Source organism: Marmota marmota, unplaced genomic scaffold (assembly GCF_001458135.2).
Source record: "Marmota marmota marmota unplaced genomic scaffold, marMar, whole genome shotgun sequence".
NCBI classification, from domain to species: Eukaryota; Metazoa; Chordata; class Mammalia; order Rodentia; family Sciuridae; genus Marmota; species Marmota marmota.
Window position 1 is genome coordinate 23,304,204 of NW_025999949.1, and position 67,559 is coordinate 23,371,762.

Below are 67,559 nucleotides of genomic sequence, written 5' to 3' on the forward strand. Positions count from 1 at the left end.
GGGAAGGATCACATGCTGAGTGGTGACTTGGTTCTGTCCATCTGTGTCCATCTCCAAATGCATAATAATTTTTGAAAAAGGGGCCCCGAGGTTTGCTGTTTTCGGACGCTGCAATCGTGTGACCCATGCGGCTCCACACATAAGATGGGAGGCCTCTACTCCGTGGAGGGCCTTGGGCGGATGCTTCCCTGTGACGTCCTCATCCGCACAACCAGGAGTGTGGGTGGCCAGCACGGGCCTTGGGGCTGTCCCTTCCCAGGACCCTGCCCACAAGGGCTTGAAGAGGGACCGACAGAGACTGAGTGTGGGTTTCCCAGGAAGACCTGCTACCTCACGGAGCTTCAGGGTGGCTGGGAGGTTCCAGAGACCAAGGAAAGTGACCTGGCAGCCCTCGACGGCTGCAGCTGGGGCAGGGCCCCTCAGTGCGGCTCTCAGTCACAGGAAGCTGCGGGACATTGTTGACAAACGTGATCACAACGCTTTGATGGTCCCAACCGGGTGGGGTGGGAGTTGTTTTTCCTTCTAAGCAAACACACTTGGAGGAGTTTCGAAGTTGTCACCAGGCAGGTGTGATCTCACGGCAGCCACTGGGAGCTGCTTCTGGTGCTCGGAGGCACATCCCCAGCCTGCCCTGGGCCGAGCTGCTCTGTGGAGCCGGACAGGGCCCCGAGTGCTCCGATGGCTCAGGCCGGGCAGCTGAGCCCCCCAGGCCCGGGCCAGTGTGGCCTGGAGACCCGACGTCCTGAAGAACCCAGCTCCCATGACCATAAGCTGACTTCCACAGCACAAGCTTGTGGTGGTCTCCACTGCCCCCCACCCCCTCAAAAAAAGAAAAAATAAAAAGACACTCTCCGCCCCTTGCTTCTTGGGTCAGCTCCTGGGTGACCTACTGGAACTAGGTCCTGTCGTAGCTCTGCTTTGGGGACAGCAAAAGTGGGAGTGGGTGGGGCTGCACGGCGCCCCTCTTTCAGACTGAATTCACAAACTAAGTCCAGGTCTCTGTCCTTCAAATGTCGCAAACTTCCCATCGTCTAGGAGGGGAGATGGCTGATGACAGCCAGATGTGACCCCGAGCAAGGCTTGTCACAGAGGTGGGTGACAATCCTTTCTGGTGGGGAGTGGGGCAGGTGTGGGGCACAGCAGAGATTAGACTTTGCCAAGATGGGGCTTCAAGTCCGATGTTGGTCACATCCTTAGCTGTGTGATTGGGGGCCAGTAAACTCCCTCCTCTGGGCCCCCCGTGACTATCTGTCAAATGAGGGTCACCAGCCCCCAGTCTCACAGTTGGCTGGGAGGGTCCAGGATGTTTGTAAAGTCATTTTGGGATTGATGAACAGCTCCGCGCATGCGTTATGACGGGTTGGTGGCTGCCGGTTAAAGAGGTGGGAGCCGCAGATTGTGAGGCCATGTCCAGGCAGGAGCAGGGATGGGTCTTGATGGGTGGCATTCCTAGCAAGGCCCCCACAAGCGGGTTCTAGGCAGGGACAACAGTCTTCTGGCTTGTTGGAAGTGGTTCTTGGACCTCCCTGGTGTGCCTTGGAGTTGCTGTGGTACAGGGGGTTGACTGGGGCTATGCTCCTGTCCTGGGGTCATCTAGCAGCTGGTCCCCAAAGAAAACACGCAACCCCGGGGGACCCGTCCACAGCTGGTGAGCTGGGCTGGCGGAGTGGGACCTGGGGCACAGGCATAGCAGTTGCTGTGCTGGTGCTGGGGTGACAGCAGGTGACAAGGTCCAGCCCTCCTGGGACTCCTATTCTCATGGGGGAAAAGGCAGCAAAGATGTAATAGGAGGTCAGTCTGTGCCATGAAGAAAAAATAAAGCCAGGTGAGAGAATGAAAAATGACAGGAGGGCCACTGACATGCAAGAGGGGCCAGGGAAGGTGGCCTCAGAAGTTGACATTAGAGCAGAGAGTGAGTCACGAAGCTATGTGCCAAGAAAGACAGAGATGGAAGTCAGTGCAAAGGCCCCGTGGTGGGAGAATGTTTGAGCAAGGTGGTTAGAGTGGAGAAGAAAAGGTAAAGTCAGAGTGTGCAAGAGGTAAGGAGGAGGCCAGATCATGCCGGGCTTTGAAGGCCAAGGTAAAGTTCAAGTCCAACTTTTGCCACTAGTCGCTGTGTGACCTTGGTTATGCTCCTTTTCCGCTCTGGGTCTGGTTTCATGGTATGCAGGTAGTGGTCGGAGTAGGTAAGGAGTTCTCAACTGCACAATGTCTGTTTAAAAAATAACAAAACAGCCAGTTGGTCAGAATCTTCTCTGGTGCTGAGGCCTCCGTATTTATTCTGTGTGCTTGGGAGCAACCAGGAGAGGATGCACTGGATAGGAGTCGATGGACCTGCACGGTCGTAAGGGCCAGCAGGGCCCATCTGATGGGACCATCTCCAGCCCCTCTGCCATCTCTCCCTCCCGACTGGTTTAGACCAGACAGCCTGGGCCTGCGACCTGCAGCCAGCCACGCCAGGCACCCACATGTTCATGCAGCACCCTGTCCCCTTCCTCCTTCCCATGGAGCCCTGGGGCCTGGGCACGGGGTGGGGGGTACCCTGGGCCCTGGGAGATTTGTTTACGGTGCAGATTTCACTTCTACAGGCTCCGCACAGCTGCGATCTTGCCTCATCGCTGTTGCTAACACCGAGAGGCGGCCTTCGCCCTGTTTGCTTAATTCCTAAGTTCCTCTTTTGGGCATGTGCCTGTCCCTCCGCGTTCCCGTGGCTGCGTGGAAGTGGACCGAGGCCCAGAGGATGACTAAGAGGGGAAGCCCCTGCGCTGTGAGCTCCCAGCGGCTCCTGGATTGCGTAAGGGCTATTTTTGAGGAGATTGCAGACGATCTGATGAATCATAGCGAACACAGGGCTCGGGCAGGGGACGGTCCTTCCTCATGCGGCTGTGGAGAGCGGAGCTTCTCAAAATGAATCAGCTGTGCCTGAACCCCAGGTCCGTGGGAGGAGGATGAGGGTGCACATTACACATTTCCGATGTATCGGGGTGTGCCCTCGGGGCTCCGGACGTGGGGCTGCAGAGACCCAAATCTCTGGTTTTCTCCGTGACTAAAAGATCAGGCCTCACTCACCTGAGCCTCCCACCTGGAACCTGCCAACCCTCAATCATCATGGAACATGGCCACTCGCACTTACTGAGACCCGAGGGGGTTGTCTAGGAAGGTGCAGTGGAGAGGAGTTACTTTCAACTGGAGGCAGACAAGGTCTGAATGAATGCAGAAGTCCCTGGGGCCTCCCCTGGGTTGGGTAGCCCAAGTGAGAAATCCCTGACCTTCTGCAGAAGATTCAAACCACACCTGTTAGGGGAGAGAGGAGACCCTCCTGCTCCTTCAAGCTCAGGAGCAGAGCTGAGTAGTGGTTGGGATCCATCAGGCTTTGCAATTAGACAATACTGGATTTGAGGCCTAAATCCAATATGGCGACCTGGAGCAAGACTGAAGAGATAGCTGAGCCTCAGTTTTTTGATTTGTAAAGTCAGGAAATAATATCAGCCTGCTGAGACTGTCGTTAGGAATGCCTGAGGATTGCACAAGGCTGTAGGGTGTGGATGATAAGAACTCCGACTCTCAGCCGGAGGTTTAGGCCTTTGGTCTCTTACTAACTGTGTGTGCTTCGGCAGATCACTTAACCGTTCTGTGCTCAAGTTTCCTCACCTGTAAACGGGCAGGACACAATCTGGCCTTCCTTGCAGAGCTGATGAATGGGCTGATAGATACAAAAGTGAAAGACAGATGACTGGGACTTCATGCGTTCTCAGCGAGTGCTAGCTATTGCTAGGTAAAGCCAGGCTCACAGCAAGTTAACACAGATTTCTTACAGTCAGCGTTCATGAAATTGTCATCGTTGTCATCATTATTTTTCTACAGAGCTGAAATGCCTTCAGATAGAACCTGAAGTCATGGTAGAAGTCAGACTTTGGCCTCCTTTATAATTCTGCTTGGTTTTGTTCAAAAGACTGCCAGAGAGAGGTTTTGTAGTTAGTTGTAGAGGAGGAGAAAGACAAGCGGGGGAGCTTTCTTGGAGAGGATTAGAGTTCTGAAGTGTCCTATTCATCTCTCTGCAAAATGGAGCGTCTTCAAAGATTGCCCAATCCATAGGGCGCAGGAGAGCTAAAGATAGCCCAGCCGTCGGCCCAGCCCCACGCGGCCTCTGGCTACTGAGGCGGAGAGATGAGAGTTTCCATTCACATTTGCTGGAGCAACGAGCTCTGTTGGGCAATAGCTAACACTGTGGGTGCTTTCCTGTGGCCGCTGCCCATGGAGAACATGTTCTTAAACAGACAAGCTTCTTGGGGCTCTAGGTCTGGCTGGCATCTCTCCAGATGGAGAGATGGGCCTGAGGTTAACCTGACGGCCATAACCAGAATGTCTAATTCAGCGTTTTCACTCATGTCTGCAAATTTGAATCACATAGAAAGCTTTGAAAAAACGTTGCTTGGACCCCACCCAGACCCATCGAATGGAGATGTCTGTGGACAGAGCTGGCCGTTGGATTGTTGAAAAGCTCCTTGGATGGTTCAGGTCTGCAAAGAAGGTGGCCACTGCTCCCAACCGTTTCACTGCTTGAACCTGAGCTCTTTGTCTCTTTCATCTTGAACTCCCTGCCCCTCCCTGCCCCACTCTGTCCCGGCTCATTTCATTCCATTTTCCCCTTTGCTTTTCTGCTCCCCTGTTCTTTTATTTTATTGTGAGCTGCTTTATTTGGCTACATTCCCCTGGAACCAATTGGTTGAAGGATGTGATCATTCAGAAAGTATTTATTGCAAGTTTACTGTATACTAGACCCTGGCGTAGGAAGGGCAGGTACAGAAAGAAGCAGGAAAAGACCAAGTCCCTACTTTCATGGAACTGATATTCTTATCCAGAGAAGAAGTAAATAAGCAAAAAAAAAATAGAGAATATGCATCAGTGGAGACTGGAAGAATATATCAGGGGAGGACATGTGAGTGACAGGTGTCAGGGAAAGTGACATTGAACAGAGACCTGAAGAAAGTGAAGAAACCACCACATGGATATGTGGGGGCAGAATATTCCAGAGAAAAGAAACGATGAAGTCACAGAGGAGTGAACACCCTGAGCCCATTCCTTGCTAGTTCTCTCCATTCCACTCCGCGTCCCCCGTGACGTCTCATCTCATAAACACCGTCCACCCCATTCCGGTCCTAATCAGACTTGGCTTAGCTCAGTAGGTTACCAGTCTTACATCAGGTACCAGGTAGGGACACAGTACCTGCTAATACAGAGTCAGCTGATGTACACAGCACCACCTAACTGGGCTCAGTTCAGCTCTGGACAGGTGTCCTGCCTGACATCCATGTGCGGGTCTGGAGAGGAATTAGAAACCAGCGACTGCAGACACATTTCCCCACGGGAAGAGCCCTATTGATCCATAGATTTTTGTTTGATTACATTCTCCAAATACTGGCTCTCAATGGGCACCAGCAACCCATTGGGATTCAGATGATATGCCCTTATCTCATTTTGTTCCCCTTATCATGGTGTCTAAAACTGTCATATTTGGGTCATTCATCGAGAGGTCTTGGAATCTTGCATAAACTGGGAGCTCGAAAGAATGGGACAGGGGACAGGGGACAGGCAGGATATGATTGGAGAGGAGAAGAGGGAACTATCAGGATTCCTGTCTTCCAGAACTGGCCAAGGTGGGGGGGATCCAGATACAATGTGCACATCCCAGGGCTGCATGGGGGCACGGAGGCTGTGGGGGTGGGTGAGCAGGCCGTTGGATTGTTCAGAAGCTCCTTGGATGGTTCAGGTCTGCAAAGATCAAGATCAGGTCTGCAAGAGAGCAAGGCCATGTGGCTACATCAGTATCATACTGAGGCCTAGCGTGGCTGTCTGAAGACAAGTCTGCAAGTTTGTTGGCCCACTTTTTCACTGACAGGTAAAATCTATGTTCCCTCTTCTTGAATCTGAATTGGCTTTAGTGACTCTCTGATGAGCAATAGAATAAGCAGAGATCTGCTTCCGTGAGAGCATAGTGGGGTAGCGTGAGGTCAGAAAAGCCCACAGAGCTTCAGCTTGATTCACTTGGATCACGCCCACTGGAGGAAGCCAGCTGCCACATGAAGGCCAACCAGCCCAAGGCAGCCAAGCCAGAGAGGCACGTCTGACCACCTAGCCAGCAGCCAGCCAGAGGCCATCTTGGCTGCGATCGGAAGCCACAGAGCAATCTTGACCGCTCAGCCCACCGAGCCTTCAGATGCATGCGATCGCAGCTGGCATGGACGCAGCCCCATGAGACCCACCAAGTAAGGATGGCCCAGAGAGGCGCTTTCTCAATTCTTGACTCACAAAACCACAAGCAAGATAAAATGGTGATTGTTTTACACCACTAAGTGTTAGAATAATTTATTTCCCAGAATCGTAACCAGACCTCTTTGTGCCCAGCCAGCCTTTTGTGGCCTATGTTTATGGGGACCAAACATGCAGAAAAATGATGACGACAGCTCAGAATGGGCTTTGAAGAGTGGGAGAGGAAGAAAGAGGGGCTTCAGACCAAAGGGCTTATGGACACGGAAGTAGTTTTAGAAATTACCATGTCCAATCCCTTTGAGACCGAATGGAAGTGACTGGCTCAGGTCACCAGCTCAGGGATCCAGATTCCCATGTCCTTTCTTCCTTCTTCGGGAGTTCTGGGCAGGTACGGAGCTAAGGGGCCGATAGGGCCGTTGGTTCTGTTTTCCTTGGAGTGGGTTTGGATTTCACTAAGTCAAACACCTGGATTTCTCTGCAAGTGACTCCTTACAGAATTCTTCAACTGGAATGTTCCCCTGCCATCCCTGCTTGTCTGGGCCCTCCCAGGCCGTGATTTCTTGGATGCATTCAATGACTTAGTCCACTCACACTCATAAGGCAGGTCCTGCCTGGGGCGCCCCTGTTGAGCAAGGTAGCTATGACTCTGGCCTCGGGGCCCACCCTGCCCTCCCCAGGTGGCAGAGACAGCTCTCATCTTTGAACTCCAGTCCTGTTGACCTTGCTGTGAGGAGTTCATCCCTCCTTCATGCGGTAACCAGATGCATGGCTCTCCTCTGGAGTCTAAGCTTCCCAGTGAATAGGGCTCGGTGCCTGATTCACAATGTCCCTACTAAAGCCTGCGCTTGCCACCCGATTCGGATTTCTGTTGCTCTGGGAATAGGTGAGCCCCCTGCTGCTGTCATCCTTCACATGTGACAGGAGTCTCAAACATGAATCATGAAAAGTGTGTTCTGGGTCACAGTGTAAAATAGACTTCATGATTGAAAAATGTTTGAAACTATTTAGTCTAAGCTGAACTGCTCCAAACACACTGATAACACAAAACATTTTATTTAGCAGCTTCTATGTGCCAGAGATACTCCTGAAACTGAACACTTGACAAATGGAGGAGCCCCGCCCTTCCTTCCAGCACCCCTCAGCCTCTGGTGAGGCTGTGGCCTCCTCGACCTCCCCGTGAGTCTCCAGCAGGGAGACTATCAGGCTGGGCTCCAGGGGCTGTCTCCCGACAGCTCTGCTGAACATGTGGAAAGGTGAGGTGGGAGGGGACGTATCATTAGGCCTCACCCCCACCTGCCCTGGGTGGGAGGGTGCTCATCCACCAGGCCTGGTGACTCACATTATTTCAGGATGTCTTTATTCATTTATTTCTACTCATGAAGCACAAACACACTGACAGACTTCCCAAACTAGGTGCAGGGCAGGTGGTTGTAACAGGGGCCATAAGAGGAGGGAGGGGAGGAGAGGAAGAGGGGAAAGGCAGAGGAGGGGGGGAAGAGGAGTGGAGAGGCCCTCAGTTATTTTCCTCATTTTCAAGTTGAGGGTCTCAGAACATCAGAGTAGGCGGTCTCCCTAAATATCTCTAATCTGGCATCCTACTCAGATGCCGAACAAGCCATTCGGCACAGGTCGTGGCCAATTAGAATGGACACTGGCAAAATCTTAGAGTATCCCTACTGGGCTGCACACGGATGCTTCCAATGGTGGATGTGGGTCATCTGGGGGGTCCTAGGCAGGCATAAGTGCTGGGGTACACTTGTCAGTCTTGGGACAGTGGCCATCAACCACTTGTGTGGGACTATTTCATTATTTTAACTCACGAGAGGGGCCTTCTGGCCGACTCAGCCCAAATCCCACCCTTAAACCCACATCCCTGAACTCACATGCGGCCTCGGCATTGGTCATGACCCCCCTGATGCCACCTGCTCCTGTGGATTTCCAGTGATCCCCTCATCAGATTCCATGTTGCCAGCTTTGCATGGATCAGGGAAGAAAGAGGACGTCCGCACGTCACATGATGTCCTAGTGGTGGGCCGTGTGTGTGTGTGTGTGTGTGTGTGTGTGCTGGTTCCATGTGTGTCCGTGCCCCCCACCCCCCCCCCACACACTCTGCCGTCACCAAGTCCCACAACCTGGGCACCTGGAATTATAAAAACGCCCCCCCCCACAGTCCTGGAGGTGGGGAGCTGGAGAAGGCCTTTCTCCTAGTTGCTGGTGGTCGGCTGCTAACCCCTGGCGTGCTTGGCTCATGGATGCGTCAGCCGAGTCCCTGCCTCACCTTGGCGTGGCCTTCTTCCCGAGTCTTACCTTCACTCTGCTCCCTTCCTAAAGACTAGTCCTGCTGGATCAGGGCCTTCCCTACTGACCTCATTTAACTTGTTCCTCTGCAAAGACCCTATTTTCAGAGGGGTCACGTTCAGCTGTCGTGGGGGTCAGGACTTTGCATTTTTGTGAGGCCATGATTTAACCGACATGAGGAGGATGTACTGAAGCATCCTCTGGTGAACTCTGAGTGGGGGAACCTTATTCTTTCAGTCTGAATTCCTTTAAGTCTTACCTCTGTACAGGTCTTTCCCTCCCACCCTTCCCTTTTCTTCCAGAACTTGTTTTATTCACATAACTTATTTTATTCCATGGCAGCCTGCTGGGTTAAAGACGGGAAAGCTGCTCTGCTCTGGGTGGAGAGCAATAGGAGCCCCAGAAGGTGCCCTGGCACACATTTTGGGAACTCCTGTGTAAGCTGTCGTCAAGTGTCCCCCAACCAGATATCCCACAGCTCCTTCACACCCTGGGTTCGGCTCCAGCACAGGTTCATATAGTCTTGTTATTTTGGGGCCAATGCAGTTTGTGACCTATGCATGTTCCTGGCCAAGGGCTGCCCAGGAAATGGATCCCTACTGCTTTCACCTCTCAAGTCCTGCTCTGGGTGGGCGGTCTGAGGGTGCCAGCCAGGACTGTTGCCAAGTGTTCTAGTCAGGATAGGAAGCGTGGATTTTTTCCATGATTCTGCTCCTTGTGTTGGCTGCAGAAATGAACCTGCCTGGTTTGAAAGCCCAGGATTGCCCCCTCTTGTTGTAGCTTCTTTGCCCTGAAACTTGCTGGGGCTGGGCCTGCGGGGGGAGAGCTCAGTCTTGGTCTGGGGGCTGTGCAGGACAACCTTGTGTGATAGGCAGCACTCTTCTCACAGAGCTGTGTGCCCACACGACCCGGCTGAGCGGAACCACCGGCCTCCGCCTCCCCTGGCTTCCCATCTCCCTTTCCAGGTACGCGACATCCCAGCTGCCCTTGCAGGGATGTCACTACTGGGTGGGTCACAAATGACTGTGCCTTGCCAGCACTCATTCTTTCCCTCGCTTGCTCTGATGAAGCAGGAGCATTCTGCATGGCCTTGGACCAACAGCCAGGGAGGAACTGAGGCCCTCACTCTAAGCAGCTAGGAGGCACCCAGTCCTGCCAACCACCATGGAGTAAGCTTGGAAGTGGCTTCTGCCCCAGTACAACCTCAAGATGGCTAAAGTCCAAGCCAAGATCTTGATTGTGGCTTGACCCAGAGGACTCCGCTAAACCATCCCAAGAAAGCCGGGAGATGAGAAATGTTGTAGTCCACCAAGTTTGGGGTAATTTGTTTCGTAACACTCTTTGCTTTCTTGATACAGAGGAAAGAGAAATCAGAAATCAGCTTCCCCCAGCTCCAGGCTGTTTTGTGACGATGAGGTAACAGGTGTGAAGACCATCCATATTAAGCATGGTGGGGTGACCTGGCCTCCTGACCTTATCTTTAAACAGTTGAGCCACTGCAGCAACCACTTGCCTCTGGGCTTCTTTCTTTCCTTCTTTTTATGATATTGGGGATTGAACCCAGGTCCCCACACATGCTAGGTGGTGCTCTACCACTGAGCTCCAAGCCCAGCCCTCCTTATTTTGTAGTTTGAGACAGGATCTTGCTAAGTTGCCCAGTCTGGCCTCAAACTTGTGACCCTTCTGCCTCAGCCCCCAGAGTAGCTGGGATTAGAGGTGTGTGCCACTGTGCCTAGCCTCTCTGGATTTCTTATATGAGAAAGACACACATATTCCTATGCAAGTCTCTATTGATTAGACTCTGTTAATTGTAGCCAACAGCTTTCCTAAAAGTACGTCCCTTTCCCTCCCTGGACTGGATGACCCCTGAGGGCTCAGCTCATTCTGGGCAGTTCTTCTCCCTAGGTACTGATGATCTTCTGTCAAGTGCTGTTTCCATCAGGGTTAATGGCACACTAGGAGCTGCAGACCCCACGAGTGTGCACCGTGGTTCTCTTACTGAGGCTGGTTGTAAGTGTCACACAGCATCTTTCCACTTGAAGCATTACCTTGAACACCAGGGTCTGCTGGCGCTCTGGGCTCAAGGGTTAGGACAGACTATGCCACAACCAGGAGCTGTTGTGTAGCCTTTTCTGCTCTGGGCTTTGCTCAATCTAGAAGCTAAAGAAATTTACCAGGTATTGTTTCCCCCCCCCCCCCACCCCCAGTTATGGGAAGTACAATATATAACAATTTGCTCTTTGGAGAGGATATTCTAGCCTTTCCCAGAACCCTTTTTCAGCCCAATGGACCTTGAATTTTCACAAGGTTTATCTCCCATGCTGTGTCTTATCAAGCCTCCAGGGTGTTTGCCGCTTCTTATTCATTGCTTATTGATTGACAGGAAGTCATGTTAATACGGTTGACCAATGTGACACTCTGTGCAATGTCCAGGTGGTCGGATCCTTAAGGGTGGCACCAATCTCCCTGATTCCCTAATGATGCAATGTTGATTTTGCTTCCTTTGGTTAGTGGTTGTGGGTGGAGGCAGTGTCAGAAGTTTCAACTTGACCTTCCCCAAGATGATAGCTTATCTCACAGGCCAAGGAAATAATATGGGGTTCTGCCAACTATCATGACCACTGCAGTTGTTTACTTGAGGACTGAGAGAATGACCACTGGGTGAGCCCATGGACCCAACTGTGAGCTGGACCAGAGCCTGGACTCCATTTCTTACTCACTGTACCAGGGGCCAAGATGTTTTAGATCTCTGTGTATCAGCTTGGACCGTGGGTCCAACACTTCTCAACGTAGCTGGGCATTTTGCTTTCTCTAGTGCAAATTCCCTGAGTGAAAGCATGGTAATCGTTCTGACACGGTGGTGCAGGGCCTTTCTTCCTGGAGGTCTGGTGTTCTCTTCAGTCAGTGGGTTCCATGTCTGAAAACGGGCTCGGGTCTGGGAACTTGGCAAGGGAACGTGATCCTTGATTTATTTTGATTGCATAGATTGAGCAATTCCTGTGTGGCTGCCATCTAGCTCGACGGAGGAATGTCATGTACAATTAACCATCTCCATAGCAGTGGGCCGGCCCCCGGCTGCCTTGGTGACTCTGGCGCTCCTCAGGATCTTGCACTCTGATGGTTAAGTGCCATCTGGCACCTATTATTTTGTGATCCTAACATTCCCATCGCTATCGGAGAAGTCTACCAGACCCAGAATTTTTTTTGGCTAAATAACATATAACTTGGCTCTAGTTACAGGTCTGGCAATCAGGAGTGAAGTAAGGGTCTAAATGTGGGGGGAAAGGGGAGTGTGTTTTCTTGTAACATAGAAACTTCTACATTCCCTTCTTTAATCTATAAGGGAACATGGCTCATCTGCTAGTGTTTTCTAGGTGTCCCGGGTCACTTCTGCAGGCTCAGAGAGTTCTGAGGATCTGGGGCTTTCACGATTCTTGAGTGCATCTACCCTAATGTCCCGATTTCTTTCCAATCACAGCCTCACTGTGGCATAGCCGAGCAGCCACACTTGAGAATTTCCTGTTGCTCTATAACCCTTATAATTAAGATTTGGCTTGGCTCTGACAGCCCTGGCTGTCCTCTGCATGCGGGAGACCCGAGTCCTTATATACTGCCACAGGGGTCTTCTCACTTTGTGTCTTTGTCTTGCACGGGTGATTTTCTCCATCTTTCTCTAGTACTGTTATGGCACTTGGCCAGCCAACTGGTTTTATTGTCATTACAATGAGGACTTCATCTAAATGTGTCCAAATCCTGAGTTATTTTACCCACCAGTTTATTCTCTGACCCAACAGCCCATCCCAGTTTCCCGCTGAGAGAAGGCTTCCTAGAACACCTCGACATCACCCTGGCTGTGCGGGAGCTGCCTCCTCCTCCCTCCCCAGCCACAGTGATGTCAGCTGGCCAGTGAGTGGGTGATCCCGTTCCAAAATGCCATCTGCTTCCTAGACCACCCCACTTCTGGAATCAGTTCTCTTAACTCAGATATCTTAAGACTAAGAGTCATAAATCTGAATTCAGGGTGTTTATTGTTGGGTGCTTTGTGAATAATATGTGTAAGGAAATGAAGAATCTAAGACTGGGCAGAAGGACTAATTGAACTTGCATGCAGTAGGACCAGAGGCCTCAGCCAATCGCATGGGGATCCACGAAAATGACAGCACTCGGCAGAGTTAGCCCTGATTGAGGCCCTGGACTTCTACATTGGCAGAGGTGCTGCTTACAGGGAGAGGAAGTAGCTTTGGGTGAGGCAGAGTCCCTCAGTTAAAAGGCAATTTCTGGGCAGGAACATGGCTCATCTGCAGCCAGCACTCCTGGCATCCAGGCCAGTGATGGCCCTTGTTCCTTAGAGTGAGCTGGGCAGAGCACACAGCATCCAGGGCTTCCCAAAGTGTGGTACCCATACCAGCAGCATCTACGTCATCTAGGAACTTGTTAGAAGGGCATTAGAGGGGCAAAGTCTTGGGTCCCATTTTAGATCTACTGAATCAGGAACTCTGGCTGTAAGTTCCAGTCACCTTTGTTTTAATAAATCCTCCCAGTCAGTTTAGGAGGAGCTCAAGAGATCCACAGTATCACAGGAGCAAGATAGAGTAGATCATTTACAAAGAATTCTTTTGCCTTAGGCCAAATTTCCTATATATTCAGAGACATGTTTGATTATGGGAATTATATACACTGGTATTTGTTTCCTTGATCTATTCTTAAAATGTTTTTGTTTGTTTCTTTTCTTTTCTCTTTCTTTCTTTCCTTTTTTTCCTTCCTTCCTTCCTTCCTTCCTTCCTTCCTTCCTTCCTTCCTTCCTTCTTTCATTGATTGAACCCAGGGGCACTCAACCCACTGAGCCACGTCCCCAGCCCTTTTTAATTTTTTTTTTTTTTTGAGACAGGGTCTCACTAAATTGCTTAGGGCCTCACTAAGTTGCAGAGACTGGCTTTGAACTCACAATCCTCCTGTTTCAGCCTCCTTAGTCATACGCCATCATGCCTGGCATTCATTTATTTCTTAACTGACTGATGCATGAGGGTAACTGACTCATTTGTTTCTCTGCTTAGGATCTGCAGTATTTTCCAAAAACAGTCCAGCAGCTTTTGAGAAATGTATGTGTCTTGAGCGGCTTCAATCTCTAGCAATAAGCAGTCCACTTTATCTGTGCAGGGTTTGGTTTGTTCAAGGATTCAGGCGCCCACTGAGGTCTTGGAACATATCTTCTAGCAATAAGAGGGCACTACTGTATGTACAGAAACCCCAAACAGCCCACTGGAAAGGGTTTGGGTACTGGTATTAGGAGAACCTCAATCTAGTGCTCAATTCAGCTGGCTACCCAGTTCCTCTGACTGTGAGACCCTAAGAACCCTTTCTCATTAAACAACAACAATAACAACAACAAACAAGGCATTGATATGAAGAAGAATAGTAAATCACACAAGGTTACTGCTTCTGACCCTCCCTTCCAGTGTCCTGGTCCTGCGTCTGTAGTCATTTGGTGGGCTCCTGGGCACATCCCTTCCCATCTCTGTGATGTCACCCCATCTACAAAGTGGAAAGGCATTGATCTCGCCAGACGCCGAGGTCCTTCCTGTGCCTGTGAGCAGGAGTTGTGTTGGTCACTCGTGTCTTCCAGGTATTTAGGGACCCAGCCTCAGGAATGGAAGTGTCCTCCAGGGTGTTTCATATCTCTCTTGAGTAGCGTCCCAACTCCTGTCGTGGCCCACCGAGCCTGCATGGTCCAGGACCTGGAGACTTCTCGGACTTCACCCTTCCTCTTCACCCACATGCTCCAGCCCCTCTGTCCCCTCCCTGATCTTTGAGCAAGCCACCCTTTTACAACATTCACACCCCCCTTTTAGAACACTCCACCCTAGTTGGGGACCCTGCTGGCTCCTTCTCATTGGCTGCATCTCAGCTCTGTACTCCCCTGGTACCTCACTAAGTGAGCCCCCGGTTCCCTGCTTCCCTCCCTGTCTCGTCAGCCCTTCAGTGTCCTGCAGAGCACTTTGCACACTCGGAGGCTCTCCTGTTCAGTTGGCTTGGCTATCGTCTGTGCCTTCACTAGAACGCACAGCTCTGGGAGGCTGCACTTCTGAGCTGGCCTTTCCCCGACGGCATCCCCGGTCAATAGCTCGGGCATTCAGTGCTCAAAACCATTCTGAAAGGATGAGTGAGTGGAGACCTGTTCCAGAAACCCAGGCCGACTCTGTTGCTCATCCCTGTTTGGCTCTTATCGCAGAGGAATGGGTTTCAACAGGCAGCCCATTTCCTCACTGCCTCGTGGCCGAACCCGTGGCTCGTTCCATCCCGCCCAGAAACCTCCAGGACGTGCCGGACGGGCTGGGCCTGGCTCTGCCACCCTGGCCATCCACTCCCAATCCTGGCTCCCAGCAGCTCCCCAACCCTCTGAGGCAGAGATAGGGAGGGAGTGTGGGGCGAGGAAGGAGAGAGGGAGCAGGAGAGAGACAAGGGGCTGGGTTTGGCTTTGCTCTCCAACCAACCAACCAACCAACCAACACACGCAGGGCATCTGGGTTTGAGTTTCAGCAGGGATGTGTCAGCAGAGCGTGGTTGTGTTGGGCTGGGGTAAATATGGAGGGGGTTAAGTCGCTTGTGAGGCGTGGTGGTGTAATGCAGATGACAACACCACACAGGTCCAGATGTGGTGTCAACAAACACAGAGCAGGAGCTGGACTGCTGGCTGGGGACATGGGGACATGTGGGGTGACTCCTCAGGGAAGGGAGGGTGTGGCCATCTCCCATGCCTGCCGGGAACTTTCAAAGGAGAATCCCATGAGGATCCTCACACCTGCCAGGTGGAGACCTATTATCAAGGTTACTTGGGCATGTGAGGAAACAGGACGCAAGACTTGGAGGAACAGGCCCAGGTGTGGAGTGGAGATCCAAACATGGTTCCATCAGAACCCCGAGTCCATCTCATTCTCTTCTGCCTGGGGACCTGGATTGGAGTTGTAGCTCAGTAGCTTGCAGGCTTTGTGAGCTGGTCAAGTTCTTCAACCCTTCTTTAAGAAGATGGCCCAGCCTGTGTGGCCCAGACCTATCTTCTGTCTTCCTGGGCACAGATATCCCTGCCCAATGGGGAAGGGAGGAGAATGGGTGGTGGGTGGGATGAAGGGTGGGAAGTGAAATACGCTCTGATGGACCCCAAGGAAATGGAAGTGGATTTGGACCCTAGGTACTGCCAGAATCTTTCTTCTCTGAGCTTGCCAAGTAGATGACTCTGTCCCCACAGTGTGGTGATATCCGGGTCAGGCTGCCTGCCACTTCCTACTCTGTTGGCAATGACAGCAGGATCAGGTTGTGGGAGGAGTGATATCTGAAAGTCCAGAGGTTCCAGGGGACTTGGGTGGTGAGAGAATACCTACCATGGCACCAGGCCCTTGATGGACACTGGAGATATCCAACCTCACCGACCCCTCCCCAGACTGTGAAGAGTGGAGTTGCATCCTCTACTTTCTCCTTTCAGACTGACCAAGCTGAGGTTGAGAGAGTGGAGGCAGGTCAGCACACCAGTGGTGGGCTGGATTCAATTCTATGTCCACCCACCAGATTCTTTTCTAGCTTTTGGCTTCCATGTGGACTGACAGGTGGGGAGGGCCAGCGCTTCCCCTCTTTGGAACTCAACTCCACCATCTGTAAAATGAGGATCTGGTGACCTTCATGAAGCCTCCCCGCTCTGCCATGCCCTGAGCTGCTATCCTGGATATTCTGGTCCCATGAGTGCTCGGAGGAGCTGTGGGCTTGCTTATCTTTCCTGTGCTGTGGAGCTGGGAAGGCCCAAATGGCAGCAGCTTGGGTCACTCTTGCTGGGATAAAGGTGTAGCTTCCTCGGTGGTCTCTGGATCTGAGAATGTCCCTCGGAATCTTCACTCTACCCAAGGACATAGAATCACAGCCCTCACCCTCGAGAGAGAGCTTGTGGCAGAGTTTGGTTTATTTTTGGTTCTCTCTCTCTCTCTCGCTCTCTCTCTCGATTGTACCATTTTAAACAAATTTTAAACATATAATAATTTAGTGGCCTAAAGTACGTTCACATCGTTGTGCACCCATCACCACCATCCATCTCTAGAACTTTAAAAAGATCATTCCAAACTCTTTCCCCATTAAAAAATGACAACCTGTTCCCCTCTCCCCAGAGCTCCAGGCTGTGGTGCTATTACACCAAGACTGCGTGACACTGAAGATTCAATGCCACCCTTTCTTCTCTCCCAGTTTCATGCGAAGGAAAGGGTGACTTGACAATGACACTGATTTCCAGAGTCAGGGACATTCCTAAGCCCAGGGTGAGGATGGCGAGCACTGGGTTCTTTGGTTCCAGGAGCACAAACAACCTCGTGGCCTCATGATACCTCTGCCCCAAAGTGTCTCAGTGACTACAATTGCACCGTTGGTCTTCATTTATTACCCTTTCTCTGGAGTGCTCTCTTTTAAAGTCTCTCCCTTCCGTTAGCTCTTGGGAGCAGATACGGAGCTGGTGTTATGGAACACTGGGTCACCCTGGGGCAGGAAATCCGCTTTCCAATTCTGGCACTGCCTCTGACTGCGTGATCTTAAGTAAGCACCACGACCTCTGTGATCCTCAGAAAGCCAAATGAGGCTCAGAACACACTCATCCGTCCAGCGCAGTGAGGACACCCGCTCTCAGGGTACCGAGCATCAAGTGAGCTGCTTCCGGAGACGGTGCCCGGTGGAGATGCTGGAGAAGGGAGAACACAGCCTCCTGTCGTGGCTGGTCCCTCCTCCTTCCTCATGTCAGGACGGTGCTCTGAGGGTTTGGATGTGGCCTGTGACCCCTGTGGCTATGGAAGGCTCCACAGCCACAGGTTCTGGAGATGACTCATGGGGTTTCCTAAAGGTCAGCCTCTTTCACTCACCTTTCCCAGGGGTTTATGAGTGTGCTAAAAAACGGTTTTCTTATCTCCTCTTGGGCCCTGATGCTTGGTGAGGGGCGCTGAGCTCCTATTACTCACAACATTCTGGACACAAAATGTGTGGGTTTTCTTTTCACACTAACCAATTCTCCAACTCTCTGAACACCAACAGGGTGTCTTACAAGGGAATTCAATTCAGAGGTCAGGGGCTTGTGGGCTCAGCCCACAAAACTGTACTTACCTCAGATGCCACTCACACCTTCCTGGCTTAGCTCCCAAATCTGGAGGATTCCCATAGCCTTTTCAGGTTTCACAATTTGTTAGAACAGCTCAAAAACTCCAGAAAATGCTTTATTTTTCCTTGCTGACTTATTACAAAGGATATGAATGAACAAGAAGACCAAGAGGCACAGAGGCCAAAGTCAGGAAGGCTTCTGACTCCATGGAGCTGAGGTGGGCTGCCCTCAAGGCATGCGGGTGTGTCTGCCAACCTGGAGGATCTCCAAACCCAGCTGTTTAGGGTCCTAGTGGGAGTTCCATTATGTAGCCTTGATGAATGAAATCATGGGTCTGCACTCTCTCTCTTCCTTGGAGACTTGAGAGTTAGGCTGAACCTAAGCTTCTACTCTAGTGACTGCTCCCATCCTGAAACCATTTAGATGCCTAACAAGAGCCAAGTTGGCTTCATAAGAACAAAAGAGCTTCCTATCACCATTATCACTCAGGAAATCCCAAGGGATTTAGGAGCTCTGTGTCAGGAACTGGGGACAAAGATCAAATACCTCTACGGGACTACCTGGAGTGAGAAGAGCCCTCCTCTGCCCAACAAAAGGCTCAGCAGACTGGTTTGGGGTACTGTCTTCTGTAGTGCTTCTTAGTGAAACCACCATTTATCAAGGGTGCACACTGCAGGGAGGCAGTTATCATTCACCTTCCTCACATGTAAAGAAGGGGTGTATTAGTTATCTGCTGCTGCAGAACAAATATCCTCAAACTTAGAGTTGGACACACAAGGCACATTTACCATCTCACAGGTTCTGTGGGCCAGGGATCTAGCTGCAGTCAGCTGAGTCGGACTCTAGATCTCTCACGGCTGCAGTCAAGATGTCAGCTGCAGTCTTTATTTTGGGAAGGGATTTGCTTGTAAGCTCACTCTGCGGCTGTTGGAAGGATTCAGCTTCTTTCAGGTGGTGGATGGAGACCCTCTGTTCTGCACTGGTTCTTGGTCAGAGGCCTCCCTCAGTCCCTGCAGTATGGGCCCCTCCACAGGGTCGCTCACAATATGGCGGCTGGTTTTACTGGAGTGCGCAAGTTCAAGGGCAGGCAAAGAAGTGTGAGAAAGAAGAAAGTCATAATCATTTATAACCTAATTTCACAAGTGGCAGCCTACAATTTTGGCCATGTTCAACATGTTAGGGGTAAGTTACTAGAGCTGCCTTTAAGGGGAAGGAATTATACAAGGCCATGGACACTATGATGGGGGATCACTGGAGAACATCTAAGAGACAACAACAAGGAATGATAGTAATATCTACCCTGAGGATGGTTGTGGGGACAAAAAATGTGACAATATTTACAAAAATGATTGCTTTGGATATGCCAAAGCATTATGCAAATGTTAGTTATTTTTGTATTATGAATCATCTATTATGCCCAATAATAATGATACAAGTCAGTATTTCGCTAATAACCATAGCTGTAGAGAAGAAAAATTATACACCATTAGAACTACGAAGAGCATCAGAAACCAACAATTACAACCCATTGTAATAGATTTAATATAGTATTACAATACCATTTTGCAAATGGTGAAAGAGTGCATTCAAAGCTATTCATAAAGAGCCTCCTTCAGCCCCTGGAGCTGAAGGAAGGAGTTCTTAAGATTCTCTCGATGCTGTACCTGTGTGGTGGGGTAGGTAGGTAGAGGCTGCCTGTTAAATCAGTGAATAGTGCCTGGGGCTGGGATGGTCCAAATTGGCGAGGGCAGGATAGTCTAGTGCTGTCCACCCTCACTGCGCGTCAGAACACCCTGGGAAGCCTCAGCGATGCCATTTGATTGGTGCAGGTTGCAGCCCAGGCACTGGGAGTTCTCGAAGTTCCTCAGGGAGCTCCAGTGTGCAGCTCATTGGAGGAGCCGAGGTAGCATCTCTACTCAGGTAAGGGGGCCCACTGAATGTGCAGTCAAGTCTGGATGCAGAGCAGAGCAGGTGAACCTGGTCCACGGCTTGTTTCTGTGAACCAAAGTTTGCTGTAACACCGATATGCACATTTGGAACTAATGTTCACGCTGCTTTTGTGCTACATGGCAGAGTAGAGCAGCTGTGACCGAGACCACACAGCCCACAAATCCTACAAATGTACCATTTGGTTCTTCACAGGAAAAAATGTTGCCCCGCTCTGAGGGCAACGAAGGGAGAGTGGGCCGTGTACGGGGTGCAGGGGAATGTCTGGGGAATCGTTTCCATGGAAGTGAGAGCAGGGGCCAAGCCAAGCCTTGAAAGGCGACTTGAAAGGAGTCACGGAGAGTGGGAGGGGGCACAGGCACATGCCAGCCTTTTGGGGCCGGATGGGAGGAAGGTCAGAGGAGAGGAACAGCGACGGTTAAGGTGAGTGTGGAGAAGGCAAGGTAGTGGAGGGACAGAGGTCAGAGAGGGGCAGACAAACCTAGAGAGGGTGGTGCCCTGCAGCCCAGGGAAGGGAGGACTGGGGAGGTTGTGGTGGGAGAGGGTGCTCCACAGGACCCGGGGTGGCAGAGGCCAAGGAGGCAGGAGCCTGGGCAGAGGCTGCTGGCTTGGCTATTGGCTGGTGCTCGTTGTACCTTAGGTATATGGTAAAAAATTAAGAAGAGAGAGTGAGAGAGCAGGAGGAAAACAGTGATTAAAATATGAAGAAAAATAGAGGCGATCCTCTAACATTCCTACTGTATGTGTTTAGTAGGGATGGATATTTCTTTGTTGCTGTTGTCTGTTTTGAACTTTAGTTTTACTGGTGCGTTATAATCATACATGATGGTAGCTTCACTGTGCTGTATTCATACGTGTGCCTGGCAGTGTCGTCAACCTCACTCCCCAGCCCCTTCCCCCCCTCTTCCTCCCTCAGATCAGCTTACTCTGCTGATCTGCCTTCCCTCCCCCTCCCCCTCCTCCTCCTCCTCCTCCCCTCCTCCCCCTCCTCCTCCTCCTCCTCCTCCTCCTATTACATATTTAAGTGGGATTCATATGCACATGGACATAGTATTTTTGGTAGATTTTGTCCCCCCCTCCCCCCATCTCCTTTCTCTATTGTATTGGTTTATCCTTCTATTTTGGTGAAACAATTGACAGCTTCAAAAAGGAGAAAAATGTATCTATTTGACTACATAAAAGTGCCATGAGAGACCACTTAATTTTAAAATACTGCTCTGCCATTTTCATGGCATCATTTTGTGGGGAGGGGTATTGTATTCTATTTTCGGATGCCATCAACCACATCAAAATTCTGTTCTTTTCTTGTTCTTCCTTTCTTTTCTTTTTTTTTTGGGGGGAGGGTAGGGGGTACCAGGGATTGAACTCAGGGGCACTCGACCACTGAGCCACATCCCCAGCCCTATTTTATATTTTATTTAGAGACAGGGTCTCACCAAGATGCTTAGCACCTCCCTTTGGCTGAGGCTGGCTTTGAACTCGTGATCCTCCTGCCTCTCGAGCCGCTGGGATTACAGGTGTGCACCACCGTGTCCGGCTCTTGCTCTTCCTTCCTGTCTCCTCTCTACGTCTTCCTCTGGGGCCACAGATACACATATGCACCTAATTGTACCTATCAATCTGTAACTTTTAAAGAGTGATCTCACATCATCAGTTGTCTCTCCTGGAGACAGGTCTTGGTGTGACTAATCTATTTCTTCCGAAACACTTGTTATGGAGCCAACTGACGGCACACAGGTTGGTTCAGGTGCTGTCTCGCGATTCCCCTCATCTCCTCCTGTCCTTGCCCCATAACTTCAGCCCTTGTGCTCAGGCTGACTTGTGAGTGACCTTGGACACTTGTCTGCTGGACATGCAAACGTGGCAGAGGATGAGACGTGGTGGACTAAGCATTGCCTTTGGGGTCCAGCAGATCTGGCCCCCAACTTGCTCTTTGTACAACCACATCTGTAGGAAACATACCTACTCTCCTTCAGCCTGTTTCCTCAACTGTAAAATGAAGGAAAAGCATCCGATTTCAATGAATTGTTATCTGAACTAAAAAGATGTGGCACCTCAGAGTGAATAGGTTTCTCCCAAAGAATACAATCTAGGTGGGAAGACGCGTTTTACCTGTTACAACACAAACGCTTTGGGCTTATTATCCTCAGTACTGTTCTTAACATTCATGGAATGTCACTGCACATACAGTAGGGTGTCTCTGTCATTGTACCAGAAAGCTCCATATCTTTCCTGCCTCATTTTCCCCAGCTGACAAATAAGCCTAACAGGAGCACCTGCCTCCCTTTGTGTTGAGGATGCTATGACCTAGTGCATGCAAAGTGTCCATGGTTTCACCTGCTGCGGGGTCACTGCTTTAAGCACTGCTGGATGCAGGGAGCCAGGAGCATTTACATTTGCACATCTGACATGTGCGTGGCAGGTTGTCTTCTTTCTTTCCTTACATCCTTACCCCGCCACTGCAGCGTCTGTGAGGTCTGCATCTCATAACAGATGAAGAAACTGAGGCTCAGGGAGGGTAAACAAGAGTTGATCAGGGTTGTGCAGTAGGTGATGGAGCCCGCTTTCCAGGCGAGGCAGCTGGAGCAGGGATAGCAGGCAGGGGAGCTGCAGGGAGGGGGCTTCCCGTGGGAGAAAGGCTGAACCCGAGCAGACGTAGCGTCTGCTCTTCATTGTGAAGATGATGGCTTGCTGGGCCTCTAATTCCCTTCATTCCATTCTAAGTCTTTATAAGGGTCTGTTTCTCAGGGAAGTCTTAGATTTGGTGTCCACTGTATCTCTTGAGTTAAAATAGTAGCAACACAGGTGGAAGAGCAAGAGGTCAACAAGAAAACTGCTCTGGGAGAGGGGGCTGACGGCAGAGTCCTCCACTGGGGACAGCAGCTACCTTCCTACAGCTGCTCAGGTGGTGACCAGAAGGCACAAAGACACGCGATATTGGGCTCAATGAGAGCTAGGTGAGGCCAGAATGTGAACACCTGGGTAGGGAGAGCGTCTCCCCCCAGGCCGGGCTGCCCTGGGGGGCCATGACATAGCTTTTCCTCCTTTCCTTTTCATTGTCCTCAAGTAAGGAAGACGGTGATTGTTTTGGAAGCTGTGATGGGTAGAAAAATGCCTGGTTTCTGCAAGATGTCCATGTTCTAATCCCCCAAGTGTGTTTATCACCTGACCCGGCAAGAGCCCAGGAGACCATCCTGGATTGTCCAGGAGGCCCCATGTCACCACCGGGGCTTTATAAGAGGGAAGCACACGTTGGAGATGAAGGCGGAGTGGGGGGAGCATGGGCCAGGCAAGGCAGGCAGCCCTGGAACCCCAAAGGGCAGCTCATGGGTTTCCCCAAGACCCCAGCAGGAATGCAGCCTTGCCCAAACCTGGAGTTTAGATGTTTTGACCTCCAGAACTGGAAGATAGTTTGTAGTAGTGTAAGCCACTATATTTGTGGTAACACTAAGAAAACAGTGTTACAGTAGCACTAGGAAAACAGTGTTACAGTAGCACTAGGAAAACAGTGTTACAGTAGCACTAGGAAAACAGTGCAGAAGTAGGTACCCGCCCGCCCTCTCTCTTCCTTCCTTCCTTCTTCCCTCCCTCCCTTTTTCTTCCTTCATTCCTTCCTCTCTTCTTCCCTCCCTTCCTTCCTTCTCTCTTTCTTCTCTCAAAAAAGGGAACAGACAGGGGCTGGGGTTGTAGCTCAGTGGTTGAGTGCTTGCCTCACACGCTTGAGGAACTGGGTTCGATCCTCATAAAATAAAATAAATAAATAAAACAGATTAAAAAAAAAAAGAAAAGGGAACAGACAGGATTCAGCTTTGAAAATTTTCCCACTAGCCCTGACTTTGCTCTTTTCAATGAGAAATTCACCCCCAGGGGCTTTCCGACTCACCAAGTCCCATTTCTCTTTCTTCCTCATCTCTGGGCTGTGTCTTGGAAGCTTTGATCTCCAACCTCACAATGAGATCAGAAGAGCCCCCTCAATTACAGATCATGTGTTAACCCACCCCCCTCTGTTTTCAGCCCCGGGCCCAGGGGTTCCTGCATTAGAATGTTCCCTCCAAGTCCTTGATGGATCCCGTTGCTCAATTCTAACTCAATTCTCTCCTTCTATCTTTTTCCAGGGCTTCACTTGTTGTCTTTCCCCTCTTTGCAGATTCAATGTGGTCATATCAATTTCCCTAACTCTACAGTGAGTTTTCTTGGCCCACTGGTGAAGCCCAGATGCCTCTCAAGTTGTGCAGGGACCTGCTGATGAGCCCTACAGTGCGTTTTGGGATCATGTTCTACGTGTCAATTTCTTTTCTGCTTCTTTTTTTTTCTATTATCTTTTTTTTAATTGATTTTATTGTTTTTTTTTCTGCTTCTTGAAAATACCCGTGTTCTCAGGATTCACTGTCTTTTCAACTGCAGTGTGATGCTTTTTGCCCACTTACTACAAAACCTTGCTCCCTGTATGAAACTATGGAGCTGCTCCGTGTTGGAATGCCGTTGTTGTGTGTGGAAACTTTTTCTACCTTGTGAAGATGGTGGAAGACAGGGCCCTCTCCTACTGCGGCATCTGGAAAGGCCAGCAGTTCACAAAACCAGCCTCCTCTGCGAATGCTGGACACTAGACACATTTCCTACCGTTAGATGAATTTCCCCCGGGCTATGAACTTGAAGTTACTGCTGCAAAGATGAAGTATCCTCTTTGGTCGTGGTGCCAAGATCCATTTCTTCCATGGTGGTGCCAAGATCCATTTCTTCCTAAACCAAAGGGTTTAGGCTGCAGGTAATTGCATGGCTTGAGTTTGGCTTTGGTTCTGGCTACATGATCTGTGCGTTCCCTTCTCTTTTCTGTGCCCAGTTCTTTAGCTTTCTAAGCCATCGATTGGGCTTCCCAATATCATTGTGAGGTACCTTTCTTCTTAAAGCAGAGTGAATTTAATTTGCTTGTCCCAAGTTTTTCAACTCATAGAGCAACACATTCAAATTCTACCCCATTTTTTCCTCTTTGGCTTTCCTTAGGACAAGTCCTCTGTTCCTGTCTTTGTGTCCCCGCGTGCATTATTTCTATATTCAGCTGTAGTTGAAGTTGAAGTTGAAGTATGAAGTTGCTGATGTTTTAAGTCAAAAGCAGCAGAATTGTTGCAACTTCCGAGAATTTACATGAGCATTTTCATCATTTCACTTCCTAGTAGAGTTGCTTTGACTTATGTCTGTTTTCTAAAAGACTTTGAGTTCATAAAGGGCAGGACCTCATAGGACGCTGGGGTTGGTAGACTTTGAATAAATAGGGGAGAGGATGCATTTGGGAGAGCAAGAAAGGAAACGATTGTCCATCAAGGGCCTTCCCTGTGCTTGGTGCTGGCCGGGTGATTTCACACAAAATCTTCAATCCCTTCTACAGCACTCTGAGATAGGTATGAATGTCTTCACTGTGTAAGAGAAAAAAAAAAACAAAACTGGAATTCCAGGAGTTCAAGTGACTCCACATCTTACAAAATTCGGATGTAAAACCAGACTGTCTAACTCAAAGAGTCTCCATTAAATGAAGATTTTGTATGACAAAACCACGTATGACAGTCGGGAAGATGTCTATTTATCCATCCATATGTTCAATCAACAATCACGGACTAGAATTCTTCCTGTATAGGGCACTGATGGGGGGGGGGTAGTTCACCTTCCTCGCCTTCCTCTAAGAAGTTGTGAATGGCATCACTTTATCCATCACCCATTACCCACCCAATATCGGTCTGTTTGTCCTCCGTGTCCACAGACTCATTCAGTGGCCTCTCACAGCTAGCTATTCATTCTTTCCCCGTGGTCAGTCATGTAGTCAATTCATTGTTGTGTTACTTTTCTGTTTGCTTATTCATTCAGTCACTTAGATGTTTATTCTTGCCCGGCCTCATTTATTCATTCATTCTGATTCACTCCATTGATCCACTGAATCACAGGCTTGCATTTGGTCATTTTCTTCTATCATTTAGTCACCCTCTGCGAGCTGGTTCTGTGTTCCAGGGGACCCAGGTGCGTTTACCCAGGAATTGCACAGGAAGAAGAGTCTCCCCGCGGTGGGAGCCCCTGAGGGGCTGTGCAGGTGAGGCAACCCATGTTCCCACAGGATGTCACCTGTTGCCATCTCCCAAGGAGCGAGCAGCTGGGGGAAGCTGCCAGCTTTCAGCTTTCTGTGTCTTTCCTCCCTCCCCCTCAGAGGAGACTCCCCTGAAGCTATTGGCGGGTGCTGGCTCTGAGCAGGGGCTGAGCCTGGCGCACTGGGTGGAGTCAGCACCCAGGGAGATATGGAGCCTGTTCCGTGGGACTTATCTCAGGCCTATGAGGCAACTGAAGCTTGGCGATCTCATCGATCTCATCGGCAACTGTTGTTTTTGTACTTATCTGAGGATGGGGGTGGGGGTGGGGAGGTGGGAATGGGCTTGAGTTGCAGCTAAAGGAATTTAGATGAGACACCTGGAAGCACTTCCCCACATTCAATGCTAAACCGAAGGAAGGAAGCGGAGTTGCTTTTTATCCTGAATCTATGATAGAATGCTGGTTATGTGTAAGCGTTCAGTAAATGCACCAGGAGGGTGGATCAAAGGCCATTTTCTGTCATTCATTGACATCAGGGCCATTACTTTTCTTTATTTCAGAGACCTACAGAGTCTCAAGTCCTTATCAGACTTGTAGGTTAGTGATGAGGATTAAGTGAAATGATGTATCAGAGAGACTAGTCCAGTCCGTGCCTAGCCACAGTATGTGCTGGAGGAGTATCTGTGACATCTGGATTCTCCATGACAGTGCAATAGAAATATAGCCAATAAGTCATTAACATGATTGAATTGATAGAGGCACAGGATGTGTGTTCAGGTAGGTCAGGCAGCTGCAGGTGGGGTTGTTTTTTTTGGTACTGGGGATTGAACCCAGGGGCACTTAACCACTGAGCCACATCCCAGCCATTTTTAATATTTTGTTTAGAGACAGGGTCTTGTCAAATTGCTTAGGGCCTCACTAAATTGCTAAGGCTGGCTTTGAACTTGCTGTCCTCCTGTCACATAGGTTTTGGAGAGCGGCAGACCTGGGCCATTTTCAGAGCTGGGTGTGAGGAAGGGAGAATGGGCTGATAGAGCCTGGGAAGTCAGGAGGACCCCAGACTATCTCCCAGCCCAGTGGTAGGAGACGGTTTGGGTGGGCAAAGTAGCCATGGCAGGATTTTAAGCAGGGGATCACGTGATCAGGTTTCACTCTTTGGAAAGAGCATGTGTCTGCTAAGGGAAAGTCAGAAGCAGGTGCAGGGAGGTCAGCCTGGGGGCACTTGCAAAGGTCCAGGTAAGATGGCTGAAGGTGCGCTCAACGTGAGCCGGGTCTTGGTGGCTTCTGCTTTTTGTTGAAGGCAAGTAGAGGAGGTATTAGCAAGATCTGCAGAAATTGTCCTAGGCACTCACCTACAACGCTATAACCAGAATGAGCTCTGGACTCCTTTGGGGGAGAAGTTGAATCCTATCTATCCAAGGCCTTACCTGTCTCTACTCTCCTTGTTCTGGTAATTTCACTCAAAATGAGTTCAAGGAAATTGTCTAAGCTATGGAAAAGTGGTCAGTGAGGAATTCTTTACTGCGCCTTTCCCATGTGCTAGGACTTGAGGGTACATCGGGGAACATTAGAGGAGAGATTTTGAAGGGCTACTGAGGTCATCCATCCAATCATTCAATCAAAAAACATTTATTGAGCACACATTATGTATCTGGCATCCTTCAAAGTTCTGAGTTTCCAACAAGGACCAAGACAGGTGAGTTATCGTCCTTCTTGGGGCTCAGATGGTGGACACGCTGGGGTGAGTAGACCAGCAAAGATGCATGTTGGTGCTTGCATGACAGTCTCCCCTGAGCCCCCGTTCTGTTTGTTCTCTCATATGCTCTTCCCTGTCTCCAGACTTATGTGACTGGGGAGCTCAACTTCCCAAATTCCACTGAAAGTCACCCCACACGGACCTCATGGAGCAAACTCTCCTGAGGTTTAGGGAGATGGAGGAAGTAATAGAATGTAAATACATTGATTTTGAATTAACTAGTCCTAATCATTCTTCAGGCTTCTCTGGCTTCCTGAATCCCCTTCCTCAGCAGAGAAGAAGTTCCAGGCAGTTTTGTAAAAAGCCCTTGCCTTCCTGGTTATGATTAAAATCACCAGTATAGTCATTATCCCAGCTATATAGAAAGCTCTTTGAAGCACCAAGCTCAGAGCCTCACCCATAATGAACATTTTGAAAATAGTTATTCAGAAAACAGGCAAACAGATGAATGAGACCTTTGAGTCACTACCATGGCAAAGAAATCACATTACCTGCATCTTTGAGAGAGGGGTCGCACAAGTTAAGTTCATTTTTTTTTTAACCACATGCACCTCTGATAAAGCACTGATCTCTAAAATATATAAAGAACTAAAAAAACTTAATACAAAAAAATACCCCAATCAATAAATGGGCTACGGAACTGAACAGACACTTCACAAAAGAAGAAATACAATTGATCAACAAATATATGAAAAAGTGCTCAACATCTCTAGCAATTAGAGAAATGCAAATCAAAACTACACTAAGATTTCATCTCACTCCTGTCAGAATGGCAATCATCAAGAATACAGGCAACAATAAATGTTTGTGAGGATGTGGTGAAAAAGGCACACTCCTACATTGCTGGTGGGACTGCAAATTGGTGCAACCAGTATGGAAAGCAGTATGGAGATTCCTCAGAAAACTGGGAATGGAACTACCATTTGACCCAGTTATCCCACTCCTTGGTTTATACCCAAAGAAATTAAAATTAACATACAAAGTGACGCAGCCACATCAATGTTTATAGCAGCTCAATTCACAATAGCTAGACTATGGAACCAACCTAGGTGTCCCTCAATAGATGAATGGATAAAAAAAATGTGGTATGTGGTATATATACTCAATGGAATATTACTCAGCTTTAAAGAAGAGTGAAATTATGGCATTTGCCAGTAAGTGGTTGCAGTTGGAGAATATCATGCTAAACAAAATAAGGCAATCCCACAAAACCAAAGGCCAAATGTTTTCTCTAACATGTGGATGCTAATTCACAATAAGGTGGGGGGCACTAGGGAAGAATAGTGTTACCTTAGATTAGGAAGAGGGAAGTGATGGGAGGGGAGGGAAGGGGATGTGGGGGTAGAAAAGATGGTAGAATGCAACAGACACTATTACTGTATGTATATATGTGACTGCATGACCAATATGATTCTGCAGCATGTACACTCAGAAAAATGAAATTATATCCCATCTGTGTATGATATATCAAAGTGCATAAATGCATTCTACTGTCATGTATAGCTAATTAAAACAAATAAAAAAATAAAAAAAGATATCTAAATATCTGGATTGACATTTGCCCATTTGTTTTTCCTGCACAGTTTGGCAAGACTGTGACCAACATGGGCTTTAGAGGCAGATGCACGGCTTTCAACCTTGGCCCTTGCATTGGATCTTTGGGCAAGGCATCTATCTCTTGTAAGTTTTAATTCCCTTTTCTGTATAATGGGCTCATTACTAGCACTTACAGTCCAGTGGGTAAGTGTGGGTTCTAGAACTAGACTTCTGAATTCATTTTTTTTTTGGGGGGGTACTGGAGATTTAATCCAGGGATATTTTACCACTGAGCCCCATCCCCCATCTGTTTTTATTTTTTTATTTGAGATAGAATCTCACTAAGTTGCTGAGGCTGACCTTGAACTTGCAATTGAACTTGGAATCCTCCTGTCTCAGCCTCCAGAGGTGCTAGGATTATAGGCATGCACCAGCATGCCTGGCTTGGATTTCTGAATCCATGTATCAATTTTGCAATTTGCAGTGGTAATCTTGTGCTGGTAACTTATTATCATCATTCTGATCTACTAAGCAGGAATAACAATGTAATTTATCTTAGGGTCTGTTGGGAGAATTAAATGAGTTAGGGCATTTAAACAGTGTCTGGTGCACAGTAAGCATGATTTAAGTTTGGCTGATATTATTACTTACCTCAAGGGGAGATGGGATAAGGCAGCACAGTAAGGTATGTTTTAGCACAGTTCCTGGGATACTCAATACTTGCTGGTTATCATAATTATCCCATAATTTATTGAGTTAAATACAGATTCTTTTTCTTTTGTCATGTCTGAAAATGTGACTGCATCTAGCAGTCACTTGGAGGACTCATGATATGCATCATTCTGCACACCAGTCTTGCAGAATGATGCTAGCACCTTGGAAGAAGACCCCAAGACCCTGGGGGTATCTCTGAAGAAGAGCGACATCCTTCTAATGGTCATCTCTGGAGTCCAGATGGCTAAGAGTGGGGCACTGGGTGGGGACACTGTGCATGTAGGCAGTTCTGAGTGAAAAAGTGATTCAGAGGAGTTGGATTCTGAATATATCCAAGTTTCAAGAAATCCTTAAGCAATGCCTCACTTACATCTTCCTTTTTATGCACGCATGAGACTGATATTTGTAAAAGCCTCTCTCAACCAATCTGAAAAGCCTTCAGTAAATAGAAAACATGCATTCTAAAGTAATCAAGATCTATTGTGTCATAATTTAGTAGGTCACAGAAAATAATGGTGCATTTTACAATTGCTGGCATCTTAGATGGTTGGTTGTGGACTTGTATGTATCCATCTGTCTACTGGTGTCTAAGTGTATATCCACCGATCAGCTGGTGTCTGAGCTGGTGTCTATAAGATGGAGATTCCAGCCTGGAACTGTCACAGTCTTCCTGCAGAAGGGCCCTGGCCTGGGATGGTCAGGCCTCCCGGGTTCTCACCTCATTATCCTGGTACCGAAGTGACCTGCTTTGGGCTTCCCTGGCTTGCCTTCAGATTGCTTCACCTGAGCAAGTTGCAACTGTCTGGGACGAGCCTCGCCCTTGACTTACAAGGACAGGCCTGGATCAGGCAGGCAAGTAGGTCTGGTGATAAGGAGGATGGGGCAATTTCTGGCCAGCACCACCTGGTAGAGAATCTGGGTTTGCACTCCATGGCTCAGAGCATGGGCAGGGAGCAGAAGGGTGGGGACTTTTACTCAGTGAAAGTGATAGGTGACCATGATTATCACTGAGTCTCAAAACTAGACGTGCTTACCTGTTTCCTTGGGCCCAGGGTTTGTAAGAAATCAGCAGTGGCACCTGTCCCCCACTTCCTAACATAAGATTCTCTGAACAGCAGGTGATGTTCAGTTAGTGTGGTGACCTTGGGTACAGGTGGCGACATGTGGATGTCAGGGAGGGAAGGGCGCAGAATGGGGTAAGAAGAGGAAGGAGGTGGCTGATGGTAGCCAATGTTCACACTTCATGTGGGGACACTTAGGAACACCCACTCCTTTCTGGAAACTCCTCCCAAGGTGTGTATACCCAAGTCCAAGTTCTCTGGCTAAGAAATGAAAAGTTGAATGCACCACATGCTGTGAATTCACTCCCCAGAACAAAGATAGTTGATTTGCTCTGGCCATTTTTAGTTTGAAAAAAAAAAAAAAATATATATATATATATATATATATATATATATATATGGGAGAAAGAAATAAAATAATGAAAGAAAATCCTCAAAGGCAATTCCTTTCTGTCTTATCTCATTGCCATCACTTATATATTTGTTAATTGGTTTTGATTTATTGATCCATTGTGCAAACATGGGTTGAATGCTGCATCTGGAGCTATGCTAGGAATGAGGGGCATGTAGCAAGGGGACAGAGGGTTCCTGCTGCAGGAACCTCCGGGCTTCCTGCAGGAAGATGGGGCAATTTCTGGCCAGCACCAGCTGGTAGAGAATCTGGGTTTGCACTCCATGGCTCAGAGCATGGGCAGGGAGCAGAAGGGTCAATTATCAGAAGGGTAAATTACTTCAAGGGAGTAAATTAGCAAATGCCTGTGATATGAAGTGAGGGCTTGAGTCACTTTTTCTTCTGAGCCTCCCTTTGAAGTGGGCTTTGTTATCTACTTTACAGATAATGAAACTAGTCTCCAAGAGGTGAAGGAACAAGGGCGGATCAGGGGCTGTGGAAGTTCAGGGTGGACAGCAGTGATTTCCATCCTGGAGTCCAGAGCCTGAATGTTCTTTGGAGGAGGTGGCCTTTGAGTATGGAGGCGATGGCAGGTGAACAGCAGGTTCAGCCAAGCTGGTCCATGGGACACGGCCGGTTGATGGTGAGGGGACGTTGAGCAGCTGGTGAGGCTGTTGGCTCAGAATGAGCCCCTGAGCCTTTCCAGTGGGCTCCGTACCATGAGAACCAGTCAACCCCCAAGGAGTAGTCCCTGCAAGGCTGCGCCATCTTGACTTGCCCATCCCCAGCGGGTTGAGCGGCAGCTAGTGGGGGGCCAGCTCAGCACAGGCATAGGAACGTCAGCATAGGAACGTCTCCTCTGCCTTGTGTTTATCTTTCCTGAGCAAATCAACTCAGCCACAGGGATTCAGGTTTATGTAACCTGAGTGACCGCTACAGGTGGCCAACTTATGGCAGGGAGCTCAACAGAGGCAGTGTCCTCTTTTGCTCACTCATTTGTTTCTCAGATATTTACTATTTACTATGTGTCACGGGCTGTGACCACAGATAGTTAAGTCACAAATGGTTGAGTGCAGGGTTGGACCAGAAAGTCAGAGAACAGTCAATTCCTGTGAGCATAAAAATCAATACCTCATGTGCACTTGGCATTGTTCTGAGTGCCCTTCACCACTGCGATGAAGGTTGCCTACACTGTTACTCTTATTTTGCAGAGGGAGAGACAGGAGCACAGAGAGATTAAGCAACTTGCTCAAGGTCACAGAGCATGGGGAAAGCAGAGTCAATATTTAAACCCAGATTGGCTCTAGAGCCCAAGCTGGCCATCAGGGGGCACACAGCCCCTCACTCACACAACCAGATCATTTCTCTAACATGGCAGGACTGGGGAATGCTAAAGAGCACAAAAAGGGGTCCCCAATCCAGCTGGGGGGACAGTGGGCAGGAAGAACTCCTGAGGAACCAAGACCATGGGAGGCTTGAAGGGTGAGCGGCTGTCCCCTGTCTGAGCACGGAGTGGTGGGAGGAGGGCCGTGGGCCGTGCAGTAGAACCAGAAAGAGCGATGGCGACAGAGGCCACAGATGTCTTTAGAAACGGCCAGGAACCCAGCCTGGTTGGAGGGGACGTGGAGGAAGAGTCCCGGGCAGAGGAGGAGGCAGGCAGGTGTCACGGTTGAGGAGGTGGCTCCCTCTGGAAACACAGCCTGGTGTTACCCAGGTTCCCCTCAACTCCAGGGCCTGTAAACAGGCCAGTCACGCCAGGGCCCACTCAGAGGCAGGTTGCCCTTATGTAAACAAACAACCCTTGCACAAATCTGCACTGTGAGATACCTGCTAAGGCCGTTCCCTTAGGGCGACTTGGGAAACCCCAGGTGCAGTGACAGCCTTCGCAAAGGTCAGTTCTGTCATCTGTAAAATGTCGTTCTGTAATCAGCCTTCGAGCATCGCGATGGTGGATCCTCCTTAGTTGTGTTTGGGGACCCAGATGCCCGAGTCTCGTGACTGGCAGATTTCCATAACAGAGGACCTTGACTACGAAAGTGAGGAGCTCTGTGGGAGATTTTAAAGCATTAAGTTCAAATGAGGTTTTCGAAAGCCTTTGGCTATGCAGGAAAATGTTAATACAAACATGACAATTTCTATCATGTCACCATCCTCTCCTAGGATTAGCAGCCAATTATCATCAGCGTGGCATGCCTGAGAATTTAGAGTTCAGGCCACAGCTTTGCAGCCATCTGAGCAGCTAATGCTATGAAGCAGTGGGGAATGGCTGGAGGCCGTGGCAGCACCCTGGCAAAGACCTCAGGCACTCGCTCATGTGTTGGCTATGCGGGTGCAGAGGGAGGAANATATATATATATATATATATATATATATATATATATATGGGAGAAAGAAATAAAATAATGAAAGAAAATCCTCAAAGGCAATTCCTTTCTGTCTTATCTCATTGCCATCACTTATATATTTGTTAATTGGTTTTGATTTATTGATCCATTGTGCAAACATGGGTTGAATGCTGCATCTGGAGCTATGCTAGGAATGAGGGGCATGTAGCAAGGGGACAGAGGGTTCCTGCTGCAGGAACCTCCGGGCTTCCTGCAGGAAGATGGGGCAATTTCTGGCCAGCACCAGCTGGTAGAGAATCTGGGTTTGCACTCCATGACTCAGAGCATGGGCAAGGAGCAGAAGGGTCAATTATCAGAAGGGTAAATTACTTCAAGGGAGTAAATTAGCAAATGCCTGTGATATGAAGTGAGGGCTTGAGTCACTTTTTCTTCTGAGCCTCCCTTTGAAGTGGGCTTTGTTATCTACTTTACAGATAATGAAACTAGTCTCCAAGAGGTGAAGGAACAAGGGCGGATCAGGGGCTGTGGAAGTTCAGGGTGGACAGCAGTGATTTCCATCCTGGAGTCCAGAGCCTGAATGTTCTTTGGAGGAGGTGGCCTTTGAGTATGGAGGCGATGGCAGGTGAACAGCAGGTTCAGCCAAGCTGGTCCATGGGACACGGCCGGTTGATGGTGAGGGGACGTTGAGCAGCTGGTGAGGCTGTTGGCTCAGAATGAGCCCCTGAGCCTTTCCAGTGGGCTCCGTACCATGAGAACCAGTCAACCCCCAAGGAGTAGTCCCTGCAAGGCTGCGCCATCTTGACTTGCCCATCCCCAGCGGGTTGAGCGGCAGCTAGTGGGGGGCCAGCTCAGCACAGGCATAGGAACGTCAGCATAGGAACGTCTCCTCTGCCTTGTGTTTATCTTTCCTGAGCAAATCAACTCAGCCACAGGGATTCAGGTTTATGTAACCTGAGTGACCGCTACAGGTGGCCAACTTATGGCAGGGAGCTCAACAGAGGCAGTGTCCTCTTTTGCTCACTCATTTGTTTCTCAGATATTTACTATTTACTATGTGTCACGGGCTGTGACCACAGATAGTTAAGTCACAAATGGTTGAGTGCAGGGTTGGACCAGAAAGTCAGAGAACAGTCAATTCCTGTGAGCATAAAAATCAATACCTCATGTGCACTTGGCATTGTTCTGAGTGCCCTTCACCACTGCGATGAAGGTTGCCTACACTGTTACTCTTATTTTGCAGAGGGAGAGACAGGAGCACAGAGAGATTAAGCAACTTGCTCAAGGTCACAGAGCATGGGGAAAGCAGAGTCAATATTTAAACCCAGATTGGCTCTAGAGCCCAAGCTGGCCATCAGGGGGCACACAGCCCCTCACTCACACAACCAGATCATTTCTCTAACATGGCAGGACTGGGGAATGCTAAAGAGCACAAAAAGGGGTCCCCAATCCAGCTGGGGGGACAGTGGGCAGGAAGAACTCCTGAGGAACCAAGACCATGGGAGGCTTGAAGGGTGAGCGGCTGTCCCCTGTCTGAGCACGGAGTGGTGGGAGGAGGGCCGTGGGCCGTGCAGTAGAACCAGAAAGAGCGATGGCGACAGAGGCCACAGATGTCTTTAGAAACGGCCAGGAACCCAGCCTGGTTGGAGGGGACGTGGAGGAAGAGTCCCGGGCAGAGGAGGAGGCAGGCAGGTGTCACGGTTGAGGAGGTGGCTCCCTCTGGAAACACAGCCTGGTGTTACCCAGGTTCCCCTCAACTCCAGGGCCTGTAAACAGGCCAGTCACGCCAGGGCCCACTCAGAGGCAGGTTGCCCTTATGTAAACAAACAACCCTTGCACAAATCTGCACTGTGAGATACCTGCTAAGGCCGTTCCCTTAGGGCGACTTGGGAAACCCCAGGTGCAGTGACAGCCTTCGCAAAGGTCAGTTCTGTCATCTGTAAAATGTCGTTCTGTAATCAGCCTTCGAGCATCGCGATGGTGGATCCTCCTTAGTTGTGTTTGGGGACCCAGATGCCCGAGTCTCGTGACTGGCAGATTTCCATAACAGAGGACCTTGACTACGAAAGTGAGGAGCTCTGTGGGAGATTTTAAAGCATTAAGTTCAAATGAGGTTTTCGAAAGCCTTTGGCTATGCAGGAAAATGTTAATACAAACATGACAATTTCTATCATGTCACCATCCTCTCCTAGGATTAGCAGCCAATTATCATCAGCGTGGCATGCCTGAGAATTTAGAGTTCAGGCCACAGCTTTGCAGCCATCTGAGCAGCTAATGCTATGAAGCAGTGGGGAATGGCTGGAGGCCGTGGCAGCACCCTGGCAAAGACCTCAGGCACTCGCTCATGTGTTGGCTATGCGGGTGCAGAGGGAGGAAAATCACACTGCATCCTTCTTAAGAAAACGAATGGATAAAGAAAATGTGATGTATATATACACAACGGACACTTAGCCATAAAGAATGGATTTCTTGCATTTGCAGGTAAATGGATGAAACTGGAGACTACCATGCTAAGTGAAATAAGCCAGTCCCCGAAAGACAAAGGTCGAATGTTTTCTCTAATATGTGGAAGCTAATCCAAAATAAGTAGGGATTGGAGGGATGAAAAGAAAGGAATAGAAGAAAGTTCAGAGGAGTAGACAAAGGGGAATGAAGGGAAGAGAAGGGGGGTGGGGAAAGGAAAGACAGTGGAAGGAATCTGACCTAACTTTCTTGTGTACATATATAAATATTCCACAGTGAATCTCACCATCATTAGTGTCCAGACACTAAGTAAAAATAAACAAAATTATAAATAAATAGCAGAAAGATCAGTAGAGTAGAGGGAAGGAAATGGGAGGTGGAAGGAAGAGAGGGGAAGGGAAAATATTGGGGACTGAATTAAAAGAAATTATATTCCATGCTTCTATAATTATGCTGTAGAATACTCTATAGTCATGCATAACTAAAACGAACCAATTAAAAAATAAAAAAAGAAAATGATGTATGCCATATTCCTCCGTATTCCTGAAAATATTTGCCTGTTGCTTCATTAATGTCTTATTTCATGTATGTCCACAGCCATGTAGGTGTATGTATGTGTGTGTGTCTGTACACATATAGAAAATCTCAAAATTTGTATTTTTCTTAAAAAAATATTCATTTTTGAGTTTTAGGTGGACACGATATCTTTATTTCATTTTTATGTGGTGCTGAGGCTCGAACCCAGTGCCTCAGCAGGCTATGTGAGCACTCTACCACTGAGCCACAACCCCAGCCCTCAAAATTTGTATTTTTATGCCATGTTTTAAAATGTCAGTTTAATTTTGTAACTAAGAGTCCAATCCTTAGTAGTAAGTGCTACTGCTGAATTATTTTCTGAAAGGAAAGGAAAAGGGCTAGCTACCCTTCCAAGATCTTTTTTTCTTCCACGACTTTTGGGGGTACTCATTTGAAAGGATGATTTCTCAATGACAAAACCATCAGTGATCATTTTTTGGTGTGAGACTTCTACTTTGCCCTAAATAGTTTTGAAATGGTAATCATTTTTACTCAGATGATAAATAATGAAGAGAGAGAAAGTGGTGAATAGAGAAAATTTCTTTTTGAAGCCCTCTGAGAGAATTCCTGAGATACTTGTTATGTGATGCAGATGAGATCAATGCAAATTTGGAAATTAAACTCAGTATCCCGCTTGATTTACCAGATACTCGCTCTTTAAAGAATGATTTCATGCGGTTTCCTGGGTCTCATAACCTTAGCAGGGCATGACACCCAAATGGATGTGACACAGGCGGACAGCCAGAGAATGGTGTCAGCAAACAGCACGGCTTCCTGCATGCTGCATCTCTGCTCTGCACAGAAGTATTTTGAAAAAGTTGTCAGTCTTTTCTCCCATGTGTGAGTTGATAGTATTGAAAGTTGTTGGAGTCCTTTTATTTCTGTTTGCTCACAGACCCAAACTTACTACTAACTCCCAACCTGGAGACACCTGCGTGGATCTGGAAAGCTTAGCTCTCTTTAGTGCTGTGGCAATCCATTCGACTTCCGGCTTCTGTAAGCAATGCCAAGATAGGCCTGGGCAGCGATTTCATTAAAGTGGATTCCTTGCTGCAGATCTACGTTTGCAACCCTGGGCCAGCTGATCCCAGTGTTCCCTCAACCTTGATGAGACCTTTCGGCTTCTGTTTGTACGGGGCACTGAGGTCTTCCTGGATTTCTTCTGACAAATGTTCTTTCACTACACCCTCAGTTGGCTCGCCACAGATTATTGACTAAGCTGAGGAAACACTGATCTCATTCTCAATGCCCTGAAACATTTCATTCTTCATTGTTCTTTTAAAGATTTCACTTTCAAAATATGTCTACTTTCATCACAACCATGGGGAGAGGCCTCAGGCAGCGAAGGTTCTATGAGGGCAGGGAGGTTTTTTTTTTTTTTTTTTAAACAATTCATCAGTCGATTAATTATTATTATTATTATTATTTTTGCATGGCTAGAACAATGCCTGGCATGCAGAAGTCCTCTTTAAATATTTGTAAAAGGAATAGTTTTCTTTTCTTTCATGCATCACTCTGATTTCAGAGCTACTCCTAAATACTGTTTAACTTTCCAGAATCCGAAGATTCCTGGGTTAAGCCAGGGACTGGAAAAATTTTCTGGAAAGTGCCAGAGAGCAAGTATTTTAGGCTTTGTGGGCCGTGAAGTCCTTTCAGTGGGCACTCACCTCTGCACTGCCGTGCAAAAGCCCAGAGACACTGTGTAAAAGAATGAGCACAGCTGTGTGACAATAGAGCTTTATTGCCCAGAACAGGTACCTCGCCAGACTTGATCTGTGGGTTATAATTTGTTGACCCCGGTTTTATTTACTTTTTATTTTGTTCATATTTTTGGTGCATTATTTTTGTTCAAAATGTTATGATTCATTGTTGCCTATTTGTAAATGCACATAACATAACAATATGATGTGGTCAATGTCACCCCCCAGCCCTCCCCCCTTCCTCCCTAACTTTCTACCCCTGGGTCCCTTTCCTCTACTGATCTCTCTCTGATTTTCATGAGATCCCACCCCCACCTTACTTTCCCCCTTTTCTTCTCTAGCTTGCACATATGAGAGAAAACATGTGATCCTTCACCTCTGCGTTTGGCTTATTCTGCTTAACATAATGGTCTCAAGTTCCGTCCATTTTTCTGCACATGACATATTTCATTTTTCTTTATGGCTGAACTCCATTGTGTATCTACACCACAGCTTCTTCATCTATTCATCCACTGGTGGGCACCTAGGCGGCTTCCATAGTTTGGCTATTGTGAATTGTGCTGCTATGGGTACGTATAAGACGACTTTAATTCTTCAGGATAAATACTGAGAAGTGGGAGGGCTGGGTCATATGGTTCCATGCCTAGTGTTTTGAGGAAACTCATCCACAGTGGTTGTACTTAATCACAATCCCACCAACAGTGTAAAAGCGTTCATTTTTCTCTGCATTCTCGCCAGCATTTATTATTATTTGTATTCTCGACGACTGCATTCTGGCTCGAGTGAGATGAACTTTCAGGGTAGTTTTATTTTATTTATTTTTTGGTTATTTTTAAAAATTTCATTTATTTTTTTTTCAGGGTAGTTTTGATTTACGTTTCACTAATTGCTAATTATGTTGAACATGTTTTTCACATATTTGTTGGCCATTTGTATTTATTTTGAGAAGTGTCTGTTTGGTCAATTTTCCCATTTATTTTTGTGTTCTTTATATATTCTGTATATATATATATATATATATATATATAATTTTTTTTTTAAAAAAATATTTATTTTTTAGTTTTAGGTGGACACAATATCTTTATTTTATTTTTATGTGGTGCTGAGAATCGAACCCAGTGCCTCACGCATGCTAGGCGAGCGTGCTACCACTTGAGCCACATCCCCAGCCCCTATATTCTGTATATTAATCCTCTGTCAGAAGAGTAGCTAGCAAAGATTCTCTGCCATTCTGTGGGTTTCCTCCTCACATTCTAATCATTTCCTTTGCTGTGCAGAAGCATTTTAATTCGATGCCATCCCATTTACTAACTTTTGGAATTATTTCCTGAGCTTTAGGGGTCCTATTGAGAAAGTCGTCGCCTGTGCCTATGTGCTGGAGTGCTGACCCTATGTTTTCTTCTAGGAGTTGCATAGTTTCTGTGGACTGTGGCTTTAATGTTCTAATGTGTAAAAACAAACAAAGAAAACTTAGTTCTCTTTCAGAGTATTTTGGCTGAGCAGGTGATATTTTTCCCTTAATAGTCTCACTATGTCATTGGATATTTCATATTTTCTGAAGTTTTTCAGATTTTTTTTCCCTTCTCATAGAAATAGAAGGTCCTCTTTCCTATTGCTAAACTTTCCTGGCAGCATAATCAATCCGAGGAACAGAATGCTATTGAACTCGGGCCTTCAAAGCCTGTTATCCAGGATCTCTATCCTTGGTAATTTGCCTTGAACTTTCTGTACTTTGAAGGCACAGTTTGGCTGATACAGTACTGTAGCTATTTCTTATGTTACCACTTTGAAATCCTGTGCAGGATCTCAGCTGGAGATAGCATCTGTCCTGCCTCTGTATTGGTTCCAGATGTCCACTGAGGCATTACCTAGGGTGATGAAATTTCCGTCATTCAATGCCATCACTATCTGCCCTACTGTTTGGCTTGCCCTGTAGGCTCTTAGCAAGTTTTGTGAAGGATGATCACAAAGCCCTTGAAATAATTCCAGGGATCAAAAAAGAAACCATGATTGATGCTGGCATATCAATAGCCTAGAGGGAAGAAGTTATTTACTTTTAAAAAAATCTTACTGAAAGATGCAAATGCTGCTGACAAAAAAAATGTGATGGAGAGGTGGGCAGAGGAGCATCTGGGCCTGTAGAAATGTCACTGCTGGTTGATTTATGTCAATAGGAGCATAGTTTTTATGTGCTAGATTAATATTGTCCTGCATTAAACTGTGATGTGCACTTTACAGTTTGGAACGGGTCCTATACAATAACAATATGTTTGTATTTGCTGATGCTCCGCTGTGGGCCAGGAGCTGAACTAGACTCTCACGTGGGTCACCTCATGCAACCCTGACCACGTCCCTACCCAGGGCCCCTCTCCCGCTCCTCTGTGCTCTAGACACCTGGTAACTAGGCCAAGACCACAGAGTGGCCTGTGTGGAGCCGGCCACTGTGTGCAGTGTTGATGAACGTGCGCTTTTCTTTTCTTTGAAAAACATGATTGTGGGACGGAATTGGGTGGGAAAGAGCTGATTTAGAAAGTCAGGGAGCTGAGGACTCATCAGTCAAGCCCTCCTGGTGTTTAGGAGTGCCGTGCCCTGGGAGGCCCTAGCGAGGCCAGCGCTTCCCTAACAAAATTCAGTACTGAGCAGGAGAGACGGATGCACGTAAACACACGGTGATTTAAGAATTATTCCATTCATTTAGTCAGCGGTTGGCACTACCTAGCATGTGCCAGGCACTGTGCTGAGTCTCCAAGATACAGAAATGAGTCAAATACGGTGAAAAACACCAGAGTGGAGGCTGAGTGAGCTGCTGGGATTGGAATGTGGGCTTCACCACTTGCAAACGGTGTGACCTGAACAAGTTACTTAACCTCTCTGTATCTCAGGTTCCTCATCTATAAAATGGGGAATTCTGACAGTGCTGTCCTCAGAGGGTTGTTGAGAATATAAGTGAGCAAATTGCACATATTTTTTCATCATTTTGTGCTGGTACATTCTAGTTGTGCACACTGATGGGTAGCCAATCTCAAATCAAACGAGCTGAGTTGAGAAGATGTTTAAAACAGTGTCACGTGCTTGTGTGTGTGTGTGTGTGTGTGTGTGTGTAGTTTGCTATGTAAGTTATTTCCTCAGAGGAAGTAAAAGTCTGCTAGCAGAGAAACACTCTCACACACACACACACACACCCCACGTACCCATGAATCTATTTAGCAGGTAGTTAATCACATCTAGCATGTCCCAGGCTGTGTGTGGCACCAGGGATACAGGAAGGTGAGGTGTCTGTTTGCTCCTCCCCGGATCCCACAGGGCTGTGGGTGTCTATGGGAGCCCAGAGGATCTTGTTAAGATAAAGCCATCATTTGAAAGTATGTCATTACTACTGCTCTGTATCATGCTCCAGATAATGAGGTGGGGGGAGCAGTTGGGAGCTGGGGCGGTGACAAGGTCCTGGGAGAGCTGAAGCCAAGTGCCACCCCCTGGTCTGGGAGGGGGTGTGTGGAGGGGGGGAGAGTCGCCCCTTCTCCTCAGGGACCTTGCCGTTGTGAGGAGCAGACACAGCCCTTGGGCCTCTGGCAGCGCCAATGGCAAGATGGAGCAAACAGAGCCCCATATTTGGCCGGGAGAAGTTCACTCAGCGACACGCCCTCTGACTCACCCTCCCGCCTGGCAGCCAGGGGTTGAGCTCACAGGCTGTGACTCAGGCCTGCGCGGTGTCCTCACCGAGGGGGGAGGCTGTCCTGCGGCCACTCAGCTCCTCATGAGCTCCGGCTCCTGGCTGAGCTAGCTGGGCGCTGTCTTTGGTGCCTCCCCCACTGCCTCAGGGACCCTCTGCCACAGAGGACTGCCACTCACCCTCGTCTGACATTACCAAGTGGAGTGTCACCCTGGCCTCACCTCCCAAGGTGAGCCAGGAGGATGTGATCCTGATGGGTGGTGACATTGCCTGGCGGGGAAGAAACAGCAATTCAGGTGTTTTTTTGTTTTTTTTTTTTGTGCCAGGGATTGAACCCAGGGGCGATTTACCACTGAGCCACATCCCCAGCCCTTTTTTTATTTATATTTTTTTATTTTGAGTCAGGTTCTTGCTAAATTGCTGAGTCTGGCCTGGAATGTGGGATCCTCCTGCATCAGCCCCCTGAGCTGTTGGAATTACAGGCGTGCACCACGAGGTGTTCTTTTTGACTCCGTGTGACTCTGGGCTGCTCGCTGTCCCTCTCTGGGCCTGGGCTGCTCGATGTGTTGCTGTCTCTGAGGAGACAGGAGCTGCCCAGGCCAGCCCGCTGGCTGGGAAGAGCACATACTAATGAGGACTGTCTTATGGCCCTTTGCCTCTTCATGTGCTGTCCCTGGGAATGTGGCATCCCCCCAGAGCTGGCTAGAAATGCAGAACCTCGGGCCCCAACTTGACCCACTGACTCAGATCTGCCTTCTGAGCAGCTCTGACGACTCACGGCGTGCGGGGGTTTTGAGAAACCCAAAATCTTGGCTACACCTTGGAATCTGGGGACTTTTGCATCATTCTGATGTCTGAGACCCACTTGCAGAGATTCTGATCTCACTGGGCTGAGGCGCACTCCGGTGCCGTCCAAGTGCCTAGGTGACTCACGGGGCAGGAAAGGTGGGGAGCCTCCCTCTATTGAGCCAGGGGGATGCTGATAAGCCAGGCCACACGCTCCAGTGCACACAATGGTCAGGCACAGAATGAGTCAAACGGCTGGGGTCAGGCACAGGAGCCCCAGGGGGCGGGGGCTGCAGAGGACCCAGGATGATCATTGCCAGGACAGCAGGACCCAGTGGCTACTGGGCGAGCAGCGCTAGAGTGGACTGTTGCCTGGCCATCCCTGAGTGCCCGCACCCCAAGGGGGCAGGAGCGCCTGAATTTTTAAGAAATGCCAAAAATAGAGTTTTTTTTTTTTTTTTTAATGCTGCCTCCTGATTTTTGAATGTTAGTGTGACCTTATTTCAAAGTATTTTGGTTCCAAACTGGATGTGGCCTGAGGCCTGCGGGTGTCCCCATGGAGGGTGACCTGGGGCTCCCGTTTGCTGAGACTCTCCTGGGTTTCGCACCTGGAGCCTCGCAGGCTGATAGCCTCATCTCGGGTCTTGCTAGTGTGTAGCTTTTTGGTCCAGAGGTGCCGATTGGGAGCCACCTCTCCTAGGTTGGCACTTGGCTTTGTCGCTTTTTTGCTGGGTGATCCTGGTTGCTTCACTCTCTATGCTTTACTTCCTTTACTGGTAAACGGGGGATGATGAGTGTACCCACTTCTCAGGCTTGTGGTGAGCAACAAATAAATTCACAGGCATCAAGAGCTCAGAAGAGCGTCCGGCCTGCCGCCTGCGCTCACTGAATGAGCGTGAGCCGTTCTGCTGCACCATCAGCTGGAGGAGAGATGGAACGCTCCATGGAAATCCCTCTAATTCCACCCACATGCAGTGAAGAGATGAAGGTGAGTCTGGAGGCAGAAGACCAGGCCCCAGAGCACAGCTCTGATACCATGGCTGTGTGATCTTAGGCAGGCCTCTTAACTTCTCTGTGTTTCAGCGGCATCCATTGTAAGTTGGAGTAGGCACACCCACCTTCAGCACTGCTGCGAGGACAAATGAGATGACGTGCCTGAACGGGAGACCCCCTGGGAGGGCTGAGCCCCTGGTGGTAGGTGGGTGCTGCTTCTTCATGCCTTAGGAGGGTCCAAAAAGAAAGGTTCAGGCTGATTTTTAAGAAATGGCTTTGTTTTGAAGATATATAAATAACTTGGGAAGTTCAATCATTCCCTGTGCATGTGACATCACCTTGTGAGGAAATCACAGGGATTATGCCAGGGGGCGCTTTGGCTGCTCTTGGTATCATGGAGGGTCTGTTGTCTTCTCCAGAAGCCAGCCCTCAATGCCCATATACTTTCCTCTAAAAGGAAATAAGGCTTTTTGTAAGTAGTTGGTGATGATTTTGCTGCAGGATCTTTGCTTTTTTTTTTTTTTTAAATTTGAAAAATCCCAACTTTGTTTAGGAACCACATGGCTGATAAAGCTTGAAACCGTCACCTACCCTTGAACCAGTTATCTGCCCAGCGAATCCTTCAAAATCCTGCCATTCCAGAGACAATACCTGTGAAAGGTTTTGTAGATATCATTTCAGTTTCTTTTTAAATGCATATTATAGCAAAGGCTATATGTGATTTTCTTTTTGTAGGACTTAATTTATGCAATAGTTACTTAATGCACTGAGAGGTGCATACTGGTGACCTAAACAGCAAAGCCCTTGCTCACTAAAATGAGATTATGTGATAAATAGAAAAAGGACTTAGTGTAACTTAGACATCAGCCCCTGGGAGCATCAACATCATTACTGAATGCTTAGTTTGTGGCACATGCTTGGATAAGGACTTCGTGTACATTATTTTATTCTAGCACTGGGACCCTATGAGGAAGGTGCTATCCTTATTCTCATTTTTTAGGGTTTTATGCCCAAGAGTCAATTAGGCAGAGAAAAGTTGAGGAACAAGACAGAGATAAGAAGTGGTGGAGCCAGGATCTGGACCAGACCCAGTATTTGGCTCCAGAGCCCACACTCCTGTGCACTTTGCCAGACTGACTCTGGATTCAGATAGGCTCCCCTTTCCTTTATTATGGCTGTGTAGTATTTCATTATGCAGATGTTTTAAAAACATTTACTCAAGGTGTGTGATTGTTAATACAGCTGTCCACCTCTCCATATTGTCGCAATATGTCACTTAATGTCTTTTGTTTCTTATGTCTGAAGAACTCTTCCCGTGCCTCTTTTGAAATTAACTTCTATTCATCCCTGAGAACCTACTGCAGGTAGAACTTCCTCCAGAAAGCAAGCCTTCTTTGATCTATCGTCTAGGTTAGGTACCCTTGTCTGTAGTCCCAGTTTCCAGGGTTTCCCTCAATCATGGCCCTGGATTTTTCCTGTAGTAAACATTTGTTTGACTGATTATCCCATTTGGTAGGAACTTCTGGAAGGCAGGTATCTGACTTATTTTCCTTTGTGGATCTATGTAATGTCAGCACCTCTTGGGCACAAAACCCTCATTCAGTGTCAATTGAATGATTAACAAGTGGACTTTGTATCCATGGTGCAGGCTCCATTAAAATTAATGAATGGAACAAATTTATAGGTGAATAAACCTGAGAATTATTATTATCATTGTTTTTTTGTACCAGAGATTGAGCCCAGGGATGCTTCACCACTGAGCCATATCATAAGCCTTTTAAATTTTTTTTTAAATGCTGAGACAGGGTCTTGCTAAGTTGATTAGGACCTTGCTAAGTTGCTGAGGCTGACTTTGAACTTGCAATCTTCCTGCCAAGCTGCTGAGGTTATAGGCATGCACCACGGCACCGGACTGAAAATTAATTAAAAAAAATTTTTTTTTTTAGTTACAGATGAACACCATACCTTTATTTTATTTGTTTATTTTGTATGTGGTGCCGGGATTGGACCCAGTGCCTCACGCATGTTAGGCAAGCACTCTACCACTGAGCCACAACCCTGGCCCATGAAAATTAATTTTTCATTAAGGAAATAACACATGCACATGGTAAAAATTCAAAAGCAATGTTGTACCATGAAAAGTCACGTTTCCTGTTTGAGTCTCCTAATTCTACTTTCCAGAGGTAATTACCTTTTAAGGCACATGGATCACAACACCGACCCTCCCAGTTTTCTGCTGTGGCCTGGCCTCTGCCTGGAATGGTGGTCTTACCTTCTCCTCCAGGGGAGATCCTGCCCATATTTCCAGCCTTACTGTCAGAAAATGTCACCTCTTGGGCTGGGGATATAGCTCAGTTGGTAGAGTGCTTGCCTCACATGCACAAGGCCCTGGGTTCAATCCCTAGCACCAAAAAAAAAAAAAAAAAAGAAAGAAAAAGAAAAAGAAAAAAAATGTCGCCTCTTAAACTGTCACCTTCAAAAGCCTTCCTGTATTCTTGCTCAGAGTCCTTCATGCGTAACTTTGGGGCTGGCATGTGGCTTAGTGGTAGAATGCTTGCCTGGCAGGCATAAAACCCTGGGTTTGATCCTCGGCATAGCAAAACAAAGCAACAAGAATCATCATAATAATAAACAAAACAGAACAAAAACGCTCAAAAATCTCAAAATATGAGTTTGTCTTATTAACCCACCTCCCTGGTTACTACCGGAGACCCTCCTGCCACCGTGGACTTTGCCTGCATCCTGTGCTGTGGCCCTGTGGCACAGACTGTGGTTAAGACCCTGGACGCTGGGCTCCAGGACTGAGATCTCTCAGTTCAAAGCAGATCCCCTGGGCAGAGAGCACTAGGATGTGGGTCCCCACCCGTGTGGCTGTGGCTCTTGAGGACTTCTGTGGATCTCTTGGGTCCTAAAAAGTAGTTTGCAGACAACTGACCAATTTTGACTCCTTTACTTATATATGGGAGAATTTGTGGCCTTTCGAGGTTAGACGACCTCCCCAAGGTCACACAACGAGGGTCCCACTAGGACCATACATCCTGGCTGTCCTTTTTCCCAGTGGGATATTAATTCCTGTGCTTCATGATCTACCCTGGAGCAAAGTGGGGAGCGACAGTGCTCTAAACTGTCCTCTGCTGGACAGAGCAGAGTGTGCTTGGTCAGCCGTCCATGCATTCAATAGCCAAACACATGGTAAACAGCTCCCGGGTCCCTGGCTCTGGGCTAGACACCGGGGACACACAGTGGCAATACAGGCATGGTCTCTGCTTACGGTCTAGTGCGGGGACAGAAAATGAATCATCCACAAATAACTGTTTACAGGTGGAAATAAGTCTCCCAAGGACAGAGGGCGAGGACCTCCTGTCATCCTACTGGCCTTCCTGCTTGTGGGGGATGCCGTGTTCTGGATGGTTCTGAGGGTCACAGGGGACGGGAGGGCAGGGGAAGGTCCCTTAACGGCTGCCAGGACTCTGAGCAGCAGGCCTGAGAAGGGCAGGGAGAGGCCACCGGCTCCTGCGGCTCTCCTTCCAGGGTCTCAGTGGAACCAGACGTGACATACAAAACAGGTAAGGCCACCACACCAACGTGGGGCCCTATTGCCAGAAAGCTGTTTTTAAGGTCCAGATTAGGAATTTGATGAGCCCTGGAGTGACCGTGGTTTCATGACTGTAGTTCACTATTCCACGTGTGGGGCAGGAAGCCGGCCGGGGAGGGCGCGGGCACAGCCGGGGAGTGGGGCTGGAGAAGGAAGCTGACCCTGGAGAGGGGGCCCTGCTCATGAATTAAACACTGACTAAGGCTCAGCTAGGTACCAGGCTCTGGGTCAGCCGCTGTCTACACAAAGAGCAATGCAAGAGAGCGCCTGCCCTCCAGGACCCCCTCTGCAGTGGTCTATGCCGTGAAGACATCTGGCTGGGGAGTGGAAGACCCCAGATATGGGACCTACGGCTCCTTTCTGATCTCAGCCACTGCTGGGTTCAGAGACAGGCGCCCGTTTCCTTCTCTTCTGAGCGGCTAGCCTGACCTTAAAGCTGACAGTGAAGTTCATCCTGTTCATCCACGAGTCCATCAGTTTTGAGGCAGGGGAATACAGAGACATTGTCTTTGAGAAAGTTCCTACTAGGTGCGGGACCAAGCGCACCGACATTGTCTGTTGGGAAGTCGGCTGGGAAGAAGTGGCAAGTGCTGAGCACAGAGTGGCTTGGAGAGGCTGGTCTAGGACCCAGACTCTTGAGTTAGCCGCCATGAAGGGTACCGTGGGTCTGGGAGTGCATCTCAGTAATGTCATTTAAAATTGTCAGTTCACCCCACAGTAGACAACTTAGGGTAACTAAATTCTTAGTTTTGTTTGTTGTGGTGGTTTGGCTGGAATTAAATCATCGATGCAGGAGTTCGATGCCTGTCAGAAGAGGGAATTGGTTGTTGGTAGCCTCACGAATGTGGCCGGCTTAGGGACAGCAGGTCAAAACCATGGTGGTTAAGGTGCCCAAAGTGAGCAGGTCTGTGTTTTGTCGTGTATAGGCACACAGGCGCGCCCACGCGTGCTCAACCTTGATGAATAAGACGTGGGGAAATGTATTTGTTATTGCTCAATAAGCGCAGTTTGTTTGTGACACACGATCTTTCAAAACATGAGGTCCAAAGGGAGAAATTATGAAAGGGCCTGGAAGGTGCAGTGTGGGAATCGCTGCTCCGGCCAGCCCCCTGGGGGGGCCTCGGTTCCCATCGCCTCTACCACGCTGTCAGTCCCTGCCCGCCCTCTTCCAGTGCCAGGTGCTCAGCTCCCTGATGCAGGGGGATGCCTCTCCTGGTTAGGGCCCTCTGGAGTTTACCCGCCCTTCCTTTCTCTTCTGTTTTGTTTCTGTGAGGCCCGATTCTCTTCCCGCTCTGTTACTAAATGACCCTGTGCTGGGGGCAACTAATTTCCATGCTTTGATTCTCAAAATCATTGTCTTCCAGATGCAGGATTGGACCATGATGAGACCTTGCAGAGAATGCTAAAGTTCACCAACGTCCCACTGTCCTTTCCCCTCTGGGCACTGAATAATCCACATTTTCCAGTCTCCTTTGTACCTCAGTGGGGCCATGTGACTGGCCTTGCCCAGCAGCGTGGGTAGAAGAGATCTATGACATTTCCAGGCCTGGACATTCATACCATGAAATACTCTGCGGTGTGAACTTTCAGGCCTTCCACATCTCATGGCTGCACATTCCAGGCTGACTTTGAAGTCAGACAGTGGTGAAGACACAATATAAAGCAAACTGGGTCTTTGAGTCGCCCTTTTACAGCAGAACTTCGTGACCAGGAAAACCATCAGTAGATTTTATCAAATAGAAAATAAAACGGCTTATTGGTTTATTATGGTGCTGGGGATTGAACCCAGGGCCTTGCACATGCTGGGCAAGTTGTTCTACCCCTGAGCTACACTCCAAGCTCTCTAAAGCAAACCTTATGTAGAGTTAAGACATGGAGATTCGTTTTATTTTATTTTATTTTATTGATACTGGGGATTGAACCTAGGGGTGCTCTACCACTGAGCTACATCCCCAGTCCTTTTTATTTTTGAATTTGAGACAAGGTCTTGCTAAGTTGCTGAGGCTCACCTCAGGCTTGGGATCCTCCTGTCTCAGCCTCCTGAGCAGCTGAGTTTATGGGTGTGTGCCACTGTGCCTGACCTAGCGGTGGTTTTAATAGCTGTCAGCAATAGTTATTCTGAGAGGCCCCAAATAACACTCATCGCTCTCTTCCTGCATTCAGAACCAACAGAGATATGGATTCTTTTTTCTACTGACAAAAGTTGGGTTGGATAATGTGGCAGAAATGTGAGACCATAACCAAGGGTTTAGCGAGCCTAGTCCCAATTTAGGCAAACTCCATCCATGGCAACTCGAGGCATCTCCAGAGTTCTCCCTCAGGGACATGATCCTGCTGACATATCCTAAGGCAGTGCCTAAAAAGAGGACCCAGAAGGGCTTGGCTGTTTCTTCTCCTGAACACACTGATGAGATAAGTGTCTACACCTCTCAATGAGGCAGGAGGTGTTACTTTTCATAAGATCCTTCCACATGGAAACATGAGTCCAGGAAACCAAGGTTCCCATCCCAAACTCCTCCCAGACATAAAAGTTGGGGAGTCCCTGTGTGAATAAGTCTCTGGAGGACAGGAGCCACATCTTCTCCTTCCTGTGCTCCCCGCAGGGCCTAGCACACCACCAGACGCAGAGATGGTGGTGAGGCAAAGTGTGCCAACAGACTGGTGACACGTGGTGCGCGTGTCTGACATTTGCCCCACTGGGTCACTTCCAAAGGAGAAATTGCTATGTTTTGACCCCTCACACTGCTACCTTGCCTAACCCAAGTCCAGGCCGATGACCCAATCCTTCCTTGGGGAGATACCAGCGCTCTTCTTCTGCCCACCGAGACCAGACTGGGTAAGACACTTGACCCTGTTGACTTCCCGGCTGCCCATGGCTGCTCTCCACATTGGGAACCCCTGAACCCCACAGTTGGTTGTAAGTTTCTGGAATTAGGGACCAGATCTTATTGATGGTATCAATTGAGAAGTCCCTTCGGCAAGTGGTGGTTGAAAGAAGATAGGGGTTTCTTCTCTCTGCTAAAAGTTGTGTGGGCATTGCCTGGGAAGCAGGAAGCAGCTGCCCATCACTTAGCACGTGCACAGGTAGATCAGTGACTTCAGGGAACGCACCATCAGTGAAAGAATGGATCAACAAGACTTGCTACATCCACACAACAGAATATTATTCAGCTATTAAAAGGAAAAAATAATTCAGACACAGGCTACAGTACAGATGAGACCCGAGGGCACATTATGCTCAGTGAAATAAGGCAGATACAAAAGGGCAACACTGCATGATGTCACTTCTTGGAGGAACCTGTGCAGTTCAATTCTTAGAAATGGAAAGTCAGAGGTTGCCCGGCGCCAGGGGGAGAGGCACCGTTAGTGTTTAATGGGCTTAGAGCCTCGGTTTGGATGATGAAGTCCTGGAGCTGGATGGTGGGGACGTTACACAGCAGGTGATAGACCTGGTGCCCCTGAATGGCTTCAAAGGGGGCAAAACAGTGAACAAATTCAACCAATAGAGCCAACATCATCATGATCCCAACTTTTAGTTTTGCTCACTAAAGGTATTGGATCAAACTGCAATCTGTTATAACTGTTACGTAATCCAAAGAAATGACATTTCTTAGCCAGGTGTGGTGGCACAGGCCTGTAATCCCAGTGGCTCTGGAGGCTGAGGCAGGAGGATCGCAAATTCAAAGCCAGCCTCAGCAATGACGACGCACTAAGCAACTCAGTGAGACCCTGTCTCTAAGTAAAATACAAAATTGGGCTGGGGATGTGGCTCAGTGGTTGAGTGCCCCTGAGTTCAATCCCCAGTCCCCCCAAAAGAAATGACATTTCTAACCTCAAGAAAGTTAGAAAGATGTGGTCTCAGGGCACGGGATAATCCCTTGAATGGAACATTTTCAGTTCCATAGAAAAGCTAAATAATTAAATACGTGACTAGTTTCTTTCACATGCCCTACTGGACTGGTGCGATCAGCGTCTGAGATGCCCAAGGATGGCTGGCTAACGACCTTTTCTTGGAAAGGGTGGAGAGGGACCTGGGGAGGATTACCTCCAAGCCTCTTCTGACAGATGTGCTGTTGGGGGCTGTGGAGGGGGGGGACACTGCCGCTGGCTGGGAAGTGCTGGACTACAGTGACCACAGGGGACTGTACTGTTTGTACTTGCTGCTCACCGTGATTACTGGGCGTGTCCCCCTGTCAGAGCCCTGCTTGTTTGGGCGCCGACTGTTGTGGCCACCCTGGCTGCCCTTTCTGGGCAGGAGAGGCAGCTGGGCTGGACATCTCTGCCAGGGCAGTTTGCTCAGCGAGGCTGCGTGATCCTCTTTTAAAAAGGGCCTTCCCAGGACTTGGCCAGTGGCAGATTCTTGATTTGTGGCAGTTATTTTTATCCAGGCTGTCTAGAAAAAGCATAAGCTTCCGAGTCCCCAGAGTTTGGATTGAATCCCTGTTTACTAGGGTTTTGACCTTCAGCGGGTTCCTTAAAAGCCTTGAGCCTCAGTTTCTAATTTGCAAAGTAGGGTCACTGAAATATCCCTCACAGCCTGGTTCAGAAGTGAAAAGAAACACACAGTTTCCATCCTGCCCTCCCCCTCCCTCCTCCCCTGCTGAGGTGGCTCCCTTCCTGCCTCCTCCTGGGACACCCACTCCCTTCCCTGTCTTCTAGATAGGTGGCCTCCTAATCCCAGCTGCTTAGGTGCCTCCCCAGCCCAGCCAGAAGGATCTTTCTTAGCTGGCAAGGTGACACTCTGCCTTTCCTGCTGTCAGTGGCTGGAGTCCTGCACTAGGTCTATGGGTGTCATGGCCGAGAGGTTAGGTATGAGGCTGGGAGGGAGAGGGGTGGCTGCTATTACAGAAAGGTCTGTGTTGAGGGCTTCCTTCCCTGTTGGAACATCTGCTCAATACTGAAATGGTCCTGGATTTTTTCCAGTGGCACTTTCTTGGAGGGCCAAAGCTCTCTTCCTTCACAATTGTCCTGTTGAGTAATTCTAGATTCTTCCTGAATTTTCTGGGGCCTTCTAAATGGGATCATCTTCCTCATGCCCAGCTGCTCACTGCTTGAGAAAAAAATTGCTTCAGGGAGCCTCATGCAAACTGTGGGGTGCTCTTGGGGCTCCCAGTGGCTCCTTAGGGTTCTGTAAATGTCTCTTGGTTGCTTCAGGAAAAGGATGAACTAAGTTCCTGGGTTAAGAGAGGATGTGGAATCAGGGGTCCGTTGAAAATGGTTCTTGCAGAGAATTGAACCGCAGGCCAGGGCTGGCGGGCGGGGTGGGAAGGACCTGCTGGGATCCCCCAAGCCCACTCTCTCCACCCAGGAGGCCCTCCACCATCGCCAGCTGATCAGGGCTCCCCGTTCAAGGCCAGGTTCATGATTCAGTCCTGCTGAACCGCCCTGGGTCATCTAGACAGGCCTCTCCTTCCTCCCTCGGGCTCCCGGAGCGGCTGCACCTTGCAGCATCCACCCTATTGTACTGTGATTACTTGAGAGCCGCAGACAAGGTCCTCGAGGGCAGAGGCTGCCTCTTGCACCTCTTTCCTCAGCTTGAGTGGGATGCCTGAGTGCAGCAGGGACTCCCACACCCCGAGTGCATGGGAACACCAGTCAGCTCAACACTGCCAGTGGCTTTGGCAGTGGTCAGGGAGGTCCCCAGGAATCAGGGGCTGGCTGTATATCAGGGGCCACTGAATCTCAGGCTCCACAGCTGCAATCTGCTTGGCAAAAACTCCATTCCCCGTTTCCCAGAGATTGTTCTCGTAACACCCTGGCAGCGTGCCCAAGCCAGGCTCTGACTAGTTCCTAAAACAAGTTAAATCTTTCCCTTTGGGACCATTCCATCAGCAGGGGTAGATGAGCATGCTTCTCTGCTGACCTTGGCTGTCACAGTCCTGGCGGTTGGGCTGTTTCCCACTTGGTTCCTCAAGGCCCTGAGCAGAAGCCCTGTTTGGCTTGGCCGGCCTTCTGGCTGGTGAGGAGATGAGCTCTCTCTTCCCAGATCTCGGGGTGGAAGAGAGCTACATCCACACCCCCACCCACAGCTGCCTGAGCTTGGCTGTGGTGGAAACTGGCTTCTCATCCAACAGATCTCAGTTGGAGATTGGAAAGTGCTCGTCGGAGGAGGCAGTTGTGTCATTGTGGGGACGTGGCTGGAAGCCAGGCTGCAAATGAGCCTGCAATCTTCCCGTCGTCCTGGCTTTGCACTCGGATAGGAGAGTCATGCCAGCTGCGGAGAGCCCGGGCGCCATCTGCGGAGAGCCCGGGCGCCATCTGCCATGAATGGAGTGTTCCATCGGATGCACACGGGATGGTGGACACTGGGGTGGCAAGGTGGGAAGGACTCACAGCCCCAGCTGCAGCACAAAGGCTTTGACGCTTCAGATCCTACTTAACACACCTGGGGTGTGAGCCTGGTTTCTGGCACATGCATTTGTAAGTTCACCTCAACCTGAGTCATCTCGGCAGTCTCCGCCCTGCGTGTGATTCAGGGGAGCCTGACATTTGAACCTCAGGGATTCTTGCCTGCTGGATCCTAGGGGATGTGCAAGGGCCTTCTGTGACATACAGGTCCTGAGGGGAGCATGCAGGTGACTTAGCTCTCACTGGAAGCAGAAGGGCAGATTTCATTGAGAAGCAGGATAGAAAGGTGCGGAAAGAGCGCTGAATCCAACCTGACGGTGTCTCGTCCTCAGGTCCCGTTCCCCGTGGTCTCTCATGTCTGCCGTCTAGTCGGAGGTTTTCTGCAGTCTGACAGCTGGATTCCAAGAGGCAGGAAAAGAAAGCTTCCCAAACTCTTGGAGCCAGGCTCAGAAGTGCCAGGGCATTATCTCTATCACATTCATTTGGGCAAAGTAAATTACGAGGCCTGATCACATTTGAGGGGAGGGAAAACAGACTCTGCATGAGTGGAGGAGCGATGTGTAGAGGTGGGAGAAATTGTTGGTGGTGGTCATGTTGGAGACTGTACCACGAAGGTGGAAAAGGAGTGGTGGCAGGAACCCCAAATTGTCCTCATGCAAATGAGTGGCTGTTGAGGGTTAGGCTGTGGTTTCCCTGCCAAAGCAGTTAGCCTTCTTCTCAGGTGTTGGCCACCATGGTGTTAAAACTGCCCCTCTGTCCTGGGAGCTCCCACTAGGGCCCTGGAAACGTCCAGGTGGCACTTTCTCATTTTTTCAGGTGATGGCGCTCAGGCATGGGGCAAGTGGCCTGAGGACAGCCTTCTGTAAGTGGCTGGATGGGGTTGCCGTTGCCACCTGGTGAAGAGCCTGGATGTTGGGTTTCAAATGTTGGTTTTCCACCAAAAAGATGGGATGATTCCTGCCTTCTTGCTGGGCCTCCATCTCTTTGTTTCTCTAATGTGGACAGTGATGGCTACCTTAGAGGGAAAACGGGGCCAGACTGCTTGAGTTTATATGATACGTTTATCACCCGTGTTGCCTGGTGACAAGTTCTTAATTGCTCCATGCCTCAGTTTTCCCTCTTGTCAAACGGATATAATAATAATAATAATAATAATAATAATAATAATAATAATAATACTTATCATATAGAGTTGTATGGATCGGATGAATTTAAACATATAGAAGCATCTAGACCAATGCCTGACACATGAGTCCCAATTATTGTATGTGATCCTTAATTATTACAGTGTTTTGATGAAAATGAAAATGAGCTAATGTTGGCAAAAGCCTAGCCCCTGCCTTGACCGTGGTAAGTCTTGGCTAGTGTTGTTGGGGAAACAGGTCTTTGTCCTCGCCCCCACACCATGCTTATACTTGGACATTGGGGCCAGTAGTCTCAACGGTTCCTTTACTTGTGCTCCTGGAAGCAGGGAGGCCTCCCCCTCTTCCTCCCCTGCTGAGGTGGCTCCCTTCCTGCCTCCTCCTGGGACACCCACTTCCTCTCCCTGTTTGTCCCAGGCTCGCCTCTGAGGAGGCAGATGAATTCAGATCCTCGTGGGATGGAATCTCTGCTTTGACGGCTCCGTGTCCTCACCTAGTGATGCAGGTGACGACACTGCCTGCCTGACAGAGTTATTGGAAGAATTAAATGAGGTGATATTTATGAGAAGGACCTATAGGGTGCCTGGCACAGAACAAGCGGTCAGTCATTGTTGGTGCCTTCCGGTGGCTGTTATTGTTATGTGCGGCCAAAGTTCCCTCCTGGGGAGGGCGGGTCTGCCCAAGCTGTTGCCAGTGGAGGTCAGCGAACCTCTTCTGGGCCTTCTTCTCACCCTCTTCCCACAGCATACTTTTCTTCCAACACTGAGTCAGAGTACTGAGAGAGTGAGTCTTTTCCCTCGTGGTGAGCTCAGAGCTGGGTTTGTGCTGGAGTCAGTCCTTGTTCTCCACTGGTGTAGCTCGGGTCTGGGCACAGCAGGGAGAGTAGCCATTATTATATCATTTGCAACTGCCAATCCAGCCCCATGCCTAGAGGCACTCTTTTGTGACTCCTTTATCCCTGAAGGCTGGTTGGGTGTTTCTTTAGTTTGACTTGGCTGGCAGTCAGCTTTGGGGGTCGGAAAGCGAGCTGAGACTCTCTGGGGGCAGGAGAAAGACTTAGGCCAACAACCAACAACGTTTATCCCTGCATCTTGCGGTCCTCAGTGTCCTGAGCTGTATTTCCTTAATGAAATGCAGGTTCCTCGCCCTCCTTGTGGTTGGGATTCATCAGGATCATTGGTGTCAAAATGCCCTGCAGACAGCAGGCCTTCCCAAATACAGTGGCTATCCTCTGGCTATGCAGCCTTGTGGTCCTGAAATTTCCTACAAAGGTGGCAGGTGCTTAACAGGAGGTGCTGGAGATGCACCTGAGCTTTTGTCCTTTGGTGAGGAGGTTGCTGGGGACATCCAGGTCTAGGCAGGAGAAGGCCAGCTCCCCTGGGAAGGGCAGGTGCAGAGCAGGAAGCCCTCCTTCTCTCCAGGGAAGCATATTCAAAAGCATGTCCCTCTCTGGAGATTCAAAAGCAAGAATGTGTCCTCACAGTGGCTACAGGGCAGGGAGAAAGGGATTTGTGAGTGGTGGAAAACAGGTCTCCCTTCGGTGTTGCTGATGTCCTCTTGTACCCTGGGAAATAGCCTGAGTAGGAGAAAAGGAATTAGGAGAATGCCACTCTCAGAGCTCAACATGGGGCGCCTGGCTGTGGGTCAGGAATGCGGTTTTGGAATTTGTATGAATCCAAGAAATTTTGTAGGTGTAAGCTTCAACAGTGACACTGTGTGGCAGTGGGAATCCATGACAGAGAGAATCATGGCAGGAGGATCTGTGGCAGCTGGAAACTCGAGAGATGCCAGTTCCTCTGAGCCTGGCCTCTGGAGAGAACTCATTCTTGTTTTGCACTTGGCCTTCCATGGGGCTTTGGGAAAATTTGTCGGGAAGGGAGGAAAATCCTTGAGGAGATGCTGAATGTCCTGCTTTAAGGCAGGCAGGTGCTAAGAGATTAGGTGGGAAAATAAGTGAAATGTGTCTGCTGCTGTGCTCCGAGTTTAGAGCACTCTTCATACCAGTGCACGGTCATCTCAAGGGCAGTGTGACACCCTGAGATTCTGTCCTCATTAGCCTTTGTCTGGAGGATTATGGGATGGATAGTTAGTTCTTTGTGGGGAGGGGGCGGGGTGCTTCCTGGGCACGGAGGTGGTGAGGACCAGGCCTGTCTGGAACCCAGCTGGCCTGGGCCCTCAGTCTGTCAAGGGGGCAGTGGGAAACCAGGACTGTGGGGCCTTTGGAGCAGTGTTAGCTGCCTCAGGAGAGTGGGTCTCTCTGGCTGTAACTGCAGGGGTGGGGGGCTGAAAATCCTTGTCTTCCAAGGGCTGGATGGTCTCCAAGGTGGCCACCCACCTTGGTGTCCCAGCGCTATCAGCCCTCAAACTCCTTATCCATAGTCCGTTCTCAAAAAACAGCCAACGAGGCAGCTCCGGGTGGCCAGGATTGCGACACCAAATGTGTTTGTTCCCCGTGTTTGTGAAATACCTCAGAGGCACCGTTCCAGTGCCACCTGACTAGTTTTCTGATTGCCACATGGCCCTGGCTCCATCTGCCAATACTCAACCGGGGCTGACTGGTCAGAGATTTTAAGATGTTTGTGGGTTTAGAACCAAGAGACCTCATTTTGCCTGCAGGGGCGAGCAGACTTCTACCCTTCCGTTCTGAATATCTCTTGTTGGGCTTGGAGGCAGCTCTGGAGGCCTGGAGTGCGCATTATGGCCCCAGGCCAGTTACCCGACCTCTCTGAGCTTCAATTCCTTTCACAGGATGATGAAGATAATAATTCCTACCTTGCAGGACTGTGATCACAAGTACACCACCCCTCCTATGACTTACCAGGCTTCCTGCCCCCCCCCCCCCCCCCCGTCACCAAAAGCAAAGCTGACCTCAGATTTTCAAGTCGTTAAAATTCAATCTTGCATTTAATTTTTGCAAATGAATGACTGCCAACCTTTGAGAGAAGGAAGATGAAGCATGGCTAATGTATAACATAATGGGAATTCAGAAGCCCCTGGGAAGTGGCTCAAGAATCTGCCAAGGGTGCTGTCTTATTCAGTGGCACTTGTTCAGCCCCAGGGAAGGGGCTGCGAGAGGCCTGTGTCTGTCCGCAGCATTTCCTTCTTCAGTTTCCTTCCTTCCTAGGGAAAAACCTGAAGTTGACAGCTACTGGGCTTCTCTCATGTGCATGCCCAGAGAGGGTAGTTCTGCATAGATTGTTCACTTTGTACCTTCTCAACCCCAAGTAGTCAGCAGCATTTTCCCCAAATAACAATTACTTAGCAAATACTTATTGAGCAATTAGTATGTGCGAGGCACTCTTGTAGAAATTTGAACATGGGGGAAAAACTGAGGCCAGAGTGCTGACATCGTTTGCTCAAGTTCACATAACAACGGGTACATGGTCCATCAGGAGGTGATTCCATCTCTCCTGAGACTTACTCCAGGGTTGTGTTTATTCCAGGATGCTGCACTGACACAGATGCACACATAGGTACACACGTGAACATGCATAAACACAGCCGCACGCCCAAGCACCCAAACATGCACACTCACACAATGCTCCCACACTACGCTTGAACACAAATGCACACAGGTGCACACACACACACACGCCATTCTAATACACCTGCACGATACGCCAGCACGGGCACACACTCATACACACCCAGCCATTTATTGGAGAAGGAATGTCTGAACCCTTCAGACCAGCAGTCTTACAGACACCATCTCAAAAGTTTTCATTCTCTCTGTCTCTGCCTCACCTCCCCTTTCCCTCTTTGCCCCCCCTCTTCCTTCCTTCCTCGTCCTTTCCTCTGCCCTCTATTTGCTTCCTTTCTCCCTCCTTCTTTCCCTTTCCCTTCCTGTTGGGTGACCAGATCATTCTGCATACCTTTTCCTAGCCATGGAGCTTTAGGACATTTTGGGGACAACTAGACTCAGGTTGGAACGTGGGATCAGACAGTGAGACTCTCTAGGACTCCAAGAGCTGAATTTGCGGGCCACCTTCTGCCTTGGGGGGGGCTCCCCCCCCCCCCATGCAGCTGTGCCAATGCCCAGGAGCCCCTCCCACTGGCCCTCTGCCCCTCTGCCCTCAGGCGTGGTGTGCTCCTGTTCAAGTCAAGCCCCAGCACCCCCTCCCCTGCTGTCCTAAACGCATGCCAAGGGCCTGTGAAGGCTCCTTCCAAATGTTGCGTCACGCCTCGGGTGGGGATGCTTCTATTCCTGCATTTCAACACTTTGCTTCCACCTGGCATTTCATGTGCCAGCCCAGAGATGAAGCAACTCGTGTCAGTGCTGGTGGCACCGAAGCCGTGCTTCAAGGGGACCCGTGCTGCGGGGGTATGGCAAGTCCACCCGTAGACCTTAGTGGCCGCAGGGAGGTAATCTGGGCGCTGGGCTTCAGCTCGGCTCGCCAGTGTAGGCAGCTCCCACTCTTCAGAAGGTTTCGTCACCCCAGCAGCTCCCGGTGGGGGTGGCGGAATTTGAGAAACTTCGGCAACTCCCGTGTCTCTGTTGCTGAGACACAAGAGTCACCTTTCCCAATGCACCTATTTTCCTATGGTATCAGGCCATCTCTCTCGGTACGCGTCGAAAACACCTTTGCCTTTACCATTAAAGACTCCTGAAAGTGGGCTCAGATGCTCATGGGGACTCTTGGACTCCAGGGTCCAGCATTTACTCGGCCGATTGGCCACATTGCCCAATCGGATGAGTTTGCTAGAGGCAGGCTGTGGAGCTGAAGCCTCGCCATCCATTCCCAGGCTGTGGGGACGGCATATTCTGCAGATAGCGCAGGATGGTTTCAGCAACATGTACTTTGTCTGGGGCGAGCTTACTGTAAAACACACACACACACACACACACACACACACACTCCTGGAGAAGATTCAATAAGAAGCTTCAGAGAGGATGGTGCTGTGGAAGAGAATGCTTCCCAGTGAGAGAAGGGAACTGAGCCCCACGCGCTTCATGGGGGTTGAATAAAAAGAAATGGAATTCTGGAGGTGGGGTTCTCTTGGGCACTTGGCTGGCTGCTAGGCTTCTATGGGGATGACTTACGATTCAGCTTTGTGGTGTAACTAAACCATAAACCTTAGCAGGTGGTGTTCAGGGTTTAGGTACCATTTCCCTTTCCTGAACCACCCAACTCGGGGCCTCCTGCATAGGTAGAGTTCAATAAAGACATAAAAGGACAGGAGCTCGGGCCACATTTGTATGACACTATGTCATGTTCCAAACCTTTCCCTGTGAGTCAATTCCTTTGGTTGCTGAGCTCACTTTCAGGCATGTGACCCCCTCCCTCCCCTATCTGTCACTCATTTCTATGTATGATAGCGTCACTGAGCTTTTTTCTAGAGGGAGATGAGGTCTACACTGGCAGAGCAGAGGGTTTAGTGATGTCCTTTGACATGTCCATCCTGCACTTCATGAAGAGGCGCATTCACTCTGTGTTATGGACACCCGGGGGTCCTTCTTGGAGCAAGCGGGACTAAGAGGGGCCTTGTCTGTGAGAAGGGAGCAGGCTGTCTAGGAAAGAGTGGTGGTGTGGCCAAGGTGCAGGGCAGGGCCTATGCATGCGTCTGTCTGCTCTTTCTGTGTACTCGTTCATCCATCCATTGCAGAGCCCTGCTCTGAGGCCTGGTTCCAGGCCTTGGGGACAGAACTCTGGGCAAGTCCAGTGGATGAAGTCATGTGGAAGCTGGGTAATGAACAAATGTCATCAGTGACAAAAGCAGGAACTGGAGAAGAACTGGGCATCTTGGAGCATTAGCAGGCCTGACCCCTCCAACACTGAAATGTAAGGCGGACAGGTCAGATGGGGAATGGCAAGAGGGTTCTAGGCATGGAGCTCCTGAGCAGTCCTTAAGTCCTGTGTGGTGGGGCCTGGGAAGTCCAGTGAGGAAGGTGGGGAGAAGGGAAAGTAAGTAGACAAGATGGTGGGGGGAGGCGATGAGTCGGGGTGGCCCAGGCCAGGCAAGGTCTCACAGAACCCTCTGGGCCATCTGTAGCAGTGTAAGAAGGAGTTGCGATTGACTTGGATTTGGGGGCAAGCAGTGTAGCAGGAGACTCAGCAAGAGGTGAAATATTTAGGACAGGAACCTCTAGGGTGGGAAGCAAAGAGAAGAGGCAACCCTGAGGGAGACTCCAGGCTTCTTGCTGAAGTGACTGGGAAGAGGGGGCTTCTACTGACGGAGGTTGGGAATGCAGGAGCAGGCAGGTCTGGGATCACAGGTCGGGGGATGTCCTAGTTTCACAAACGTGGGTCTGAGTGGTCCAAGCTCTGTATGTGGGGTGTTGGAGATTGCCCAGGCAGGGGCACAGCAAAGGTGTGGGCTCAGCTGGAGACCAGCCTCGGCCAGATCCCAGGGGCCTGAGCATCCCATGCAGCTGGTGCCTCCTGAGGCAAGGAGGCTGCATTTTCTTCCTCTGGTTATTCAGTCACTGAACAGGGGACAGTGACTCTGTGAGAGTGTTTCTGACTATTCACAGCGTAATTCCCTGGAGAGGGGTGCATCGTGAGCAGTCGGTACCCAATGCCCTCAGCAGCTAAGGAGGAACATGCTGGCTCGGTCCCCAAGTGGGTCTTGGGTGAGGTCCCAATACCTTGGTGCTAGCACATTCTTAACACTACCTGACTTCTTTTTAACAAAGGGAGGGCAAGTGTGAAGCAAGGGAATCTGGCCTTAATGGGATTAACATGGCAGGTGTTTTAATTGCTTATGTTTTCTGTGTCAATTAATACTGCATTTCCACTTGATAAGTGATACACAGTTGAATATGAACATATTTACATTAAAAACTGGGTTTATTTGAAAATGAATACTAAGCAAATAATGGTTCAGGTGGTCGGTGGGCAAGGCAAGTAACATGCAGGGCTCCCCTGAACACGGAGGTTTGAGGGAGATGACATTTGGTGTGGAAAAGGTCCAAGATGCTGGGTGGGAGCAGGGATCTCGTGTGTCTTCAGCAACCCTTGATGACTCGTGCACCAGAAGGGCACCATAGCAAGAGGACCTGCCATGTGTTCTCAGAAAATCACTCCTGTGCTGCGTTCTGATCAGCCCATGTGGGAATAAAGCATTTGGATCAAGATGAATCAGGACTGTTTTGGTTCCAAGTGTCAGAAACACAAATAAGCTTACTCATGAAAGGGAGCTTGTGACTGTGGAGTTCAGGGATGTGGTGGCTTCAGTTCTGACTGGATTCAGGGAATTCAAGTGTTCTCCTTCCCTAGTGTCCTCCCATGACCTCTCATCTCCATAGTATCTTTCTATGACTTCCTCCATTTTTAGACGGGTTTTCTCCACAGAGTGTCCCCAGAAGCCCTGGGCTTGTTAGCCTTTTAGCTCATAGATACAGGAAAAAGGACTTATTTTTCCTAAAAGTTTAGACTAGTGGAAGTTTCTGACTGGTCAGGCCTTAGTCATGTGGCCACAGGTAGATGGAAGGTTCTGTTGGCCAAGGCTTTGTCATGTGGCCAGAGGTGGATGGAAAGTTCTGATTGGCCAGGTCTTGGCCCTGTGGCTATAGGTCGATGGAAAGTTCTCATTGGCCAGGCTTTGGTCATGTGGCCACAGGTGAATGGAAGGTTCTGATTGGCCAGGCCTTGGTCATGTGGCCACAGGTGTATGGAAGGTTCTGATTGGCCAGGCCTTGGTCATATGCCCCAAAGTAGCCATGGTGTGTGTGAGCTGAAGGATGGAAGAGCAGATGGGGTCATTCTCTCCAAATCCTGTGGATTGGAATTGTGTGGGAGGAGGGTGATGCTCCTCCATGGAGAACTACGCCCTTATCAGGAAAGGATGGATGGTGAAGCAAGAGGTGTCCTACTCACCAGAAAAAAGATTTTAAGGTGGTTTCCAGCTCTGCCCTTTGTGACTGCACCCTGGTGACCCCAGGTGCTTGTGGAGGAGGCCAAGGCTCTCTCTAGGAGCCCCCTGCTTCCTCCAGCTCTGCATTCTGCATTCTCCCTTTGCCTGCCTTAGCCTTCTCCAAGTGCCTCTGACCTCATCCTGTCCCCCACCCCACCTCAGTTACTCCAACCATTTACCTGAGGAGCCCACTGCTCATCCCCTCTGCCTGAATCCTCACAGATAAAACCCTTCTTTTGGCACTAAGAGCCTGGCCCCTCTGAGCTCGCCTCCATCTTACCAGCTGGGCACCTGGGGCTCCAGCTCTTGGAGACTTTGCGTGTAATGAGAGGGTAAGGACAGTGCTGCCTCCTGGGGCTGTCTGGGTGGGGTCTGCCTGTTACTGCAAGGAACCACGAGGTATCTCTCGCTCTCCTCAGCCCTCATTTCTATCCCTCTTCTCAATGCCCCACCTCCCTGGCCATATTGGACCCCTTCTCAGGTCCATTTTACGTAATGAAACGACGTTGAAAATACAGCCCTGTGTGGGTGGCACACAGAGTCTCTCTTCCCTCCACATCTACTCCCTGTTGACCCTTCCTGCTCTAGGCACCCTATGGCTAGGTCACATCTTGCTCCCTCTGGAAGACCTTTCCCAGCCGACATAGTCTCCTGACTCTAATGCTGAGGAATGATCTCCTTCCTATGGAGTTGTCCCAGCATTGGGGGGGGGTCCCTTTTATTATACACATTTGTGTATCTCTGTGGTTGTGGGGGGGCAATTTCCACTCATAGGTGTGGGTTCCTGAGGATGGCACATGTGTTATTCATCTCAAGGCTCTGCATTCTCATCACGTAGTAAAATGCTAGTTGGGTGAAGGACCGAATGCATGACCTGTGCACTTATCTGCTAACTATTCTTTGTTTTCTCCACGTCGGGTACCTATGGTATTGCATTACAGTCTTGTAGCATTTCATTGATGGGGAGACAAGGCAGATGGTGTCTAGGGAAGGCACGAGGGACCAAGGAGAAGGGGAGTTTGGATAATGGAACTGGGGGGCCAAGATGTGGTTCCAAGCTCCATAGGAGGATTTGGAGCTGGGGAGTCACTTAGCTGCCGTGTGGGAAGAAAGAGACTTCACCCAGCCTGAAGAGGAGTGTTAACAGCTTAGAAGGATTTGTACTGTACTTTGCAGTCTTATCTGTTATTAATAAAAATGAAATTACATTAAAAATACAACCCTGTGTGGGTTGCAGGATGAGCTAACGATTCCTCATGTAGTCAGATGGGTGACCCTTTAATTGAGGCGAGTAATGACGCTGCTAATAACACCCTGGGTCTGTTTGTGGCTTCTTTCTTCTGAGGAGCTCAAAGCACTTTCTCTTCTTATCTCATCTCTCTCCCTGACTTCCCAGGGAAGTGGGTCTTATCACCCCATTTCTCAGGGGTCTGTGTGCTGTGACTCACTTGGTGGCGCTGGAGTGCACCCCCTTGTCCCCTGGCTTGGGTGGGGCCCACATGCCTCTCTCCTCCCAGAGCTCAGAAGGGAACTGGTTGATGCAGAAAGCCTGCTGGGAAGGGTGTTCTGAAGAGCAGGGTGTTGGGAGCTGGTGCCACCTCAGGAAGCAGAGGAGCAGGGGAGGTGACCTGGGGGAAGGAGGAAGATGGCGGCCCAGGAGGGTCAGAACACTAGTGCATCTTGGGGGTGGGGCCGTGCCTTCTTTACCTTCCTACCCCTGGCACTGGGCACAGCTCATAGCACAGTGTGGGGACGCCAGCAAAATATATGGACGGCCAGGTGAGTGATGGAAATGTCAGGTTGTCATTCAAGACCCAGTTCAAAGGTCACCTCTCGTGAGATGCATTCCTCGGTCCTTCTCCAGTGCCCACCGTCTCTCACGGTGCCCGGAGCCTCAGTTTCCTCGTCTCCTCTGCAGTGTGTGCTGGTGCTAACTGCCCACTCAACAGCCCTCTCCTTCCAGCTGCAGGGGCACAGGACAGGCAGGGCTTTGACATCAGAAAGACTGGATTCGAGCCCAAGTTCTGCCTCTCTCCAGCTGGGTGGCTCAGGAAGCCCCTCCACCTCTGTGGGCACACCCCACCCCACTTCCTCTTCTCAAAATGGAGCTGAGAAAGCCCACTCTGCTGCTCGTGGCGTGGTTAACCACAGTGACGCTGCTTGGCACCTAGTAGGTGCTGGTGTATTCATTTCCTATGATTAATTTTAGATGTGGTGGTTCCCAGCCCTGGCTCCACACCAGAACCGCCCTTCTCAGGAATAGGCTTGCTCGGAACCCCCCTGGGAAATTCTGGCCTGTGGGTCTGAGGTGGAGCCACAGCACCTGCCAGTTACAAGGTCTCCTCTAGTTACTCTGATGTCAGACGGTCTTGATGTCTGTCAAATCACACAGGATTGAATATAAAGTGGTAAAAAGTCATTGTTGTCTCTGGTTTCCGGGCTCCAGTAAAGGGATAGTAAAGGGTGCTGGATAAATTACCAGTGGCATCTTGTGGAGGGCACTTGGGTCCACACTGCAGCCTGGTGACCCGTGGAGGCAGATGCAATGGAGGAAGGCCACCCGACATTCCTCACACCAGCTCTGTGACCTGAGTAAGCAGTCACCTCTGAATGCCACCTGGCTGCTTTCTTCGGCTTGGGGTCCTGAGGGCAGGTGTCTTCAGCAAGCATTCTCCGTGTTTTGTATTGGAAGCCCAGATCTGGTGGGTAGAAGAGCCAGGTAGACTCTATGGGCCTCACTCAAGGGGACCCTGAGGCGCTCCTTGTTCTTTATTATAATTTCTCTCAAGTTTATGAATAATTAAAAGTGGAAGTATAAGTTCACGATCACAGACAGCTGCAGCTAGCATCTGAGAGACCCTTGGGGAACTTTGTGTAGACTGGGTGCTGGCAAAGGCTTCTTTTCTGAGTCAGGGCTTGACGTCCCCAGCCCTTGAAGCGGGTGCTCCACAGAGTCCTGGGGTTCAGCAATGCAGAGGATGCTCAGACCGTGGGGGCTGGTCCCGGCGGGACCCTGCCAGACACCTGATTTATTTATTTATTTATCTATTTTTATGTGGTGCTGAGGATCTAACCCAGTGCCTCACGCGTTGCGAGGCAAGTGCTCAACCCCTGAGCTACAGCCCCAGCCCAGACACTTGCTATGTGACTTCATAGGGACGAGAGTCAGACATGAACCAACAGTGCGAGATTCTTTCTTTGTCGCTTATGATCCTGAAAAGGAATTTGGAGAAAGGAGTTTGTCCTGGGCACAAGAGCAGTAAGTGGCCAGGAGTGGAATCTGGAAAGACCCAGGACCACAGCGCTCAGGGTACTGTGGAGGCTGAGCCTGCGTGTGCGGCCTGTGGGGGCTGTGGGGGGACCCCACGTGTACCTGAGGTGGCCCCAGCAAGTGGGGAGGGGTGCTTTCTTTAGGTTCGCAGGATGCTGAGAGACCTTGCAGGGTCAGGACTCAGCATTCGTAACACGTGGCTACTTACAGAGGAGACAGCGGGGCTCAGAGGGATGGAGGTCCCCACCTCTCACAGCCACCTGGTGGTGGCAGAACTGACCTCGAAGGCACCTGACTCCACCTGCCCCCTCCCGTTACACTGAACATAAGTTGGGGTTTCTCACATTCTCTGATGTTTTCCCCAGAGGAGGCCAGGCAGTGGGGACATGTCACTCTCGGTGTTTGGGCAGGGAGGAGGAGTGACCAGAGGAGGGATAAAGACCATTGGGTAGCTGGTCGCTGTCTCTGCAGACATCCCCCCCCCCACACCGCTCAGGGGGGTGGCCCTAAACAGATGATGGTTACTGCTGTGAATCAGGCAGCGTGGATGGGTCTCCAAATCTACAAAGGCACAGATTTCCAGACCTGGTATCACCCAGGAGATCCCAACCGCAAGATTGTGCAAGGGTGACCTTGACTTGGGTCCAGAAAACAAGAAAGCCAGCTTCTTTTCTGTGTACCCCGAGTGAATCGCTTTCCAAGGAGTCATGCAGTTCCCTGGTCGGCTTGGGAACGAAGCCAGGCTGCGTGGAGCACGGACGTAGGACGGGGCAGCAGCGTGCTCCCACCTCTCCTTCTCCACAGGACACACAGCTGAGCGCCTTAGGCTGGGGATGGCCCTTCACACCTGCCTGACCTCCCCATGTGGTCACGGCTGGGTGCTGAGTGTGGCCTGGGGAAGAGAGCCAAGTCTATGGTGTGTGCATGCATGTGCATGTGTGTGTGTGAAGGTCACAGAAACCGTGGTTCAGTGTGAGGGGCCGAGGGAGGCGTTCTGGTCCCCAAACCCATCTTTCCTGCCAGGTGCAGTCGGGGTTCAGAGTCAGAGGTCTGGTTTGGATCCCGGCTCTCTGCACGTCGGCCCTCCCCGCCCCCCAGGCCCCGAATCTCACACTTACAAAGCAAAGCTGGCGGCTCACTCTCACGTGCCAATCGCGTTAATCTTCTCTTCTACACAATGGGGACACGTGACCTGGCTCTCAGGCCTGTGACTTGTCAAAGAGATGCCTTAGAGGAGGACGAGGGCCTGTCACAGACCAGGCACCATTGTTACCGCTCTGGGAACCCTGGCTCCTTGAAGCTTTGGGGTCTTCAGCCATAAAATACCGCTCCCGCGTGGAGATGTTCAAGGAGCAGATACACGAAGGCTCCTGGCACAAGTCAGGTGCTGAGCCTAAGGGCTGGTTGCCTTCTCCTTTCGGGCTCATTTCCTCCTGGGGTCAAATTACCCCAGAGACTGCCTGGCTCCTGGTTCATACTCTGTGACAGGAGGGCCCGGCCTCTCCAGGTGGTGTGGGGTCCAGCTGATCTGAGCGCCATGCTGGCGCAGCACCCGGACCCTGGGGAGTGCCCCAGTCTCAGCCTCATGGCTGGCTAGAAGCACTCCTCCTTTCTGCTGGCTCTGTGGCCCTGGCTGATGTCTTGATCGAGTGGCCAAAG

General features: G+C 49.5%; 2 long non-coding RNA genes across 3 annotated transcripts; both read left to right on the plus strand.

Annotated features, from left to right (window-relative positions):
- The first annotated feature begins 25,605 nt into the window (after nt 1-25,605).
- LOC125616495 lies at nt 25,606-30,178 on the plus strand. Its single transcript, XR_007347125.1, has 3 exons — nt 25,606-25,709; nt 29,042-29,138; nt 29,804-30,178. It is a non-coding gene; the product is annotated as an uncharacterized LOC125616495 (long non-coding RNA).
- Nucleotides 30,179-41,753: 11,575 nt separating this feature from the next.
- On the plus strand, nt 41,754-45,491 carry LOC125616546. 2 transcript variants are annotated; one of them, XR_007347196.1, is made up of 3 exons: nt 41,754-42,835; nt 43,539-43,895; nt 44,244-45,491. It is a non-coding gene; the product is annotated as an uncharacterized LOC125616546 (long non-coding RNA). The 2 variants fall into 2 exon arrangements; XR_007347197.1 differs by having other exon boundaries at nt 41,754-42,207.
- Nucleotides 45,492-67,559: the final 22,068 nt, after the last annotated feature.